At 46.9% G+C, this 70,720-nt stretch overlaps 2 protein-coding genes and 1 non-coding gene across 11 annotated transcripts; 1 reads left to right on the top strand and 2 right to left on the bottom strand.

Moving 5' to 3' along the window:
• Positions 1-18,150: 18,150 nt before the first annotated feature.
• On the bottom strand, positions 18,151-18,222 carry TRNAE-UUC. The gene has a single exon. It is a non-coding gene; the product is annotated as a tRNA-Glu (tRNA).
• A 30,128-nt stretch (positions 18,223-48,350) lies between these two features.
• FBXL15 (F-box and leucine rich repeat protein 15) lies at positions 48,351-64,389 on the bottom strand. 6 transcript variants are annotated; one of them, XR_006177472.1, is made up of 6 exons: positions 64,299-64,389; positions 63,524-63,773; positions 62,330-62,832; positions 61,368-62,031; positions 57,220-57,435; positions 48,351-48,427 (listed from the first exon to the last, which is right to left on the bottom strand). XR_006177472.1 is itself a non-coding variant. In XM_042863537.1 (4 exons), the coding sequence occupies exons 2-4, from the start codon at positions 63,701-63,703 to the stop codon at positions 61,842-61,844; spliced, it is 873 nt and encodes a 290-aa protein (XP_042719471.1). In that variant the 5' UTR covers positions 63,704-63,771; positions 64,299-64,389; the 3' UTR covers positions 61,084-61,841. The 6 variants fall into 6 exon arrangements, 1 of the variants encoding a protein (XP_042719471.1); XR_006177471.1 differs by lacking the exon at positions 48,351-48,427 and adding an exon at positions 52,822-53,087 and having other exon boundaries at positions 55,357-57,435; XR_006177473.1 differs by lacking the exon at positions 48,351-48,427 and adding an exon at positions 52,822-53,087.
• On the top strand, positions 50,092-60,814 carry CUEDC2 (CUE domain containing 2). Of its 4 annotated transcripts, none has more exons than XM_042863539.1 (11): positions 50,092-50,148; positions 50,636-50,734; positions 52,093-52,173; positions 54,536-54,628; positions 55,381-55,524; positions 55,848-55,909; positions 56,516-56,649; positions 57,696-57,866; positions 58,193-58,254; positions 59,863-59,923; positions 60,290-60,814. In XM_042863539.1, the coding sequence occupies exons 4-11, from the start codon at positions 54,555-54,557 to the stop codon at positions 60,434-60,436; spliced, it is 855 nt and encodes a 284-aa protein (XP_042719473.1). In that variant the 5' UTR covers positions 50,092-50,148; positions 50,636-50,734; positions 52,093-52,173; positions 54,536-54,554; the 3' UTR covers positions 60,437-60,814. The 4 variants fall into 4 exon arrangements, with proteins under 4 accessions (XP_042719473.1, XP_042719475.1, XP_042719476.1 ...); XM_042863541.1 differs by lacking the exon at positions 50,092-50,148 and adding an exon at positions 52,531-52,661 and having other exon boundaries at positions 50,408-50,734; XM_042863542.1 differs by lacking the exons at positions 50,092-50,148; positions 52,093-52,173 and adding an exon at positions 52,216-52,330 and having other exon boundaries at positions 50,408-50,734.
• Positions 64,390-70,720: the final 6,331 nt, after the last annotated feature.

The following is a 70,720-nucleotide window of genomic DNA, read 5'->3' as shown; positions in this document are numbered from 1 at the left end:
TATGATTATACCTTTGGAGACTTGGCAGTTAATAGTAAAATTTGATCACAAGCTCCCAACATTTATTTTGTTTCAATATAGTGCTGGCAAAAGGGAACCCACGACCAAGACTCTGTAACCAAGCCTTTCATAACAGCATACTTAAGAATGCATTTGAAGATTCACCAAAGGTCTCTTTTCTCTACCCAGTGTCCACTGACTTGTGGAGTCCCCAGTTCCTCTCCAAAAATCCCTCCTCCTCTTCCTGACACAAGGAGATGGCTATACTTTCACTTCCACTGGCCACAACCTAACTATCAGAGTGCCACAACTACACTGTGAACCCGTCAGATGAGATGCAAACAAACTCTTAACCACCTCCCAAGGATGAGAATAAGATCAGAACAACTTCCAAGTTCTGGAATTCAATACAGATGGATGGATGAGAATATAGTCCCCTTCTACAGAATTCATCTCTGATGAAATTATCAGACACTGTAGGCATCCCATTCTTCTCAACACTGTCTAGGCTTTGTTTACATCCCAATTTTTCTGAGTAATTCAAGTGTCATAGCCTTTGGATCTGATACTACGTGTCACTTGTGAATATATACACCTGGCACATGTAGTGCTTTGCTAAACTCCTATAGGCATTTAAAAGCCGAGCAAATAGCTGGCAGCACTTGAAGTCTTGCTTCTTCTTCAAGCCCAGTAATAACCACACAGAGTTGCAATTTGACATTGAATGAGAATGAAAGGAAAGGAAGTTGGGCGATGAGTTATGAACCAGGAAACAAAGCATCCGCCACAACAACACTACCTGGGACAGACAAGCTGTTAGGAGACTTCGTAGACCAAGCTTGAGTGGTCTGTGCCCATTGTGGAAATGACCAGTGTCCAGAAAAGCTGACCGCCTAGGAAATCAGAAAGAATTGAGAGGTGAATCTACGTTCTTTTAATCTTCTGTCCCCTCCTGTAAAATGATGCGAGCACACACCACACCAAGACTGCTGAGCATTTGATTTCACCGCAGTATAGCCATTAGTCTACTTTCTGCACACAGGACTACTGCTCTATCACTCAGGGCACCAGTGGTTTCAGCAGTACTTGATTCTGGCCCTATTCTACCTTGTGCTGCATTGGCTGGCATTGGGAAAATGTCGCATGCTAGAAAAGACTATATATTACCCTTCCCATCAATGCCACATGGGTAGTGTGGAGCCTGGGTTGATGTCTCGTGGAAAGCAGGGGTCCTTGGTTTACACAGCAGCAACTGAAAAATACTTGCTGCACGCAGAGACAACAAAATAAGGGAAATTAAGTCAGTATCCATATGGTGCCTAGCAACTACTACTTATAGGATTAGGCCTTAACACAGCAAGAGTAAACAGATCTAGAATGAGCGTTGCTTACAAACTCAAGAGATCTGAGTGCAAGCAAGGCACCTCACAATGCCTTCCAAAGACGAAGCCTTGCTTCTCCAGCTCAGCTGAAGAAAGAACACTGACCCCCTGCCTTCTTCCAATAAGCATGTCCTCTGCTACTCTACAGATGCCAAATAAATGTCTCGAGTGATAGCCCCTCTCTCCTTCCTGTGGAAGCCGAATTGTATCCTAGCACAGATATCCTAAAAGGAAAGGGAAAAGATCTAGTGGGATAGATGGATGAGCAGAGAAGTAATTCCAGAGGAAAGCTGCTGTCATCCCATTAAAGATGAGGTTAAAGGTAGCAGCAATGAAAGAGTGGGAGATATTTCACTGGGGGAAATGGAGTGGCACCGAGCTTTGAAATTGCACTGCGTGAGAATATTAATAAAAAAGTTAATGACGCAATGTGCTTTTTGCTCCACATTAATTACACTTTTACATTCCAGTTTTTAATGCATTTTGCACTAGACTTTATTTTACATTCCAGGAAGGGGAAAATATAATTGCAGCTTTAATTTCTATAGCCAAATCCTGATAAGATCACAGCTGTGAAAATCTCATAAAAAGCTTTAAATTAAGTTAAAAAAAACAGTTCTCTTTCCTCCTCCCTCTGCTTCTCTTCCTGCATGAGGTACCATCAGCAGAGATGGTGAAAGTGTTGGTTCAAGGTAGTGCTGCTCCCTGGCTTGGAAAGCCTTTCTGAAGTCAGCGCAAGTTAGAAGGCCTGGCCACCCAACACCAGACAGCACTACAGGGCTCAGCTACCTTCTGGGGAGCAGCGGGAATAAAGCCTCCTGCAGAGACCCTCAGGTGTGCAGGGCCCCCAGCTCTTCCACTTAGTAACCTCTACTGACCTGAGAATCTTGTCCTATCACTTTGATTCCTGTGACAGATCCTCACACCAGGAACTCCAGGACAAACCACTGACTGTCATGTTAGAAAAGGTTCCTAAATTTCTGAAGATCCCTAACATTGAACTGCAGGATCATAAAAGACAGGACTATGGGAGACAAGTGAGAGATCCGACAATCCATGCTCTTCCTCTTGAAAGGAGCACTTATCCAAGCATCTTCCTTGACGGGTATTCCTGCACAGACCCAAATCGCTCCTTGTAGCATCACAGAATCACTAAGGTTGGAAAAGACCTCTAAGATCTTCTAGTCCATAACTCATCACCACCATGCCCACTGAACCACGTGCCATATCTCCGTGTTTCTTGAACACCTGCAAGGACAGTGACTCCATCACCTCCCAGGGCAGCCTGTTCCAGCACATTACCTCTCTTTCTGAGAATAAATTTTACGTAATATCCAACCTGGACATCCCCTGGCACAACTGCCACAGACTGCCCCTCATCCACTAGATGGGTATCCTGGTGACAGAAGCCTGTATCCTTATTGAAACACTTCTCTTTGGATTCTGCCCTCCTTCCCTCTAAACCTGCTAAATCAGATATTCTTTATTTTGCATCCCTAAGGTCAAACCTGATCTTCTAATTAGACTGTTCTCCGTATTTTCATCCACCACTGCTACCTGTTCCTGTTCTTATGACTTTATTGAAAAGAGAAGAAATCTCACCCATGATTGTTTCTGTAGTAAAAGAGAGTAGTCAGAATATCTCACTGTAAAACTCCACTCAGACCAGAGCTGAGGAAAGGCTCACTTTTCCATAAACGTTTTGCTGAAGCTCTTAGGCTCTTTCTCCAGGATAAATTCCCAATTTACACCTCTAAACAAAAGTAGAATCCATCACTCACAGCCATATTATTTTAGTTGTTCCCTATATGCAAAAAGCAAAGTGGAAAAAGAGAGAGAGAGAGAGAGAGGTGGGAAAACAAGAGAAATTGAGAGAAAGGCAGAGAGAGAGGCTCTAAAACCTCATTTTCCTGGTAATTTACTCTTCTATTCAGTTGAGTCCTGCTGCTCGTAAGCCTATTCCTGTTACAATATTAGATATAAACAAGTAAACTGTGTAATGGATCACATTAAGCAGGCCCTGCATCTTGAGGCAGGATTTAATTTGCATGGCAGATTATCTTGTCTGCAGTAGGAGAGGCACCCTGGGGCACTGACTGCATTAATAGGATCTACTCTCTTAAAATCCATTAAGTCAATTGAGTGGACCAGTCTATAATCTCATTTCAAATCCAGCGTGAAAATGCTTAACCACCAGCCCTATGACACCGACAGTGGAGAAGTGACTAAAGGGACATTGGAGACTGCACTGTGCCATATTGCCTGCCTGCTGGGAGCAGGGCAGGGAGGGGAACTGGGTAGGGCTCATTCTCTTGCAGCAAACTCCATTCAGAAAGATGCTGACAGCAGGAGCGAGGTGAGCAGATGAGGCAGGATCTATACAGGGGAGAGACTGCAGAGTTTAGACCAAATAATGACAGTGGGTTGTTAAGCAGTGTGAATTGGCTGATCAAGTTCTGGATATTCTGTTGTGCAGGCATGGTCAGAAATACTGGACTGTGAAGGGGGAATACATCTGTGGGGACATTCTAGCATGATTCACCGAGAACAGGGATTTCCAAATGGTACAGAAATCATGACGGGTCTGAGAAACGTGGCATGACAACTAAAATGTGGGACTAGAATCCAAGATGTGTGAATGCAATTCCCAACATTCCTTCCGTTCAAGTTTGTTCCTCAGTTCCTCTGTTCCTAAAAATAAATATAGGATTACTTCTTTTCCAGGAACAACAAATTAACAGAAACATCTTTTTTTCTGAATGCATGTTCATACAGGAATACATGCAGACATGAAGAGGAACATACAGATACAAGTAGGCTTTCTTTTTAGAATTATTTAAACGTTTGGTAAGACGGAGAAACCAAAGAAAATGAGGAGCAGAGAATTTTGAAGCCAGGCAACTGATCCCATGTTTCAGCAAACGGATGTCAGTGCTGCAGGAACACAGGCTGGTGGCCTCTTTGCTCTTGATTGCCATCCATGGGCAGCATTGCTGAGTGCAGACAGGCACCTTCCAGCAAACCTGGCTCAGGTCAGATTGACTAAGAATAAGTTCTCATATGCCCTTGTAAGAGCAAAATTAGATAAAGGCTTTGATAGCCCTTAAAAGCTGGTCCACAAGTTCCCTGATGTAAGGACTGTTTCTGTTGTGGATAAACCAGGTCTATATGTGGAAATCCAGGTCTATAAATATCTAAGGTGTGGGGGGCAGAATGGCGAGGCCGGACTCTTTTCAGTGGTGAGTGGAGACAGGACAAGGGGAAATGGCCAGAAACTGGAGCATAGGAAGTTCCGCACAAACATGCGCAAGAACTTCTTTACAGTGAGGTGACGGAGCACTGGAACAGGCTGCCCAGGGAGGTGGTGGAGTCTCCTTCTCTGGAGATGTTCAAGACCTGCCTGGATGCCTACCTGTGCGACCTGCTGTAGGGAACCTGCTTTGGCAGGGGGTTGGACTCGATGATCTCTGGAGGTCCCTTCCAACCCCTACAATTCTGTGATTCTGTGATTCTGTAATAAACAACAGCCTAGGGATTTCTAGCCTGAGGTCAGGGCACCCTGACCACGTTATGCTAGCCCTCTAACAGCACGACAAACAGCAATAACAGTAGGGAAGTAAGTCAGATGTACTGAAAAGACAGACAGATAAAAACTCTAAAGGAAGAAAAAAAGACGTAATAGTGTAATTTAAAAATTGAAATGCTAACAAACCTCCAGGACTGGGTGGCATTTATGCAAACACTCTAAAGAAATCAAGGTATGAAAAAAATTACTAGCAAAAAAAACCAATTTATCATCAAAACCAGTCACTCTCCCACCAGGTTGGAGGAGAGCCAACACTGCGCTTCTTTTAAAAGAGGTGCTAAGGGCAATCATGGGAATTATAGACCTCAGTGAGCCTTACGCCAGTACCTGGAAAAATAGCTGAGAAAATCATTAGGGACAGAGTTATAAAGCACCAGGCTGGGTGAGCATAATGTGGTGAAGAAGCAGCTCAGCTTCTACAAGCTGACTTTCTGACCTGCTAGTGTTCCTTGGAAATGTCAGCAGTGCTGAAGAAGCAATGATAAGTAGGAGTCACCGAGCTTTTGAGGATTTCACCAAAAGAATATTCAAAAATTTAAGGACTCCTCTCCGTCTTACACATAAACCACAAGGCTGAGATTTTGGAGTATATCACTGGTTTCAAAAGAAGAAAATTGAAGTGCTTTCATTTTAAGAACACCATTCTTCATAAACAGTAGCGTCATCTCTAGCAGGGATCAAATTTAGACACTAAATGCCACAAAACCAGCCTCTCCCACAGAGACCAAGGACGAGCTGTAGCAGGTGGCTCCAGCAGGATGTTACAGTGCCTGACTCCTGGAGAACCAGGAGCAAGTGCCCTGTGCATCTAAGAGTGGGCAGTAGATGACCAGAATAGGCACGTCCCTAATGCTCAAGAGTGTTGGGAATGGATTACTGCTGAAAGGGCTGGAGCAGCTTTAGTCCATAGCCTTAAGTGAGCAGCAGCAGATATCGCTCAGAGCCGTTCCAAGCTGCCACGGAGCAAAGCTGCCTCGAGAGCCTATGGGAACAGAACTGATCCTGTTCTTAAGCTCCTGGCCAAAACAGAAAAGGCCACCTGCAAGGAAAACCTGCTCCATACCAAACAAATCGCCGCTTTCAGTCCAACAGTCACAGGCTTTGCCCTGTGCTGATGTGCCTTGAGCAAAGCTGATTTACATGCTTCACTTCTGCTGATATTCCATCTCGGCTCAGCAGCACTTACAGCTACAGGTCTTAGCAGCAGTCTCTGCCAGCACACAGCATCTCCTTCCTAACCTTCTCAATGCCACCAGACCTCTGCCCAAGGCAAGCAAGTCATGGGAGCTTGAGTACCAGCCATAAGCCCAGTGCATTTTCAATTTCAAGAAATCTTCCAGTTGATTGCTAAATGCTGCATATCAGAGACAAGTATTTACCTACCCTGTTTTTGTTCCCTTCCTTAAATATTCACTTTGTAAGAAGAGAGGAACCCAAGAAAAATGGATCTTTGGCTTGATCCGCTGCACCAGATTGTATATTGAGTGCTCTCAATATGAGTGGACTCTCACACACCAGAGCTTTCCCACACTTGCATGGCCACAAGCACAGCCTCATTCTTTCATTCAGAGCTGCTTACTGAGCGTCACCCTCCCCAAATGCAGGCAAGCACTCACACAGCAGTTTCTGCTCAGGCTCAGCATTTTCTCAGCAGCCCTCCCTCAAATTACTGAACATAACCTCCAGGGTGAGGAGGGATAATGGCAGTCACGTTCCTTTGAAACCTAAAATTGCACTGGCAGTGCTACAGATCCCGTCTTGGGTTCATTGACTTCAGACCCACGTACCCTCTGCAGACAAGTTGAGATTAGGAGGAGGAGCACTTTTGCCTGGGGTGAACAACTGCTACATGCCCTAGAGGGATGGAGAAGGAAATGTTCAGCTCCTGGGGTTTTATTACTAGCTTTTGAGCGTTTCCTGCTGCCCCTAAAGCAGGCCTGTGGCTTAAAGACACAACAAACGCTATCACTTTGCTTAAGCATATACCATGACACAAGTAAATTGCAACTCACAGAGCAAAGCACATGCTTACTCTGAGCCACTCATGCGATGTCCTATGCTATCTTATCTATTCTTCACTATTCTTATCCTTGAAGGAAAAATGAGAACCATCAGTTGCTTGCAAACCACAATATCATCTACCTCTCCCACACAAACCACAGATCAAAGGTCTCCCCTTCCCAAACCACAGATGGGTCTCAGAGGCCTGAAAAAGCAGATGTTTAGCAGTTCATATTCTGCTAGAACGTGTGCAGGAGTGTGCAATACTATTGTACACAGTAGAAAGGAAAGCATTTCCCTTAAGATAACCCACTACATTCCCAAAACATTCACTGTTGTCCAGCTGCTCATATCTTATATCACACACACTCTTCCAAAGCCACTGGTATTTACTAGAGTCTAACAGAATCTTGAAACAGCAGATCTGAGAAGTGCAGACTCCCCCATTCACCTGCCTGAATGGTTCACTTGTCTCCAGATGACAAACTGAAATATCTTCATTCAATTAGTCCACTGTTCCTTGAAGCAAGCAAGAATGTAGTGTGAAGACTCTGCTAGTAGTATCCTTATATAAGCTACGCAAAGAGACTGTTCATTGTGTTGAAAAGAGAGCTGGAAGTTTTGGGGTTGCCTCAGCTTTTCTTTCCTTCATCAGGAATAATTCAGATTCATCAGGCCAAAAGGGGATTAGAACAGAGAAGCAGAAGGAAACAAGGTTCTTCAAGGTACCCTTCAGAGAGTGACCAGGTAGATGCTGAGGGCTTCTGCTGTCCTTCAGAGAAGGATCTGTCTGTATTTAGGGGTGAGAGAGGTCACGGATTACACATAACAGGATGCAAGGGAAGCACGTGATTTCTGGAGACTAATATGAACACTAAGTGTTTCTCGGTTAGAGGAGCGAGGAATATATAGAACATACATAAGTAGGAATATGTATAGAACAAAGCAAACAGGCCAGAGGAAATAACTTCGAGTATGCATCCCTAAACAGAAGGAAAAAACAAAGAACAAAAATAAATAAATAAAGAGAGACACGAGGATAAATACTTGGATGTAAGTCAAGTGTTACCGCAGCACGACAAACTTTACCTAGGACTGGCAAGTGCGTTGAGAATGTGCAGTGAAGAGTGTGAGAACAGACAGTAGGATTTGGCATCCATGATGGGAGCTTTATTTAAGGTGAAAAGAAAGATGGGTTTCCATGAGCCTTAGCAAACCAGAGATGAGAGAAGAGCTTCCATCCAAGTACAAATTCATTAATTTTCCCTATCAAATGTGCTGAGCCAAGACATATCCCCCAACCAGGAAAAAACTATGAGCTGCCATCTCCTGGAGTGTCACTGTACAGTGGGTTAGACGCAAGCAATCACTAAAGCCTGACAAAGGTATATCTGCTGAAGATGAAGGACTGAGTGATCAGAAATCCAATCCTCTTTCTGGCAGCCCAGTGCACTGCAGAGAAACAGATGTGAAAGATGCAGTCTATGGGCCAGGCTCATTCGTGGGTAACGCCACAGAGTTCAATGCATTCCTCAGAAACATCTTTGGCCCAACATGCCTGAGACTAAAGCAGGTTTGGTCTACAGTAACCTTTGGTTCAAACTCTGAATGTGATTGTCTAGAGTGTCTTTGATTAAAATTAAACATGAAGATTATCAGCTTGTAGAGAAGGCAGAAAATAAGGTACCCAATCAGAAAGGACAAGAAAAGGTCACTAGCAACCTATCCTTCATGCTCTGTATACCAACACTTCTTTCTCTGTTACCATCAGGTTGGTTCTTCTCAACTTTGTGTTGCAATATCATAACATACATAACTTCATTCACTGAGACGTTTCAAAAGGAGATTCCAAATGGATGAAGGTGCCTCACTCCTGCGGATGCATTCCTTTGCTTCCTATCCCACAGCACACTGCTTCTGTATCTCCCAAGCACATGCAAAGCTAACTTTGTGCAGCGGACGCCTTGTTTTAAAGAGACACTTTTCTCTTTCTATGCAAAATGACCTAGAAAGGTAATATGAAATCAACACGAAGTTTCATTTCCTTTGTAATGCTGACGTTTTAGCACATGGTAACATCTAATGAACTCCCAAGCTCAGGCAGAAACCAGTAGCACTGGAGCCTAAGGGCATCCGGCTCTAGACTAGAACGTGCCCATCCAAGAGCACAAGCTCTCCTGGGCCTGTCCCTTGCAAGCACTCCAGGCCCCCACGTATCAGGGAATCCAGGCACCAGGCTGCAAGGTGGGAAAGATGAAAGCGATCGCTGGTGTGCAGCTGGAGAGGAGATGCCATTCATTCCTTCCCCTAGGTGCTGCTTCTGCCTTCCTATTCTTTGGAGACTATATTGCCTGTGTAAATCTGAAGCCTCTCCTTCCCTAACCACAGACTTGGTGGTCCCAGATTCCCGGGAAAAGGATTTTCAACATGTGGCAAGGCTGGAGTTGAAGGTGGCTAAGCTGTTTATCTTCTTAGTGCTGCAGTAATTTCCCCATTGATTTCTGAACTCCAGAAGAAAGGACGAGGACAGGAGGGAGGAGGGGAAGCAGAGGAAACGATGACTTCATCATTCAACAAGAGTTTGTGAGAAAGGAGGTTATGTTGGAGGACCACCAAACGCGACGCCTTTCATTGCCCCACCTCCCACAATGCCAAGGTGCAGTGTTACCTCTTCTCCCACCCCCCATTTCATCTACCCCCAGCCAAAGTTTTCCCGAGCTCACCATATAATGCAGGTTTTCATGGCATGCCTGCTTATCAGGGCCCTGAAACTATGTGAGACATGCCTGCAGACAATGGGCCTGTCTCTCAGCCACGGAGGGCTCTGAAGGGATCCCTTTCAGCGCTCACAGATTGCTCTGTGTTCCCTTAATTGACAGACCCGGCCAAGTCTGACAGCAGTTGCGTGCAGCTGCTGCTGGCTGCCCTGTCTCAGGTGGGCCACCTTTCAGCAGGGAAATTGTTTCGATTGGCTTTACTGCAGGTAGCTTCTCCTGTTCAGCTGGCAGAATTCTCCTGGATCCTAACAGCTGACAGTTCAAGGCCAAATTTTCCCAGAAGGTTCTCTCTTTTCCCTGTTTCAAAAGCCACTACACCTAAGTAAGCTACCTTGAAAACGACTGGTCCTCAACCACAAGGCACGACTTCACTCAGTCAGAACTGCTAAGAATCTCTTACTTACAAACCTCCGAGGTTTGGCCAGGACCTCCAACAAAGATCACAGAGCAAGAACAAGTGCTAACAACAAGTTCTTGAGCTTACTGAATGCTCTGGAGCCGCAGTCACAGTATCATAGATCATAGAATTGCTCAGGTTGGAAAAGACCTTAAAGATCATCGAGTCCAACTGCAACCTAACCATACTAGAAGGGCTGCAGCAGTTGCTCCTAGCAGATGGTAGGGATCCAGCAGAGGCTGGCTGTCACATTCCACTCAGGCTGCTTTCAATCTCAGGTACCGGTGGCGTCATTTATATAGTTATATGTAGTCTTTAATTGTGCAAATGAGCATTCTATGATTTGCTTGTGGAGGGGGTAAAAAAAAAAAAAAAAAGAGAGAGAAAAAGAAAAGAAAAAAAAAAAGAAAATGAAGGTGGGGGGGGGAGGGGGAAGGGGGAGAGAAGCGATTAAGCTCGTATGTGCTCTTCTTGAATTCAGTAGCCTCAATCTCACCATCCTGGCTATTCCTCTACTCTCTGGTGCATTAATAGGCCATAAAGGCCAAGATAGCACATGCTTATATTACAGCTACCAGCACAGCTCCTGGTTCTTTTCAGCATTCAAGATGAGAACTGGATAAGGCTTCAGATTTATCAGGGAAAGTATAAAAAAAAAACATTCCCAATCCTTTTTCACCGTTTACTTTTCCAGAGTTTCATTGATTTTAAGATTATTTTTCCCCTACATCTGCACTCAGCCTTACGCTGCTTTTTATTACAACCCTTCTGCCAGACTTTGCTAAAGACCGTATAGAACCAGTTTCAATTTCTAGGGGTCATTAATAAAGACTATTTTGAGAATCCACTCAGAAATCAGGGAACATTAAACTAAACTTCTGGGGCGCTCAATGAGCTATGCTTCTCCACAAGTGATGAGTCAAATGACCTAACCAACCGTTCTTCACTGAGAGGAGGAAAAAAAGAAAATGAAAAGAAAAACATTAGATTAAGTAATTACCAACTCCACCTTTCCCAGAGAACAGCAGAAAGAAAAAGCTTGCCTCTCCTGCTTCTCAGTGCAGAACAGGCGGAAAGCCATTTTTAGAAAAGCTTCTTTCCTTAAATACAAAGCTTTGGCATCTCAGGGCTGTAAAGCTGGACTCCCATAAGGCACATTCAGTCGTAATTGTTTTGTCCAGATTCATACGCAGTGTTGCAACTATATAATTTCCCCTGTGTTAAGACTGTATCTTTTTAGAATGGAAGCAACGGACGTGTAAAAAAACAAAAGCAAAGTAAAGCCGTGCATCCCTTTCATGGAGCTTTTCAAGACTCCATCCTTCCATCTCCATGATCAGACACTTCTCTTGAGCTCTCAAGCTGCTAGAAATGGGATCCCACTCAAGAGATGGAAGAACATCAAAGGAAAGCACAGATGCAGTTGCACTAGCCTGCACGCTGGAGAGTAATTTCCCACTTTACCCAGCTACGCCATTCCAGCTGAAGCCCCTAAAACTAGCCAGCAAGATGAGGACTGAAGGCTGCACCCATCAGGATACAATCCCTGAACGTTCTTGTCCTAGCCGTGTCCAGGTCACAGCCCAAGAACCAAAGCAAAAGGAAAGCTGTTATGTGACCAAAGTACTGAACTTGAGAAATCTGCCCTCACTTTCAAAAGTGACATACGATGCTCTGAATTTGTTTTCAAACTCCCATACATTTCCCCAAAATGCTCAAGTCACAATTGCTACAGGATTTAGGATTTCTGGTGCCACCTCTTAGCTGTGTAGGGTATTTCAAAACAGTGGCGTTTAGCCTTTTACATACTATCAATAGAGAACAAGAATCTCTAGTAGAAGGCCCACACATTAAAAGATCAGAAATTCAGAGTCTTTACAAGTTGCCCTGTAACAAAGAAGGGAACAAACTCTTTTGGAGATGGGGCAAGGGGAAATGGTTTCAAACTGAAAGAGAAGATTTAGACTGGATATAAGGAGAAAGTTTTTTGCTGTAAAGGTAGTGAAGTACTGGAACAGATTGCCTGGAGATGTGGTGGATATCCTGACCCTAGAGACATCCACGGTCAGGCTGGGTGGGGCTCTGAGCACCTGATGGAGCTGCAGGTGGCCCCGTTCATTGCAGGGCAGTTGGACCAGAAGCCTTTAAGGGTCCCTTCCCCTCAAACAATGCTATGATTCTACCTATAGCTCTCCTCCAGCTACAGCATCTGCACATTTCCCATGCGACACAGGTCAAATCTTCCCTCATTTTCTGGGTACATCTCTGGATGATGTATTGCTTTTAATTCTTTGTCCTTTTTTTATTTTTATTTTTTAAATTGTTAGTTGGCACTTTCCTTTACTGAACATTATCTGAAGTGGTACTTGAACAGAAGGGGATGCAAAGTCACAGGGTTGTTTGCTTTTTTTCCCCGCATTAGACTAACTTGTGGGATTTCCTGAAGATGCACAGAAGTTGGATTCATCTGCTCTCTGAAATCTGATCTCCCTTCCAAGGAAAGATCTGTTGCATCTCACTTTTGCATGCTCTGTCAAAGACTCACTGCAGTAAACACCAGATTTTCATTCAGCTGTTAAGGTAGCATGCAACTTAGGAAGAAATCACTATGGCTGGAATCTGCTTGGCTGAAAACAGCGTCAGTGAGACCATGGACAAAAGGAGCAGCTACAGGCTCAATCACAGACAGCAGAAGCACAGGACAAATAGTGGAGGCCTCACACTGAACATCCCTAAATTCAGTGCTGTGCATCCTTGTGCTTTTTTTCCCGGAACAAAAATGCTTCGTCGGGAAAGTCTCCAAAGCCAAAGAGGAGAGGCCCAGGGGGAGGGAAAAGCAAGAGGCCCTGAGAACAAATGATTCTGACTGTATTAGGTGACAGCCAAACAAACAGCTAACACCCATCTCTCTTGATGATACCTAAGCTAAGGAAGCAACCAACCACCAAGGATTTGAAAGGACTTCAAGTGACTGCACTGGGAACTCACAGATCTTGATCCTGAGCACTCCAGTGAGAGTCTGGTCACCAACATTTCAAGAAGCTGTTGCTCCCAGTCTGACACGGGGCTCTGCCAGGCTTTTGGTGCTGCCCAGGCGAGGGCAGGAGATCCAAGGGACAGAGCTCACAGGGCAGAGGCTCTGCAGCTCTCCCGGTCCCTGGGTCAGATCAGGATGGGAGTGCAGAGAGTGGCAGGGAAGGGAGATGATCCAAGGCTACCTGCAGCGTCCTCCATGGGGCCATGCACACATACCCAGGGCTCACGAGCAACCCTTGGAGGGCAACATCAGTCACTTCCACCAGAGGGGGAGGCGTGGAATATAACTAGGAAAGCAGCTCAGCTGCAGGAAAGCCACACAAAGTTGGTCTGTTCGGCTGCCTTTGTGGCACTGTTGTATTTATTGAAGGCAGCAGCAGTTTGTTCTGTCCTTTCAGTTACAGTACGGGACCCGATCAGGGTGCAGATGGGACTACAAAGCAGCCCTTGTTGTCAGTAATGTGACTCACATGTCAGGCTCTTATTTGCTGTCAGTGGCTTTATTAAAGTCTACAGTTTCAGACCCTAGACCCTTGCCTATTGTATCCCCTGGCCCCAGAGATTCTCTTAGGGAGCACTCACAATTACTAACTCTCTCACAAGAGCACACAAACACACAGAGCTGGCATAGCAACTGTGCACTCAGGGGTGATGCCCAGGCTAAAGACAAGCTGGGTGCTTTTCATCTTTAGAACTAAAACATGTGCAGAAATGGACAGTAAATTCTGGAGGCAGTTTCTGGAACAGGATCTCTTTCCTTGAGACCAGCTGGTAACACATTCATGTTTGTTTATTCATATATTCTGCAATTATGGACATGCTAACACACTCACACATGTATTCATTGCTATGTTCTCATCCACACCAACATACTCATCCACACTTGCTCACTTGCATGTTTGCACACATGCTTGCATGCTGCTATTGACATAGAGGCGTCCAGCCACCACACACTCCACAGCCATGCTGACAAGCCCTGCACACATACCCAGTCACACAGGTGGGTCGTGCACCCCCACCTCTGCATTCTCACACACTACATGCAGGTTACAATGGCACGATGTTATAGTCTGTATGTATTTTCAGAGACTCAGCAGGCACTAATGGGCTTGAACATCCACTGGTAAACACAGATGAGAATTCCCATGAAGGCACTCACATTTCCTCATTTACAATTGCTTCCTTAGAACAAAATTCCCATTTCAGACATATGGTTGAAGCTAAAGATGGATCCTGAGCAAATCTTAGCATAAAGGGCTCAGGACCTAAATGCTACATAAAGGACAACTCCTCCAGCACCACCAGAACTAGAGCTGATGAGAGCAGAAGCTTCACCTCCTGAAAAGAAGTTACCTACCACTGCCTCATTTCTTCCCCTTCATAAAAGGGTTCTCTTTCTACCTGCAACTGGAAAGCAGGAGGCTTGCCAACAGCCACGCTGTACTGCACCAAGGCCACACTTTGGATCAGACATCTACAGGAGAAGCCAGGAAACAGGATGTCAAGAACACTAAAAGCTGCTAGAAGAAGAATGAAGATAACTGGGAGATAAACAGGAGCTGTGACAAGAGGAGGACTGGGTGGACATCTGGAGATAGCAATGGGAATCCCCTAACTGATTTCTGCATTGGACTAGATATGGTCTCACACAAGCTGTTCTTGCCCAAGTGTCTTCACCAACATCCATGAAATAACCACTGCACACACACGTGTTGTGCACATGTCAGAAAGGTCAGATAAGTCTATACTTTTTGTTCAAAAAAGAGCTTATGTGTATATTTAACATTAATAGCAAATTAACCTCAGCAAGAATAAAGTCCACAATTTCCTCTCATCTAGCAGGAATGCTGTATCTGTATTTGTAGCAGTGTAAGGACAATGTTCTATAATATTTTTAAAATGAGATCATGGCTGGTGGTAAGCACAGAATATCAATCAAAACAATGCAGACATACAATCGTACTACCACATAGTTTCTGTAATAATTTGCACAGCAGTTTGGGATCTTTTCAATGTTCTGCTGTTGCTTTGTGTGACGGTAAACCCCAGTGGACTCGATGAGAAAGAAGCGCCTCGGTGAGCTGAGTGTAATGAAGATGCTTTCACCCACCTCTAGAGGCTCTGGGGATTACAGTCTGAACGCCCTACAACCTGTGTTTGAAAACACCTTTGGCTGCTGGATGTTTGCTTGTGTACCACTCTGCCTTTTTGCTACCCATCTCAACAGCTTGATCATGTGCTTTTATGTAAGAGCTTGTTAAGATCACTCTGACTCTACACAGTTCACTTAAGTAGTAGCCTGGCTGCCATTTCAATCCCTCTGCTGTGCAAATTATATTCAGCTCTTACCAAGCTGCAACAGGAGCAAAGAAAACAGCATAAGGCAGGGCCTTTAGATGACCTGAGGCACAGTTACAACTAAGCAGCCCACAGAACTACTAAGCTTTATAGCCATTTCTTCCCTGGCCTGGAAACCTTGCCATGCTCTGCTGCCCTGTGACTGCATAGCTGCCCTCCCCAGGCTACCTGCCAGCACAGATCTCTCTTGTAGTAAGTGCCCACTGCTTTTCTTTTACGCAGCAAAATGAAGCTGCTTGTCTTCCCTCTCAAGAACATCCACAGGTGGCTGGACTTCAATATTTTCCATTCTGGGCAAAGAGCTCCACCTCTTATCAGCCTCTCCCTCCTACACCCTCCACTAATTGGTGCATCTCTGTATCAACACCCTTATGCCTCCTCCCAGGATGTCCTTTATGAATGAGCAGAGCTCCTTATAAATGCCTCTAGGTTGTTTTTGATGTTCACCATGAAATGTCTCCTTGAAAAGTCCTTTAGGATGGCATATTCAAAAAACTTGGTCCCATTTGCTTCCCTGTCTTGTAAAGAGTCTCCTTACTTCCAACAGCATTAGCCAGATGTGCTAAGTATGAGGGCTGTTCCAATAGTAACACCTCCTTTTTTATTATGTTGGTCCAGGATGCTGGAGGGAACTGTTGGGGGATGGCAGCAGAGGCTGAACCTTCCCACCAGTATTCCATCCCATTTTGTTGCTGTGTGATAGATGGCAGCAGAAGGGCAGTCTGACAAAACGGCATCTGAAGCAAAGGTGTGTCACTGAATTCCTCCAAGCAGAAAGAAATGGCACCCATTGACATTCATCAATGCTTGCTGAATGTTTATGGAGACCAAACAGGGGATATGAGCACAGTGAGGCAGCGAGTGGTGCATTTCAGAATAGCAACAGTGGGTCACCTCCACTGGTGCAGATGCTCACAAGCACTGCATGCGGGTCTTGCTCATCACTGGCAAAAATGCATGGCTAATGGTGGCAATTATGCTGAAAAATGGTGTTTCGTAGTTGAGAATTTGCTCTATCAAATAGCATTACTGTGCCCTTTGTAGCTGTTGTCATTTCCATGGAAATAAATAGAAGGCACTACCTTCAGAGAGATACACGTATTATGAATTAAAGATCAGGTCCCACAGATCTGATCCAGCTTAATCTCAAGCCAAACTCTCACCATCAGAGTACATTCCACTGCGTGGTCTAGTCACAACAATCACAAACAAGTTCTTGATCCACAGATGCAGGATGTTTGTATTCTTACACATTCACCATCACCATGCAATGAGATTACAGCAGCAGTCCACATGTCGGTGTAATTTGCAGCCCCCTGGGGTAACTGCCTAACCTCCTCTGGTGCTGGCTGGGCAACACATGGAAAATCAGCAGCCTGCTGCAGCCTCTGCTGAAAAGTTCATCTTCCAGCTCATGAGTTATAAGATCTGCAACCCCACCCTGGCAGCTGGCAACACATCCTCAGCTGCATTACATAAGAATTGTAGAAATACATGGTATTGAAGCACCTAAAAATGTAACAGCATTTCCTCCAATTCAGGCACATGGCCCAATTCTGGAGAAATTTTCCCCGAAGGGTTTTTATCTACCGACATAGCCTAGGTCTGAGCTGGCTCCCTCTTCAACTTTCTATCTGTTGGCCCTGCTTGCTAGATAAATAGCTATGCTCATTCAGAGAAACCTGCACTAATAAAAACTTAGACAGCCAGAAATCTGCTGCCAACAAGCAAAATATCCTATATTTCACTGCTCTGTCATGGGAGAGTCATATCTCAGTGAACAAATATTCATTCCCAAACAATGTGCTATTGCATAAAATATCTCCAGTACATCCTGGAAAAATGACTGCAAAACAAGGCAATCTGAGCTTCAGATTCTTCTTGCTTTTTCTTCTCCTCCTTCCTCCTCAAACACTTGGGACTATTTGAAGAGGAGTTTAGCTTTTTTTTTTCCATGTGGTTATGTTCTTTAACTCTTTCCTCTCTCCAATTAAGTGGAACAGTGCTTCAGCCTGCACTTTTTGTTTTCACCGAGCTCAATCAGTAGAAAATGCATTGGCTTCTCTGGTGCCAGTCGTAATCATCTGATCAGGTCATAATCTTCTGCCTCAGACTGCTAGAGCCTTGAAGCAAGAAATCGCCTTTTGTTCTGCATTCCTACGTTGCCCAGCACAGCGATGCCTTCACAGGTAATGCGCCTCCCTGGCATTCTGGCAATACAAATAATAAACACTGGTAAGTGAGGCTCGCAGCACTGAAGGTGGTGGGGGCGTTTCCTGATGATGTTAGTGAAGTCAGAAAGAGGTTATTTGTCCAGCAGTCACACTCTGTGGGACTGAGTTCTGTACCTGCAAGGTCCTGATGCACAAGCAGGCCTCCCCCCAGATAAACCTTAGTAACACAGAAGGGATGGGCTGGAAGATCCCTTAAAGACCCCCTCAGTTCCAAGCCCCCTGCAGGGCTGCCCACCCAGCAGATCAGGCAGTGCAGGCTCTCATGCACCTCCCACAGCCTGAGCTCACCTCTCTCTGCGTAAGGAATTTCCCCCCAACATCCAACCTAAATCTCCCCTCCTTCACTTCAAAACCCCTTCCCCCTTGAAAAGGGAAACCCTTCCCATACCGGGAGTCGAACCCGGGCCGCCTGGGTGAAAACCAAGAATCCTAACCACTAGACCATATGGGAAGCACTACAAAGAGAAAATGAATACTGGAAAACAATTCAGCTTCTGGGTTGCTGAGTACCAAGACACCATTTCCATCAAACAAGTAAAGCAACGTCCTTATGGAATTTTTTATAGCTCAGGGCAAGCGAAGGTGTAAGATGCAGTGCAAACATGAAGACAGTCCTCCTAAAATTCCTTTTCTCATTTATACCAAATATAGAATTCTCTGCTCACTCACTAAAACCATCACGTATTCCTCATGCAAACTCTTAAGCAAATCCACCTTGTAGGTCAGCACGAGCTCTATTTCTTAAGGATAGCTTATCAGTATCTTCTGATACTGTTACAGTGCTTCTGTACAGTAACTTCTGACAGTTACACGACTGCATTTGTCCTCACAACTCTGCATGACTGCACGTATGCTCTGAGACCCTGCAGTACAACAAGTACTACTGTGGCACCAACTGATCATTGTTATCTCACGGATAACATTTCAAGAAGGTGGCTTCCTATTAAGGACGCAGCCCTATAGAAGGCTTCAGCACTTGGAGAGCTTGGCTCATCCTGCTGATCTCAAAGCAAACCAATTCCAGGTCAGTGAGTCCTTCTCACTCCAGATGGGCACACACCAGGTCTTGGGGCTTACAGAAGAATGAGGAAGCAAAGAAAGGAAGACAAATGTGTCTCGATAAAGCAGGTTTTACTATTCCGTCACTTTCAAAACTCATGTTTGTGAGAGCATGGAGCTATGGCATGTGTCACTGAAGTATTTCAAAAGAGAAAAAATCCACAATCATATGAATAGAGCCACTTGGTATACAAGAGAAGAGGAGGACTGTTCCATGGCTAGGATTAGGAAAGGACAGGCACTGCTTACATGTACCTGCCTCAGCCCCTTTCTGAGGCCCTGCAGAGCTCAAGAGTGCAGCAGAGACAAACAGCCAGGCTCCCTGGAGCTAACCCTCACCTCCCTCTTCTCCCAGCTTGCATATGCATTCAGCATATACATATATATATATATTGTGGGCAGCATTAGGAAGGTTGATTCTAGCTCCTGTAGTTATATGCATATTGCAAATACCAAGACAGGCACTGATCTTGGATACATTAGAATTAATATTCAAAACAGCATTACTGGACTTTCCATGATTTAGTTTTTCTAGTTGGAGTAAAGAATAAAAACATCAAATCTTCTTCCAGTTCCAAACACAACTCCACCAAGAAACATGTTTCCCATCAACAAATGCTAATAGAAAATGTTCCCCACTGCTCCCCTGAAACTGTTATGCAGATGAAACATGCTTCCTGCCAATAACGACAAGTTACCTGCAGTTAAAACAGCAGCTAATCAGCTTTACTCACCATTAATGTGAAATGAACACGATGCTAAGACTACAAACAACCATGATGGTTGTTGGCTGCACCAAGAGAGTGGTCCTTACCACGTTCTCCACGCACAGCAAAAGGACAAGCCTTTGAGGACTGCTTTGCTACAGGAAGGCGTTGCTGGTTTTAATTGATGGAAGATGCACAGTACCAGGCTGGAAAAGTTATCTGCAACCTCCATTTTCTCTCCAACTCAACACACACGTCCCCTTACTTCACCTTCAGTAACATCACCTACCCATGGGTTGGCCCTGCACAGAACAGGCAGTGACCAGCAGCCTCTCCCACTCAAGCCTCTGTGCTTATTGAAAATAAAGCGCTCCCCAAATACATACGAGCAAACTAACGTCCAGCCCAGTTCCCTCATTGGCATGTAAGTTACAAATATTGCATACATCAGGCAGCACTTTGTCAAGACAGACAACACTTACAGTCATACAGTAGGAATCCTCCATAAATCTACAGCTTTTCCTTAATTCCGACATCTCAAGTTCCCTGCTGCAGCAGTTCACGTCACAGATGCAATCAGTACCACTGGAACAATTCATGATCATGGCAGTTAGTGCCAGCATACTTGATGTCAAATTAAAAACATCAAAAGACGTGCCATCGCTGCTTCCACATCCACACACCACAACTCCCACCACATTCCCAAGATGCTATTCCCACTTGCTAACTCGCTCTCCAGCCAGCAGAAAGCTACACAAGCCTGCAGAGCACTCACAGATAGAGGCAACAGAACACACTGCTTGTACAAAGGTTTGGACATCTACTCAGCAAGGCTCTATGCGCATTATAGTACAACAGCATAAGAATTCTTCAGCTCTCACAGAAAGGAAGTATTAGACTCTTTTCTACCATGAAACTACATATGTAGCCAGACAGCCAGCACTCAATCAGCTGGTATAAAGCTGCATGGTTCCCTTTGAACTCAAAGAAATTACCTCATTTGTACAGCTCTCAAGGGCGAAGATCACTGTAAGTATCTGGAACACTGAATTTTCAGCTCTTTGTAGCCAAACCACCAAACACAGACAGTCAACCACAACACTCAGCTCAGGTTAGGTAGGACCTTATCCCACGTGCAAGGCTCTCCTTTGGCAATGCAGACACAGAACTCTGGTGCCAGCAGACTCAAATATCTTCTTAATTTTAAAGCTAGAGGAAATGTTTGAACTGTAGAGAATGCTGGGATTTTTGTTAGGAGCAGGATTTAAAGAGATATGGATACAGCAAAGGATATTTACTGAATTTTGCAAGAGAAAACACAGTTAGCACAGCTGGAATGGGGCTGTCTGGTCGCAACAAAAATAGAGGGTATAACAATGGCATGTTTGGGATTTGAGCTAAAATTAGGATCTGAAAAGCCATACTTATTACTGCCCTCTGCCAAACGTAAAGGAAAGCCAAGCTCTGATACCAAGAGATGAAAACATTAGATCCTGGGTAGCAAACCTAAAATTCAAAGTAGGGTAGGGTTGAGGACAGAGACTGGAACAGAGATTAGATATGCTAGGCATGAAAGCTGCTTGAAAAGTAATGCCTTCTATTTTGTTCTGCTGGCCCAGAACATCAAAGTCAGACGGTGGTTCTATGGCAGTAGAGATTGAACCCTCTCACCAATATTCCATTCTATTGGCATGTGACATAGGGGCAGTCTAACAAAATGGGTTCTGACACAGAAGTGAATATGAAGCAAAGATGTATCACTGAATTTCTCCATGCCGAAAAAAAAAATGGCATCCATTGACATCCATCAGTTCTTGCTGAACATTTACAGAGACCAAGCAGTGGATGTGAGCACAGGTAGATGGTGGATGCTGTTTCAGCAGTGCTGACAGCGGGTCACTCTCACTGGGGCAGATATTTACAAGGACAGCATGCAGGTCTTGTTCACCACTGGTGAAAATGCATTGCTAATAATGAATAATAATAATATTGATGATGATATAATAATGAATTATAATGATAATGAAATATGAATATGAAACATAAATATGAAATAATAATGAAAAATGTTATTTTGGAGCTCAGAATTTGCTCTATCAAATGGTGTTATTGTGCTCTTTGTATCTGTTGTAATTTCCATGGAAATAAATAGGAGGCACAGCATTCAGAGCAGCCCTGGTAATTGTGTAAATGAAGACTCACAAATCTGGATGAAAGTTGGTGTACTGCAGTCAAATATTTATTCCTAATTTTCCACTGGTGCCTGGGCAGAGGTCAAGGCAGGGTTAGTATGACAATTAGGCTCCAGCTTAGCATTCCAGAAATGAGGTTCCACTAAACAATTTTTGTTGCTTGTTTCTGCAACCTGCCCAGGGATAAGCAGACTAAAATGTACAATATTTAATTGTCAGACAGAATGGGGTTACTGAGCCATGATCAACGCTGGAGCTGGAACTGCATCATTACTTGAGGTAAGATAAGTGGTAAAATCAGTATCAGCATATTTAAACATCTTCTGATTAACTTCTGGACATAACTGAATTCCTAGGCCATCATCCGTGCCAGGAATAAAGTTAGGACTAGAACTAAGATTCAGCACGCAGTTTCGTGCACTCAAGTTTACTGGTAAATTGCATCCAGGCTGCAGCAGGATTGCAGCCTGCCCCAGGGGATTCGAGTTTTTCCTACCTAATGTTCAGAGATAACAGTTCCTTCAGCCATAAATGACACTGAGGAGCTCACACCTAGGGCAACAGTGTCCTACCACCACTGCTGAACTCTCACAGGCCCTCAGTGATAAGACAACAGACTGACAGTCAAACATTTGGTGTTTGATTTCTGGTCTGTACTACACCCCTGCGTTGCAGTGATCAGTAAGGCTGGTTATAGCTTGGCTTGGCATCAGGATGGGAGAGCTTTGTGCTTAGTTTTACCTGGTCCTTAAAGAAAAAACTAAGGCAGAAGGTTGGAATGCACAGTGCTCAGCTATAATGAAGCTAGGGCTACATGGGCTTTGAGCAATTCTGGGCTTAGAGATGGCACTAGGTTTTGGATCCTGGGTCGAACGTCACGCAAAGGCAGGCTTATTGCTACGTTATTCTAGATCTATGGATAGCTAAAGAGCTGGGATCGGTAAATTCACGCACCTTATCCTTAATTTCAGACACAACTAGATTCACACACTGCAACTGAAGCTAAACAAAGCCTGGTGTTAGGAGTGAGTTAGGAGAAAGAGGCTTAGCAGAGAATGCTGTCAACCCCATCAAGATAAAGCGAGAACCATCAACAGCAGATCCAAGTGTGCTCTACCGAATGGTCAGGCAGCTGCTGCTGTCCCTCTCTCAGGCACTGTTCATAGAATCACAGAATGGCTTGGGTTGGAAAAGACCTTGAAGATCATCTAGTTCCACCATCTAGCCCCTGTTGCCTGGGAAGGCTTCAGCATAGGGCTTCAGACATGAAGTGCACAAAACAAGCCTTGTGATAAGAGTCACAGTCACGTTCTGTGTCAGCACGCTCAGACTGAAGAAGCAAAAATGAGTGGCAACACCACCCGATTTGAATCTGTGCTTAACTTGAAGCTAAGCATGCCATGAACAGCACTACGATGGCGATCACAAGGATTACTGCTTGGGATAGGATGCCCCGTGGTGCACGGGGAATTGCTAAATTCTGCCTCATCTGCAGAGGTAATTTCACAGTCAAATGTGGAAATCTGCCTTCAAAGAAAAAAAAATTAAAATAGAACAATGGCCCTTTCCTGTCCCTAGTGTAAATATGGGGCTCTTGCCAATCATTCTCCATTTCCAGAATTTCTACCGTTTTCTTTGGAAATGCATTTGAGAATATTAATTTAATCTCTGCCTTGAGCAGAGCACTCTTCTAAGCACTCTCTCCTTCAGTGTACAGTTGTTGCCTTTCACAGTCGGTGAAGGTTTCACACATCTCACTGTGATGAGACGTTAGAAGACAGATCTATGCAGGAATCAATAGCAGTCTGGCTTACTGCTAGTTTACACCTTGTTTCCTCGTTGAGATATATCTCATTTTTACCTGGCATCCCAAGCTTTGTTAGGTTTGAAGGGAGGTGTTTCTTCCTCAGCAACTTACAAGTGAGGTAGCGCGTAATGCGCTTACGAGTTAGCGTAGAGTTTGAGTCTAAGCAGAGAGCAGGCAGGCAGGCAGGCATCCCTCCCTCCATCCCTCCCTCCCTCCGGCTGAGACACCCGCTCGGCGGTACCGTGAGGCACGGAGCCCGGCGCGCCCTCCCCCGGGGTCTCTCCCTCCCCTGGGGTCGCTCCCTTCCCCGGAGTCGCTCCCTCGGACCGGCTGCAGAGCTGCGGCCCGGCCCTGCGCTCCGCCAAAAGGCGGCCTGCGGCGCCCCCTGGCGGCCCTGTGCCCTGCGGAAAGCCCCCGGCCGAAGGGGACGCGGAGCTCCGCGCTGCTCGCGGCCCCCACCTCGTTCTCAGGGTGCTAAAAGAGCAGGTTTGCATGCAAAAACCCACCCGGCCCCATTTCAGCAGATGCACGTTCATTTCTATTCCTTTTCATTCTTCACAGAACATGTTATAATCTTTGATCATCATTTGTTTAAATTGTATAAGTAATCTGCCCGGTTTTAATAGGATTTTTCTATGAATCTGCAACAAACCATGAAATGTGATATTTTCACCATGACCGACCCAGGAAATTAGTCAACTTTGTCCTTGATTTACATGGGGCCTGGCCAACTCCTCCTGCAGCACAGAGGCAGGAGCTCACAGCCTGCTCCCTCCGCTTTTCTATTCTCTGTTTCCTTCCCCTCTCCAAGCAGTTGCGCATACAGCAGACGCCCAGCCTTACAAGCCATAAGCAGAGCCTGAATTCAGCAATGTCACAGTCCTTCCGACTTCTGCAGTAGCGCAAATTGACGTGTGAGGCCCCAGAACAGACGGGAGCAAAGCTCCAAATACACATCATGTTTAATAATAATAGTAAACATTTGGGAGATCGTATTTTCAGTTTCCTTCTGATCCTTTTGAAGGCAATGGAAAGATTTCTTGGAGTTCTACACAGCACACACGTGAACCCTTAAAATAAAACTAAGATTCCTATGCAACAATTCTTTCTATATTATAGGAAAAAAAGCCACTGTGATCAGAGTTGAAGACATTGAGCTATTTCTGGGGCTGAAACAAATCAGAGCCATTTGAGCCGGTTCTCCTATCCACCCTTTGTGCGAGCATTTTGCTTTGTTTTAAATAACATCTATTTTCTTTCCTCACCTTTACAGAAATCACTTCATAAGGATTTGAGTCTGTGGGCTTGATTTTTCACTTAGTTGTTGATGAGAGCATGTACATGCGAGCTTTGGACAGAAAGTGAAGCTGGAAGGCAGCAACTAGGCACTGGAACTGAGATACAAAAATGCCTGACACAGTCCTTTGTTGGATGATGTGTCCTTCAGCCCAGGCCCTGTGCTCAGTGCTTCCCATGGTGGTGGGCTCCCTGTCGTGCCTTGCTGCTCTGCAGGAAGTCACGGCTACAAGGACTTCCATATGCCCAGATCTCATAAGACTCTACAAAACCATGCAGATGCTGCAACTTGGGCAAACACAGCAGCACGGCTGTGCTGCTCGCTGCTGGTTAAACAAGGAGAAAGGAAAGCGCCCATCTCCTGTCCTGAGCAGCCCCGGGACGGCACAGCCGTGGAGACACGTGGACACACTGCCACCTATGCACAGCAGCACTGTGCCTCTGTGATCCCGCCCAGCAGGCACCAGTGTGAGCGTGACACTACGCCCTGATACAAAACACGCAGATACCATAGCGTACAAAACATACTGCAATTGAATTCAAAGCTTTTTTCCCCTCATCCCACAAAAGCGTGGTCCCTGTGCACACGTAAATACTCAGCATTCGCTATGGGGTCCCCCAGTGCCATCAGGATGCTGCATTCCCACGAGAAGCTAGTAGCACTCAGGAAGCCATGGTTCCAAGCCATCATCATTGCTAAGCCACCTTCCGACCTTATCTGGCCATCTCCCCAGCTATTTCAAGTTAAAAACTCTTGCAGACAGAGGCTGCCCATCACTACACAAGCATTTGCTATGTGGCAGGGTAGGGACCTGACATCAGCTGGCTCCTGGCCTGTTCCTCTTCTCCCTGCAGCAACGCTGCATTTTGGCACACCCAGCAAAGCCATCGTATTTCCCATCATCGAACTGCTCAAGAAGAATTGGTACCCCTTCCTTCCCACACTCAGCCCCAGCATCTCTGGGCAGCCAGACTGTGTGCCCTGGAGGCATTTACACCCAACTTCCTAATCGAGGCTGCCCAGCCTCCCTTCCCCCACGTCCCCAGTAACCAACCCTCTCCCCAGCCTGCAAACAGCCCCTAAGGTTAGGTTTTATATTTCTTATCCACTGGCCCCTCCACTCCCACCAAGTCAAACTTCAACCAAACAAAAAAGAAAACAGAGAGAGAAAGAAAGAAAGAAAGGCCCCGAGAGGCTCCCGGTTGTTCCAATCAGGTCACTGTTTCCATACCAATTAGGACAGATGCAAAGCACATTATTAAAAATAGGTCTGCAGACCCATCTATGTTGATTATTGTCCTCTGTTTCCGTCCCCAGCCAACTCCGTTAATTAATAAAGAAACTGCCAGGGAAGGAGGGGGAGAAAGGGTGGCAGGGATTCCCCTGACTGGAGCCTCCTGTTCAGAGAGTTCAAGAGAGAAATTGGACACTTGAGCCCCTCTGCCATTTTCCATTGTGTGTGTTTTTCCTAATGAACGGTTTAGTGATGCAGGGCTGGAAGTCAGCTTTCCCCCACCCCCACTATCTACCATCCATCATTAAGTGACCCAGTAAGAGGCACTGAGCACTTAACCCTCTCTAGAAGAAGTCAGATTGTTGTGGGGCTGGCTTTTCCTCTCCAACCATCCCTTCACTCCCCGCCACTTTGCCTTTCTCTAAAGCCATCTCAGCATTTTCTGGAGGGGATTGCTCTTCCTTAGAGGAGCCCTAAGAAAAGGCAGCAGGAGTGACCCAGAGCCAGCCTTTGTACAGAAGAGGCAGCACTCATGGTGGAAAACCAGGGACGATGTCCTGGCTTTGTTGAGACCAGTGGAGGCAGGATTTTCCTCCCAACTGTCAAACTATCAGCCTCAGAGGGCAAAGAAGTCGATGGGGAGATGGCCCTATAGGCTGTGTGAGGGACTGTGCTGATCAATATACATGCTGGTAATTTGCAAGAGGAGAAAGAATACAGTCAGTAAAAGTCAAAGAGGGCTGAGAGAAGCACAAGTGATAGATAATACTTGCAACAGAGAGAACGCTTGTCTCCTTCTAATTCTGCTAGCCCTGCAGGACTCTTCTCCAGCCAAAACTAATTTATCTTCATAATCCTTCCTCAAAACGCAGGACGATGTTATTAGTCCCGTTTTGACAGTGGGGAAACTGAGTCAAGGACAAACCAGCCTGACCAAATTATTAAATGAGTCAGACAGAGCTAAAATTGGAACTACGCAGTCCAAGGTTTCTCAGCCGGTGCCTTTGCTTTAAAGCAGAAGTTAGGGGGAGGCAGAGAGGTTAAATGAACCATTATCATAATTAGACTTGATGAAAGCAAATCTGGGGTTGGGCCCAAGATGGCAGATCACGTTTACCTTGGATGAATGTGTGTCAGTGAGTCTCTAAAAGTTATCTAAGTATTAAAATACCCTCATGAGCTCTGAATCTGTGAGGTGTGAGTTCCAGATGTAATTCAGAGTGCAGGTTCCTGTAAGGTCTTGGTCCTGTCACTTAATCTCTAATGACCTCTAAAGACTTTCTCACTCTCTGAAGCAAGGGTTGTTGTGCCCGTGTGGGTTGTGAACTATTTTTGTAGGGACTGTTTTTTTACAAACACACACTTACAGTACTTACATAATATTGGGATCTGCTGATACTTTTGCAGCTGTTCTTATGCCCAATGGCAGCTACCTCTGCATCTGTGAGGTGGCAGACAGAACTCATTCACAAACATGAGCAGAAGAAGGAAAGCATAAGCAGAACACCCACCTGCAGACGCCAGCAAGGCTGTTCATCTGCAGACTGACTGCAGTCTCTAACTAAATACCAAGCTACCGTCACACAGACTGTTCTTTTGTTAGACCAAAGGGTTTTTTCCTATTCCTGAACCACTCCTTACCACCCCACGTTTTATTTTTCACAAGGGTTCCAACGCACCACATTACAAGCACTCCCTTCATCCGTTCAGAAAATCCACATCGGGCTTCAAAAACACACACACAAAAAGAAGTTTGGATTAAAAGGAGGGTGCTTTGGTTCTTCCCAGCCTCGTCGTTTTTAGGACATTTCTCACCTGGCAAATTGAGTTGCGGGAGACATCAGACAGCGGATTCAACACTATGGTGCAATAACATGCCTTCCTGTACAGAAGGACTGAGCTTCTGCTGTAGTATCAGCCTTACTGTCATGGATGAAGGACACCATGAACAGAGAATCTCTGAGCCTACTATCCTCCTTCCAGTAAGGATCACTAGATGTCGGATGCCAATAATCAACAGCCAGCATTGCTACATTTCAAATTCATCAAAACAGCCCTGATGATGAGAAATAAGGTACTTGGAAATTGAGAGCATCTGCACGATGCTATATTTGTGAGAAGAGATGGGAGAAAGCAAGTGTTGCAGTGAGACACGTGCTGGAAGTGAATTTCACTTGTGTATCAAGAGACTTCTCAGTATACAGATGATAAACTGCAGTCAACTACCCAGTCACAGAAACAAAAGCTGCAGGAGGTCTGTACATGCAAGCAGTCTTTTGATCCTACTGTACTAGGAACATTGTATTCTCAATCAATTTGGAGTACCAAATGCATGCAAGGCCAGGTACTACATCTTCACTAACTACACTGGACATGTGCCAGCTTGGCCAGCACACCTGTGACAGAACAAAGGATATCTAGAAATAGGACCTGTATTTTTCATGGGTCAAGTCCAGAGGAGAAAAAAGTCTGCAACACAGCCAGGGGCCACAGAAACACGGACTATTTTCTGTCCCACCTGAAACACATCCTAGGATTTGGCAAGTGCCTTTTACGTTTGGATCCGGCTCCAGGGAGTAAAGAATGTTTCTCATTCCCTCCCTGATGGCTCTGCTCCATCCACGGGTTGCTGGGTTTGCCACTGGGCCAAAGTTCCCAGAGCACCCTTTTCCTTTTCCTCCTTCCCACAAGTAAAGCCATTGCCCCCTGAGCCACCCAGTGAGTAATTTTCTTGTTAGCTCTCTGCAAGGAGCAGAACTATGGAAGAAACACTTCTTCACTGGGAAAACTTTGCACTTTGTGCCATTTTTTTTCTTGGAGCTGAGATCCAAAGCACCCAAAATCCCACCAGGAAGTAAGTCAACGGGAAACCCCACCATCTGCAAAAATGCCATCACCCTGCCTCACATTTATCTTGTGAAGCTGATTCCAGAGGCACTTCACTTCTGAAGCACTTTTAGGCCCCAGCACAATTTACGCAAGGCACGCTCTGCTCTACAGCTAAGCAAACATTGTTTTGTTTTCTTTAGCCTTTGAGAGCTCTTGCCTCCAGAATCCCCCAAGGGGAAAAGAGCAGAGCCTCTTGTGTCGGTTGAGTGCTCACATGAGAGCCTGGTAAAGCAAGTGGTCCCTCTTGGCTCATATACAGAGGAAACGCAACCCGTGATGCAGCACAAGATGCAGAGTTTATCCGGTATCTGAACCTGCTCACTGTCTGTTTGCTCCCCCCTCCTTCTTTGCCAGTATGCAAGCAAATCTCTGACCTGATTGGAACAAACCCTTCAGCAGATGTTCCCCTGGCTTCCACTGTGGGGCATGTTGGTGGCTCCTTGCTGGAGAGCCCTTAGATCAGGCTGAGAGCCTCCATGTGAGTCTAAAGCAGGCAGGAGGGCCCTTCACCTGCAGAGAGCCCAGCCATCCTCCAGCTGCTAAGCAAATATTAGCAGAGTGACAGAAAACCAGCCCTCCACAAACACATACTACTGTGAGATTGGTCAGCAAAACTCTATACTAGCAAAAGCACAGTAGTGCTGGGGGTTAAAGAGGCAATATTAATAAAGAAAGGGTAAGAGAACACAAGGAAAGAGCAATGGTACTACCAAGAGGCACGTCAGTGCTGAAGGGGAAAGAGTAGGCTTAAACAGAAACCCAGTAACTCTGAATGTGTCTCTTCTCTGCCAGCAACCTGCAGCCCAGCCACTAAAGAAATGTTAACTGTAGGAACAACTAGCAACAGAGAGCTAAAAATAAATCAATAAAGAAAGCCATAACAAGTAGAGACCATCCAGACTCCACCCAAGGTAAGGCCTGGCTAGTGCTGCATTCCTGAACTAGAACAAGAAAAGCCAGAGCAGAAGCAAACCCAATCCAAAGAACCCATTAGCATCAAACACAACAACAGAGTGTGTCAGCCAACTCTGTGCACCCGTGAGTGGCGTTCAATGAGACAGGCAGATGCGGACAGGCCATCGTTCCCAAGACTCTCCTCGCTCATGGAGCAAAATGATCGGCGTCCATCAGCTGCTGTACAGCACGTGAGTACCTGGCTGTGCCAAGTTTTCTCCTCTGAGTTTGCCTTCCCCTCAACCCGGTAACTTCTATAGCCTTTGGCCTACAACACAAGTGCAGAGCTTTCTTCTATGGAATATTTGATTATTCACTAAAAATACAGAAGATTTTCAACAGAAGTGACTTAGGAAGACTTAACCACCCAGCACGGTTTTGAGTCCTGTACTGATAACCGAGGGAAAGCAGACCTCAGCAGGAAGGCATCCACAGGTATGAACCATAGGAGGAGACAGGCATCTCTCTCCACGCACAGGGGAAGCACCCAGCTGCCAAACCACATCCCACCCCGCTCCTCAGCTCACACAGATCCCCACCCCATGTGCTGCTTCTTTGTATGTATCCGTATTTAATTCGGACGTCTGAAGTGCACTGCAAACATGTTGCCTGAAAACTAAGCAAGGTCTAAGCTCTTCTGTGTATTCTGATCCTAAACTTAGTTCCGTTTTCCCATTTCTGAAATGGGAATAGCAGCAAATAAAGATAATAAAGTGCTCAGGTACTGCTATAACACAACATAAATCAGTAACCAAACCACCAAGTTTGAGGAAAAGAAAATTAAAATCCCTATAAAAGCAGTCAGTGGAAAGATATTTCCTAATTCTTCAACCACACCACAACCCTGGCAGTTTATTGTCAAATATGTTACATCCTCCCCAGCACTGCCTCCACCATACGCAAAGAACCACAGTTTCCTACACTACTGTAACAAAATTTCAGTGATAGCACAAAATAGATGGGAAGCCAGAGGTTTTATTGAGCAAAGTATAATGGCATTGACTCATGACTCATTTTAGTACTCTATTCCAAACAAGCCTCTGAAGGCAGCTGCTTTCCTAAAATATATTATTTTGCCCCATGTTTGCATCTTTTCTCTGCTACTGCCAAAAACATCTGCACCACCCAAAGAGAATTAGCTCCAGTAAGCACCATCATCACTAACACTTACATTAAAGGAAATGTGCTTTTCCCTTCCTCCATACATCGTATCTTTTTCTTCAGAATTTTCCCTATGTTCCTGTTCTTCCACAAGCACCCACCGGTCCTGACACCATGCCAGAAGACACGAGGCTCAGCTATGTACTGCCTACACAGCAAAGCCCCAAAACTACTCTGAGGCTTCATCCTACTGCTCCCCACCATCATCTTCCCCTCCAACCCCAGCAAATCTGGTGACATAACAGCTGGAACACGCTCTAAATCTTCACTAATTATCCCCACAGACTTCAGCGTCCTCCAAAAGCATTTGGAGGATCTTCCTAATTACCAGCCAGACAATGGGGAGTGGAGCTGGGTCTCTGGGATCCTCCAGACTGCCAGTGCTGGCCATGCATGTGTCTGGCCTCTGGGGCCAACTGCTCCACATGGAAGACCTCCATTCCATCTCCACCTAGCTCCTTCCCTGCCCCCCCGCCATCACCACCCCCAGCATGTGGATTTTATGAATGAAACTTTCTGACAGTTATGAGGTTGGCAGAGGCCTATTCAGCAAGCCAGGGAATGTGTGAACATCAGGCTTCATTAGAGACTTCTCCCAGTCAGCTGATAGCTCATTAACTTAAAGTGGCCTCTTGTTTTAAAACCTCAGAGACCAGGAGGTGGGGTGTAGAGGGGGGGGGGATGGTCCGCATTGTTCTCCTTGCTTCTCTTCCCCCTTTGCCCCCTGTGAGATTAGGCGCCCTCGGAGGGGAAAGAGAGAGGCTAAAACAACTTTAATTAGTTATTTTCAAAGATTTTCTCCCCCTTTCTTCCTTTTTTTGTGTGTGTGTGGAGCAGGGGGGGTCTCTCAGCTGGGTTTTTCTGCATGGAGGAGCTCACGTCATTATGCTTAAATCCAGCTCCTCCATCCTTTGTCTCCAGGCCAACAATAGAAGAGGGCTTGTAAAAAGCCCCTTCCAAAACTCCTGGAGACTGACTGAAAAGGAAGACAGGGTGAGGACTCCTCTCTTTTCCCCCCTCAGACACAAAAGTGACAGTTTGGTGCCTATGCCAACAGCTTTCCTGTGTCAGAAGGTAGCACTGGCGTAAGTACGAGAGAGTGTTTATTCCTACACTGCTGCTCTGTCAGATGGAACACACAGTCCAGACTTGCACCACAAAGTGTCTGGCAAATGTTCTCCACGTGGTTTTAAGGTCAGATTGGAGTTCTGGATGCTGAAGTCATTTTTAGGCCTTTAACCCATGTCCTGCTCCTCCTCTGTCCTTTAAACTGACAGTGAAATAAAAGCAGAAGGACAATGTTTCCTTCATGGCCCTGCTTCAGAAGAACTTGAAACAGGGAACCACCATTTTGTCATCCTCAGCACACAAGCTGCATCTAGCAGATTTACTTCATAAAGGTAACTGACCTGCAAACCACAGCTCCTCGAGTTAGGTGGATTTGAGCAGAACAGAGAAGAAAGGTGCTATAAGATGCCCAGAACAGTCACCTAGAGCAGTTACTACAGTGTCAACTTCCAACTTCTCTTATTGCTTTTCTTTCAGTACTATAAGGAAATATTCCATGTCATGAATTATCATCAGGTCCATTCACAAAGCAGATGTGCCTCTGAACAGCTTATCAGTTGAAGTTTTAGAGAATGCATGAACTCAGGTTTGAGGCACTGGGGTGTAGAAAAGTCAGTCATGAACTGTGATATAACTCATTTACGCACTTCGTAAAACACATTTAGCAATACTTATTTGCCTGTTTTTTAATCAAGAATCCCCAAGCATTTAGAATAGCAAACTGATAGCTCTCCAACTTCAGCTCTGTATGTCTGTGCTGGAGTGCAAGAATGATGACGTGGGAATTACAGTTTCAGAGGATACCAAGGAGTGGACACAGATAGCTTCATCTATCAGTTTCAAAGTCTATAATTTGGTCTACATGATTTTCAAGGCAAAGATTTCTACTGCAGATTTCAGTATTTGGCCTCCAATCCAGTCAGCTTTCTTACAGGAAACTAAAATCTACTACAAGTTCCCAGAAACAAGGACCACTGCTCCCCTGGCGACCTCTGCAGAAACAGGGCAAAAACTCACTCCCTTTCAAGTTGGTGGCACCAGGCCATCACCTTTCTGGAGAAACAGAGGGTGCAGGATTTCAATCCTGCTGTTTAAGCACCTACAAGCCAAGCAGCATGGTTTGAAGCACTTTGTGTTGTGCTCCTGGCAGCTCTCGTAAGTAGGACTAGCGGGCTCACTGCTTTGCAGTCCTCCAAACAGAAGCCTTGTTGCATTCAGCAGAATCAGCAAAGCAGTGCTTGGTGCCAGAGCCCAGGTCAGCAGTGAACTGGTGTCCCTGACTGGAAGCAGCAGGCACCATTCGGCAGGACTGTAAAACAGAGGTTCTCGCAACATCTTTGGCAAGGGTTGTAAGAATGATTACTCGTTTCCTGTGCTGTATCCCTTCTGTCCTCTTTTCCCTGCCCTAATTTTCCTCCCTTCCCCTTCCCCCCAGTCTGTGGGGGACTTTCAAAGTCAAAAACCTTCAGCGGCTCATCCTAGAAGCATCTGCATTTCATAAGTAGTAAACATGATTCTTACTAATCAGAGTGGAATAACGTTCTTTATGTCATCAGTTGTCTAATGAGTCTGGAATCCTTGAATTAAATAAACTCTGCTAGTATTACTTTTTATTGTGCTTTCATTAAAGCAAAGAAGTTTCTTCCCTTGCTGACTGCAAGGGTTTTTAAACAGATTCACTTATGTTTGTGGGAATTGTTAATTCTCTGCCTTCTGTATTAAAAACAGAACTGTATTTTGAGAAAAGTCTTGTCAATTCTGTCTTGCCACGAATTGTTCTGCACAAATGTTTCTAGGCAAGGCCAGTCTGCGGAATTTATTCCATAATTATTGACTTTAGAGCAACAAAGCCTTCATACCTTTGCAGCAGTTACCATCAGGAACAGCTGTACACACCAAAATACTGTATTTTTCCATCTTCTGGAAATCTTAAGGATGACTCACAGGACACTGACCAGCAGAACAAAACCAATTCTACAATGAGAGAATAGCAAAGATAATAGTATCATAAAGGTAGGCGGAAAAGAGAGTGCGTGGCTATGCTATGGTTTGGGGGTTTTTCTCCCTCAGTAATATAGAAGCACACGAACATCAGAATGCACCAAGATCTGCACCATCACAGTTAAAAGATAAAGAGGTGTTTGGATAAGGCTGAGTTTCCAGTCCTTGGATCTAAATCCATGCAGCTTGCACAAAATGGGGGGGAAACAGGACAAAATTAACCACGATGGGAAGAGCTCAGCAACCCAGGCTGCAGCTCACAGACTAGAAATGGACACTGCAGTGGGTAACCTTGAGTCACACAGGACAGGACAAAGAGCTTGAAAGAGACAATTGTTACCTTCCTCACTTCAACTTAAGATAAGGCAAAGACAGTGCCTTCTCACAATCAAAATGAGCATTTGTGATAGGACCAGCAACAAGAGTTATATCTCCTGACCACCACTCCATGGATTTCATTTTAAAACACTTGTTTTTTTTTTAAAACTTATGAGAAAAAACAACAACAACAACAACAAAAAAAAAACCACAAGACAAGGTAGGGGAAAAAAGCGTTTTAAACCAGTGGGTATATTGACTTTATTTCAACCTATAAACCTTAGCTACTCTATGTCTTCAGAGCACCACGACCACAACCAAACAGTGTTTCACTGAGAAACTGCCTTCACTGTCATTTGGAACATCAGCAAAACTGAAGCAGAAAAGAACTTGCAAAGCAGTGTGACAGCTTTTATCAGGTTAGTAGTTAGAAAAGAACGAGCAGAAGATGGTTAGAGCAAACCGAGACCAGTGGGCAGCAGAAGTTCTGTGCATACAGCGGCATTCAAATAGGAATGGTCAGAAGATGCACAGCAGGGACATTTAAGCCTCTTTCCCAGCATGAAGGCTGCATCAGGACACGATCCAAATTTAGCCTCGATAGGCTCTATGCTGCCGCAGTTGGGATGCTCCCTGTACCCAAGGCAGCTAATGCAGGCTTTGCTGAATTTATTTATTTCTTGGCACCAAACAGAAGTCCAAGGGACCTTTCACTTCTCAGTCTAATGCACAGTTCCTGTCATATGGAAGCAGAAGTTGTTGTACTACTGCAGTACCAAGGAACTAGTCAAGACGAGGACCATCCCCCTTACTGACACACACGTAGGAAGAAACGCTTTCTTATTTGGAAGTTTGTAACATGTGGAGTGAACTGGAAAAGTTCAAACAGATGAACTGGCTTGCCAAAAATCACCAGGCAGGACATCGATATACCTAGGCTAGGGCTTATTTGTCTGGTGCTTCTGCATTAAGATGCTTCCTGGAACTCAGCAGCCTGGTGCACACAAAATATCTGCTTCCTTGCAGATTTTTGCCCTAGAATGGATCTATTACAGGACAGTGTGTCACAGTCATTCCTTTCATGCTTGTGGCACAGACTGCAGAGCACAACAACCCCTGCAGCATCACAGGTCTGCTATTAGAATCATAGAATCACCAAGGCTGGAAAAGACCTCCAAGATCATCTAGTCCTGCCATCACTGCTCTGCACCAGACATTCTCTTAGGTACTCCTACCTTTCCTTAAGGCGTGCTTAGGAAAAAAATTCCACAAGCATCTCCTGGGGCACTGGACTTCTCTTCACTATGAGCACTTCAGTTTTTCCCCAAGCATTTTTTTTCATTTCAAGTCTTTAGTCACAGGATATGAAGAAAGGAAAGTTAACTTACCAGCTAAGTCAAAATTTGTGTTTTTGCATGCACTTTTAACTGCTCTGACACTGCTAAGTCTATGACAACTAGTTGATTTCAGTTCTCTTTCACTGGAGCTCTGGAAGTGTTGCAGTAGGTACCGGTTTGCGGCTTACAGATACTCTCCAACTCATCTAACCAGAGATGTGAGGGCACTGAGTGTCCCAGCTGCATTTATGTTTCTTTTACATTAAAAGGTAACACACTCTCTTCCTTTTTTCCTCGCCTCTCACTCCGGAATGCTCAAAAAGCATGGCCCAATCAGCACGGATCTTTGTATATTCAGTTGATACAAGGCATTCTTCTTCCCTGAAGATGAGAAAGCACACCTCAGCCCAAACCTGGCTGAAGTAGGAAGATGATCTGTGCAGTGGAGCATCTCCTGCCTGGTGGGAAGGGACAGACATTCTCTGTACTCAAAACATCCTCATACACAAGGATGAACTTTTGACTTCAACTGCTGCTAGGGCTGAAGAACTTGATGATGCTTTGTCCTGATCTATGTAAAACAATCCCCTTATACTGTTATGCCCATGTGAAGGTAGCAACTAAGGCTCGGTCTCCTGTCACACTCCGTATCATTCCAGATTTAGCCTGACATCATCAAAGCTCACTCTGAACTGCCAACTTCTCTCCTCGTTTTCATCAATTTTATGCTATTTTTTTCAAATACATCCCTGTGTCGCAACTCAGATGGCATGCCTTTCCCTAGCTGTCTTTTCCTCCTCCATTGTCACTATTTCATTTATGTACACAAAGATTCCTAGATCAAATACAGATCACTCAACATCCTGACATTCTCAAGAGCTGACTACAAACTCTGATTATCACAGAAGATTTCTCCTAAAACAATATCAGACAAACAGAGCCTATTTTCTCTTCTGAGTGAGTCATCAGCCAGTATAATCCTGACACGTGGAACTTCCACATGTTCAGCCACTGAATTACGCTGCGGCAGAAGGTGGCAGTGAGTCACTGCTCTGAGCTGGAAGTTGCTGCAGGTGCAGCTGCTGCACTGGCAGGGAAGGCTGAAGAATATCTAGAAGAATGGTACACAACTGAAAATTATGCTTAGCTGTGATAGAAAGTAATGGTCAAGCATTACAAAATACAGCACGCTAGTAAAATGCAGAGCGGTGATGTGCTCACTCCCCAGCAACGTTTTTGGGGAGTTCAAAATGTTTCGGAGGGCAAGGCATCCCAATAGCATAGCTCTAGAAATACAGAACTGGTGAAAGCTGTTCTAGCAATGAGCAATAGAGGTTGGAGAGTGAAACAGGTTCTCGTATCCCGTCAGCTAACGTTAAAGTAGAGTACAATTCAAGTAGGCTCTCACAACATCTGGTTAGTTACAAAATTCTATTAAGCAAAAGGAAAATATAGCAATAACAAGTCTCCCCAAGGCAGCGTGAGGCAAAAAGAACGCTACAATGAAAGGGCACTGAAAGAAGACACAGGCACGGTAGCTTGGGAAAGGGTAGGAAGAGAACTCTTGAAAACATTTCCCTGATGAAGGATCAAGAAGAAAAGGCCATCTACTTGTGCCTGTTCTGAAGAATGTTATGTTGCCCAGGAAAGAAAGCGGAGAAGAGGGAAAAGAAAAAAAAAAACAACGAAGAAATAAATCAATATGAAGTTCTTTCAGGAATGCAATGAACACAGGGGGTGCCTCTGTTTGGCAGCCCCAGGACACTTGCAGCCCTGGCTCAGATTGTGTGGATATGTTTTTGACTTGTCCCGGTCAGCAGATTAATGGCATTAACGAAGTTTCCATTAGCATCGGAGATTGGGGAGGAGGGTGAAGAGACAGAGGCGTCCAAGCGGAAAGCCACATGACTGCAGAATTGATAAGGCTAAAGATGAAACGGAGCTTCATTGGCAGAAGAGAGGCCAGGAAATGCCACTACAAATTAGCCCCAGGCCTCATTTCTTTTCCCTTCATTATCCAAACCCCTTCAGGAGAAGAATGGAGGAGGTTATGACCCTCTCCCAACACACACACACGGATATTGAGTGAGTCTCTCTCAATGAACATAGACGTGGGTAGATCTGCGTGTGTCTAAGGGTCCGTGTGTGTGGCATATTTGTGTCTAAGCACATTTGTAGTCATATATTACATAAAAAACAGCAACTGTATTTCTATCAGGAGACATCTACAACTTTGAAAGGGCACGTGTTCTCAAAGCTATGATTTCTGCAGCTAATCTGTGTAATTTCTTACACTATTAGTGAGCTTCTTCTTAAAATAAATGCCACTGAAAGCAAAGGTGCTGCAATATTCAGTAGAATTTCCAGCATCTGAACATGCTGTGTGTGCCCACAGTACCTTATAGATGACACAGCTACTAGGAATACACAGTTTTATCTTCACTGGGTTGTGCATGAGCATTAGTCTGCAACCATGCATACGGATGTCCAGATTCCACGCATACACACCAGTGTGTGACTGCACATACACACCCTAAAGTTCTGATCTTTGAAAAGAAGCATGCTAGCACAAGTGTACACTTGCATATTTCCACACGTATGTTTTCCAGTGGATTTATCTTTGTATCTGCTTCTGAAGCTCTGTACACAGGCATCCTCCAGATGTACCTACACTCTTCCCCCCCCCCCCCCCCCCCCTTCTGTGTGCACATCTTGTGTAATTCTGCGTTCACCGACTACTTGTTTGTTGTCTCTGTGTCCTGGCTACTCTTCATCTGAGCACGATAGTCTCTTTCAATAGTCTGTACACTCCAAATAAATCCCGGTCTACCTACACCTATCTTTGTGTGTGTGCATCTTCAGATACATCTGAACACTTATGGCTGTAGCGGTAAAGATTTTCCTGTAAGTTGCATATAAAACTATTCTATGTAAAATTACGATTTGCTGCCTGACTCAATGCAATTCTTTTTCTTTTTAATATACATTCATTCATTCTTGAGTGTATCAAAGCAAATGTGTTGCTGTTGACTAGTTACTGCACCTGAAAGTTAATGAATACAGGTAGATACAATAGCAAAGGCTGAGAAGTATTTGTCTTAGAAAACACACAAATCCCAGTTCAGAGCCCTGAGAAGCAGCTAAAGAGAACAGAGGTTAAGATCTCTTTTAACTAGCCATTCATAACACAATTTTAAAGACAGGAAGATGATTTTCCACACGGATTAAAGAATAACATTTCTCCAAGCCTAATGACATCTATGTGTTGTTAGTAGGAAAGGTAGGTTCTCTTCAAAGAGACTGTTAGCCATAGGATACTAGCAAGAGAGACAACCTCGCCTAGGGGTAAACAAGAAAACAACCTCCTTCTGCTTTTGGAAAACAAAAAGAGAGGAAAAAGCCACGGAGAGATGTGTAAATGGAGCTTTGTGCAATGGTGCTCTGTTATGTGAGCTCTATGCGACAATAGCCCTGAAACCCTATGCAAGCAAACTCATAAAAGAGGTCACTGTCTCTTTAATTAAAGCTCCCTGGTTTGAGGTTAAAAACAAACCCAGTGTTTTATGACCAGGTGTGCGTGTGAAAGAGATGGGAACCCGATCCCCAGCCCAGTGACACAGCAGCAGAGAGGAGATAAGAGAGGAAAGCTTTTTATTAAGGTGTCGCTTGACTGCTGCACTGGGGCAGCACTAGGCAAGGCAAGTGCTGGCCAGGCGGGATGCACGAGCCCCAGGGGACGCAGCCTTCCGCCGCCAGGAAAGGTGGGATCTTGTACCAGGAAGCTACAAGAAGGCAGCACCTTCTACCAACATCCAAGACACAGAGGCAAGCACAACTGCTATGGGGACAAGCACGCTGATGGCATCCTGCTTGAGATCAAGAGAGGCCAGCCTACAGCAAGGTCTGCACCTCCAGGTGTGCAGAGGTGTGCAGGCAACGTTCGCACGGCTCGTGAGAACAGCAGGGAATGAACTGATCCTGGCAGCCAATAAAATGCCAAGCCAAGAGAACAGCAGAGAGGTTGCACTCCCTTCCTGAACCTTTCAGACATTACTTAGGACATCCGTGCCCACAACGCTGCTACTGATAGTAACAGCACTTGGAAGCTGGGGCCTCCATTGCTGTAGAATGGACTCTTTCCATCTCACTTCTATGGTACATATGACTATAACATTGAACTCTAACAAAGAGCCTATAACCCCTGGGCCCATTTGTACAACAGCCCCTGCTTCACAGAACCTCCAGCTGTTGGTCCCTGTCCCTAAAACTTATCAGCAAAGACACCTTCAGTTATTTCTCTTGTACCAGCAGCGAGAGCAACAAAGCCTGGCTTGGAACAGGCGGCATCACAGAACCAGGTCCCAGACTACAGGCCACGTTTTCTTCTAGGTAAAAAACTCCACACAAGTCCAATACACCACTGTATATTGGCACTGGAAACAATGTGTTTTGAGACAAAATCTGCATTGGCACCAGTATCCCTGAAGCCAAGGCAGCACAGCTGAGATCCTCAGCAGACAGATTTGCTACAGTAATTACCAAAAGAAAGCTGAAAGGTAAAATGGAAGAGAAAACCTTCCCATCCTTCTGTCTCATTACAGTTACACAAATAACACCAACAAAACACACTCCTGAAGTACTAAATAACAGATGAGTCAAACAGCAAGCTTGGCATTTTTTCTTCAGAAATGCATGCAATTTTATCTAAAATTGTTCTAATTTTTATCTTTCTGTAAGAAAAACACAAGGCGTTTAGAAGATACAACTGGAAGATGGTAGATCAGTGCATCATTTATCGCATTCAGCCAAAAACATCAGAGACATGGATTGGAAAGGTGAGATTGGAAACAGAAGACCAAAAAAGGGTAAGAGAGCTCCAACTGCACAGTGACATGGTACTCACATTCATCTGCTGTGGATTTTAAGCATCTTTCCAGATGAGATTAAATACCCTGTATCTTCACACTATAGGCAGGGAAGTCGGGCACTAAGAAGTCTGACTGCCACAATCAGTGGCACAATTAGGGACAGCACCAAAGTCTCGTCCTTGTTCAACACAAAGCCCAGCTGACCACTGGAGCAAACTTCCAGTTTTCTCCATTTCCCAGAAGTTTTCAGGCTAGAAAAAAATGCCTTTTTTCAGAACGCACGTTACTAGGCTTGACTTAAACAACTGGTAGAAATTCTATGCCTGTGCTATGCAATAGACCGCAATAAACAAGCCAGTAGTCCTTCTGAGTTTAAAAACCATGGAAACTGCAGAATAATTTATTCCTGGTGTATATCCACTGGAACCAAACTCCACCAGCAATGGGTTTAACCCAGTTGCAATAACCTGTTTGCCAACAGAAGACTGAGAAATCCCTGAACAACAATTCAGTGAGTGTCCCTGGAGCACAAACAGCTCTCCCAGTGCAACATCCCCACAGCCCCGCTGCGCACCCCCTCATAAACCTGCTATTAAGTCTGACTTCTGATTTGAATCTTGAATAATTAATTTTCTGGAAGCCTAAATGATTCAATCTGATGTTCTGAACATCAAATGTATGCCCCTTTAAACTCAAAGCTGTATTGCTTCCGTAGAAACGTCATTAAATTCTACCTTCCCTCCCCCCCAACTCTACCCCCCCCTCCAAGCAAGCATTTCAAGACAAAGAAGACAAAACATGTTTTCAAACTACTAAAAGAATTTTCCCCTGACTTATAACACAGTTTCCTGTGTCTTTCTTGTTTTAGGAAAAAAAAAAAATGCAGCTTCGCGGCACAGTTGTGAGCAAATTGTCACACAGACCTCACAGACATCAGTGCAGCTATGCCGATTCCCCCCCGAGGATTATCAAACTCTTTGAAAAGCTTGGTACAAGTCTTAAGGCTTCCCCTGTATTACTAAATACTAATACTGGCTGCAACACAGAATAATAATACAGGCTGCAAAGGGCCCAGTGGCACAGGATGCAGCTTACCCACATCTGCTGTTAGGGACCTCAGCTACTTGGATTTTTTTAAAACGTTTTTTAGACTGAAAAAGTAGACACAGAACAACAAAATATTTCTTTCCAGAGCAATTGCTTTCCACAAACAACTCCAATTTTTAAAAGATGAAGCATATTTAAGTTTGTGTAAAAGATTGCAGCTTCCATATTCAAAATGATTCCTGAGCTTACCAAAAAAAAACCCACTCCATTTCCATTTGACAGTTGAAATTCACCAGTAGTTGTGCTTTGTGCCTCAGTTCCTCACTGGCAGAACTGGAATATTAGCACTACCACAGCCTTAAAACCAGGGAGAGGCAGTTATCTATACTAGGCATGGAGGCATATAGCTACTACAAAGTTGCCAAAAGTTACAGCCACTACTACAAAGTTACAGCTATCCAATTTTTAGAATTTAAGGATTAAAAACAAAAGTACAAATGTGTTCCTTAAATCACGGTGACCAAATACAATAACAAACAAACAAACTGGATCTCAAAGACTAACAATTTGAAAACATGTTGTTTAACAGCCACACAGCCTTAACTTCAGTGCTGTTGTTCACTCTAGCACTGGCTTGAAATGGAGAGGACTTCCTTAGGTGTTCTTCACTTCAGGAGCCAAAAAGGGAAGAACACCATTGGGATTAAATATGTCCATATGAGACTGTGCAATCTAAATTCAGTTCCAAATTCAGCAACAGCTCTCTGGCAGTAAGCAAGCCATTTGCTTTGCTCCCTTATTTCCTTCCCTTATCTCAGTTTTCCCACCTGCCCTATCCAGTGATTTTTGAGCTTTAAGAGATCTTAAGTGCTTCTCAAATCCAATGCTGTTTGCATGGGTCATTCTAGATGCTCCCATAGAGTAATAAATAATTGAGAAAGATATACATGTAGAATGTACCCAGAAAGTTATAAACTTGTGTAGTCCAGGGGAGATTCAGCAGAAGAGTCAAGAACTCCAAGTACTTTTTGGAGAGAAGAGCTAGAAAGCAAGACCCGCTACAGTTTAGTGTGAGCCACAGGTATTTGCTGCAGAGCACAGGGAGCAAGCTGGTGTGTGCCACAGCTCCCACCCTGCTGGTGTGAACAACCAACCCTGCAGGAAACAGAATGCCAGGCAGCTGGTGTGTGCTTGGGCCTCAGCCTCTCACTCCCACACGGGGCAGACATAAGCAGGGTGTGCTTGGACTTGGATTAACTGTGGGTAAGCAGCATGCACACAGCCATAGCAACCAACACTAAGATGCAAGAGCGACTCAGAGCCAGCTGTGGGAGAAACTATGAAAAAGACCAAAGTATCTTGGGGAAAAACAAAAACAAACAAACAAAACCAACCTAGTTCCCCTCTTCACCATTTTTCCTTACAAAATTAACATAATGATCCACTTCAAGCTCTTCTGAAAGTCTGACACCCTATCTCTTTCCTCCATCAACCACTCACCCTCAAAATGGAATTACAAACATTACTCCGTACACTTTTTCCAAGGAAGTGAAACAGGGTTACAGTAAAAGCAGGTGCCACACTATGAAGTCATAGACATTCACACAGCCTGTGTTACAGCCAGAGCACAACACAGACATACTGAAATTCTCCAGAGATAAAGGCTTAGAGAAGCCACCACAGAGCTGATCCTCTACTGCCTCCCCACAGGGGAAAAACAGACTGATCTTTCTACACCTCCAATTTCCTCTTCCACTGTTCTTTCCATGTATTTAATTTCACATACTGTTTGAAACAAAGTGATGCGCCCACAAAGTTAAGGGAATTGTTGTCTGAGAACTCAAGGTTTTTGCACCAGTGTGTACCACTGGCTTCTGGACAGCACAGAAGAGTAGAGTTATTAACCACAGTGCTACAACCCCTAACTAGCCAGTTCTCTCCATAATCCTGACTCTGCTTTTCTTCCTCCCCCATTCCTGCCTCGTTCTTCATCTGCTGCTTTTCACCCCTCCACGTTTGCTCACGTTTGCTCATTCCTCCCCATCTCTTTTCCCTACTTGTTTCCTCCCTCTCCCATTTCCATCCCAAAAGTTCCCAGTTAAAAGCATTGCCTGAAGCAAGATCACATCTCCAATGAGAGGCAACTTCATTACAGTTTAACATAAAAAGATCAGCTGATATTGATCCATAATTTGGACAAGTGCCACGTTATTGACAGGAAGACAAAATAAGTTAGAATGGCCATGTTTCAAAAATTCTGTACGTACACTCAATCACTGGAACAGAAATTGCAACTGGGTATATAATAACACAACCGTGTTCTTTATTTCCCCTGTAGATCAATGCTAATATGAGGAGGGCCACAGAAGATGGATGTTGCCGACAGAAAACCTTGAAATTCCAGGTTAGAACTTGGGTGGCTTCACGGATAAAAGATCGGTGTGCAATGGTAGTGTAATTTGCATACGAAAGACCAAGCTCCTTCCTTAATACCCAAGGATGCTCTACTTCAAAGCAGCCACTTCTGCATTTAAATTCAGGTTAGGGAAAACAGAAAGCGAGCCAATATCCTGTGTTAGATAACTACACAGAGGCTTTAGTTCACCAATCTAGGGGACTCCCGATGGGTTGTCCCACAGGACGAGATATATTCATGCACAGATACAGAGAAAACCAGCTCTCTATACATTACTGCATAATTCTCTGCTAGAATGTAGCTTTTCCTGAAGCAAGGTGCTGACAGAAGAGGCCAAAATTCCTTTCTGTTATCTTTTACTAGAAACAATTTTGCCAGGCCTCTGAAGCACAGCAGAACTTCCAGCGCTGGCCACCCATTTCCCTAGAGAGGTTCATGATGCCCGTGTAGCAGATGCTCGAGCTGGTCAGCAGGGAGCACACAGGAACCTGGGCACCAAGAAGAATCCTCCACCATTTGAGCAACAACAACAAAAAAGTCATTCTGTAAATAACTGTAATATATATTTATTCTTTGTAAGACCAATTGGTACGGAGAACAAAACAGCCAGACAAGGCACTGTATTTGCACTTTGCTGAGAGCATTTCTGAGTACTTACTTCTGTTAAAGCCAAATTCCTTACTCAGACCTCTAATGTAAAAAGGCTGGGTTCAGTCATAGCTCATACAGGAGGACTGCATAGTGTTACCGACCACCAAAGCAATGCTGGTGTCTCCTAGGAGTCAGTGCCCCAAAAAGCTCAGCTTTATGATATGTGCCTTTGCCCTTCCTGCTTAAAAAGCTCCTCTAGCTAGTAACACTCTTATTTTCTCTGTAAGCCAGCTACTTGAGACCAGCATAACTCACTTAGCAATGCATTGCACACTTTTCCTGATGTAGGAATACCAAGTAATTGAAAGAGAAATAATACGCATCAACGACTGGGATTTTTACTGAGATTTATCCCTTCCTGTTTCCTTCTGACCAGCACAGATTTATCTTTGAAGCTGAGGACTACAAGCTACATTAGCTCCAAATACCGACGCTGCGCTGGTAGGCCTGTCTAGACGAAAAGGCGGTCTGTGTACACACACACCTCAGTGAGGCAGGAACACCACAACACCAAGGCGAAAGGCCTCCTTCGACTCCCATTCAATGACAAGGATCTTTCTCTCTCTTTTCACTATCCCTAATTCATGAAGCTTCTTCAGTACTTCAAAGTGACATGCTCACATAATTAACATCACATTGTGTAAATTTCCAAAAAGTTATATGGTATGTGATGTGCACAGGAAATATTCACTCTTAACCTGTTCATTAAAGCAGACTGAATTCCCAGAAAAAATGTCCCATCAACACTTCAGTTCACACATGGGTCTCGATCTGAATCCAAACTCTCTAACTAGCCTTTACCTTGAGAACAGGCCAAACCTTTATTCAGGTATTTCCACATTTTCTGAGCAGCACAAATCCCACACTGAGGCGTGTGACTCTCGCAATATAACGCTCACAGTACAGTGCTGCAATGTTGAAGACGTGTACAAGAACAGTGAAGGAGGGGGGTTATTACTGCACTTCTACTGATCAGACTTGCACAGACCTACCTGCAGAGGGACCGCACCAGCAGAAACACCGTATGAGACACAGGCTTCAAAGCATCCTTAAGCTCTAACAAAATTTCATCCAGGGAGCTATAAACACCCTTTCCCTTTTCTCTTCCTCCTCCTTTTTGAGCCCATCTGGCTAATAGGTCAGAAGTGAGGACACCTGTGCATGATGCATTGAAACTGGGAGATTATTTGCTAACTGTGGAGGTTTAGTTCCCATATGAAGCACCTGCTGCTGGCCCTGGTTCACGTGGGAGCTGAACCTACTGCCGGTGGCCCCCGATTCACCTTCTCATTATTTGTTTTATTAGCTTCACTAGAGGGGTATGCAAGGAGCACGGCCTGTCTGCCTCCCACACCGGGCTTTTTGGGAGCTAGCGCTCCTCTCCTCCTCCAGGATGGCTCTTGCTGCAGGCTTGCTAAGCTCCTACTGCGGCCTCAGAGTGGCACCTAGTGCTCAGCTGCTGCACTGCTCTTCAGCAACACCCCTCAGCTCTCACACAAATTGTCCACCTGCTGCCCAAAAGCCAGGGTCAAGGACTGTTCTGTACAACAAGCAGAAGAACTGGGCTATCTCAGGGAAATTAGTGTACCGTTCTCATCAACTGCGGGATAAACTGATTCCACGGGGAGCAATTAGGAGTACGGTAAATTTTGAAGTGGATAAGTTTATCTTTCCAGTTCACCAAACAGTGATATTTAAAGAGGGTAATTCCTATACAGCCCAAACTAGAAAATGGCAGCTTCTACTTAACAACATTCATCCTCCGCCACTGTAGAGTTTTACCAATATATACCTATGGAAACTGTCATGAAATTACAGAGCATTTCTTTGAGAGCTGTGCCTGTTCTCAGATGCTGCAACTTCTTCCATTGCTGCTTACAACTCTGTCTCCTAAAACTAATTTTTTTTAACTCATTTTCCTCTTCTGATCAGACATTTATTATGCAAATTCAACTAGTTAAGTATTCACATTTTGCAGTTCTTAAAATTACTCTGGGGTAAGGAAACCCTTCACACTTGGATTCTGGCTGAACAAGCTGCTACAAAATATAGAACACAAAAATGACTTCCACATATGAATGCAACAGAAGAACAACTCTTGTCAGTATTTTATCTATAATACATGTGGCAAACGAGTAAGCTTTCAATAAATGACATGTAAACCCATTTAGTCTGGCCTGGCAAAGTGTCCAGTATCCACTCTGTCATAGGACTGAGAAGCATTCTAGAGACAGAAGGTCCATTGTGGCAGGAGGGCCTGCATTCACAGATAAAAGGCAAGGAGTCACAACAGACTTGATGCTGCAAAGGTCAGTTGCTTCAGAACAATGTAACATCCATTGTTAACAGACCGTTGTTCGTGATAACAACACTACTAAGAAAGCCCTGCATTACACTTGCAAATAACAAAACAAAACAAAACAAAAAAAAGCATCCAACTGTTCTGTGAAGTCATACGCAGTGACTAAGAATCCGTCACTGAGCTCTGACTCGCTACACCTACAAGAAGCTCAGAAAAGCTGCCTTAGAACACCAGGTCACTGTGCCCAAATATTCAGCAGTCTAAAGGCTCCTCCAAGCTGTGACATCATTTGACATTTTTACTTGGGCAGTTCTTGTTTGACTTTTTGCTGTAACCAACCAACAATTTCAGAATTACTTTTTTTCACTGGCTTAAGTACATCACCATCCAGTATTACAGCACCGAGGGCCTTTTGAAGAACAAAAGCCTCCATCTCTTTTTAGGGCTTTTTAGTTTCATCTTTTTAACAGTCCTTTAAAACTGGTCAGATTAATGGAGCAGCTCCAGAAACACATCCTCATCCCTTTACAGACCTAAGTGTGTTATAACCAAACATTAAAAAAAGACTTTGTTTTTTCACATCCTCAAAATGCTCCAAAGTAGCACACTTGTTGGTGCAGGATGAGTCAGGGAACCTAAATTCTTGTCTCCTCTTTGCAGCTCTGTTGCAGACACATACTGAGATTTTTGGAAATAAATGTCATCTTTCTGTGCTCCAGCCTACTGTATGTAAAATATGTGAAGCACAAATGAGCTCTCTGACAGAAAGATGACAGACAAATTATTCATTTACTTATTATTCACTTACTGCGCTCTTTATTTTTAGATAAATTACCCATTTCTGTCACTTAAAGGTTTTTATACCTGTGAATGAAACAGATTCATTTGTCGCAGACAACCTCAGAATTGTCTGTTACAAGACCTTCGTAATTGCAGAAATGTACATGTCGCAGTAAGAGGAGACAAGGGTAACAACAAAATGTATGCATATATATATATATATATGTTGTGTGTGTGTATATATATATATATATATATATATTTACATAGAACTTTCCTGCTATCAATGAAGAATAAAGACAAAAAGGCTCTAATAAATATAATTGTAACCTTGAAATGCAGGCTTATTCACCTGTGAGACTCTGAAATTGAGTGGCAGAAATAAACATCTCTTGGATTTCAAATTAAGCACATTTGTTATCAACTGAGAAGTAAATGTGAGAAAATGGCAATTGCATTTGCGAAGTTTACTTACTCTCCCCCCAGCTGTCTGCCTTCTGCTGCACATCCACCAGAGGGCTTCAGGACCCCATTCTTGCTTAAGGAAAACGGCAGTGCCTCGGCGTGCCTGTAAAAGTGGAATGGAGAGTTGGAGTCTCCTTTGGTTGGAGCAAGAAGTCGGGCTGAGGTCTGCGCTTTCAAAGGGATGTGCAGAGGTTTTCCCCACATAAGGTTCTTTAAATTTATGTAATGATGCGGGAATTAACATTCATTGCTGAACACATTTTTTTTTTTTGAAGCGACATTTGTTCTCAAAATACACTTATTCTAAATTGCAGAAGTGAACATGAGCAGAAGACTGAAGACAGATCATAATTAAAACCTAGTTTGGTTTGGTAAGTACAAAAGTAGTGGACAAAGCTCAATCTACGCACTGATACTCTTGGCCCACCAAAGGGAAGAGAAAATATTTTCAACAGTCTCAAAGACACATACAAATGTATGATGGAACTAACTAAAAATATTTTTTTTAAAGCCACAATATCAAGAAATGCACCCCCAAAATAAACTCTTTTCTTCACATTAAGCTCTGTCAGCAAAGCCTTTTAAAACCAGACAAGACAAAGAACGCAGAACACCACTGTAGGGAATAGGTTTGCATAAAGCAGGGGGCAACAACAGGTGCATAGAACACATTCTTTGTTGTAATCTCAATTCAGGTATCAAAGAGAAGCATACGTAACAGTCAAAATTACTCAAATACACGTTTTGTCCACCCTTACACCAAAATACCACAAAACCAACTTATTTCAAGTATATTAGACAACAAGGAGATAGTAATGATCTGCAGAAGGAACAATTTTCCTCTAGCCCAATTAAAAACACATGCATTATTCATTGTGTTTGTGAACGAATATGAATTCCATCACAGAACAAGATGGCACCTTCACCTGCCTGGCTTACAGCAGCCCATGGCTGAGGAGAAGGGCTCTCCGAGCACATTATCCTGCCCTGCTGCTCCCTTCCATCTGGACCCTCTACAAGGCTGTGTTTTGTGTGTTTACGTGAGGAGCCCCTTACAGAGCTTTTATTGATTTCTAGGTCCAAAAGTCCTCTGACTTCACTTCTGCATTAGGGAGCTATTAGAAGCTACATTTGTTCCAGTGTTTATTACCAGTATTACAAGTCCAAGCAAGGCCAGGAAAGTGCAAAGCAGAGCGACACAGAACTAAAGAATCCTAAAATCCTGCCCACAAATAAGGGTGCTGTGAAAAGTCAGCAGAACCTCACGTGCCATCCTTACCATGCATTAGCTGGGGCAGTCCTGCTCTACAGAGCTTAGTTCCGACAACAGCACCGCAGTTCGTATTCACTTTAAGAACGCTGCTTTCTAAGGGCTTTACATACATTACTTCATTTTCCTTGAAAACTGCCCTTCTGCTTCCCCGCGCCGCCAGCAGCTCTGAGCACCCGCCCGCCCAGCAGCAGCAGCCTCGTTCTCAGCATGGCCTCACACAGCAAAGACACGACTTAGAACTGGACACAGACATCTGGCGTGTGTTCAGGGGATTTTATAACCACTTCACTAAACACAAGTCGCAGAGCAGAAGAAAAGCAACGTAGAGTAGCCGGATAATTGCAGCAAAAACAGAAGCGGAACCCAAAGACGCAGAACACTGGTGGCTGACCACCGCTGCCCCGCGGCTCCTGCCCACAACCAAAATGGCGGCGCGGCGAGCGCGCCAGCACGACGACGCTCTGCCCCACCGCTCCCGCCTCTATGACTGGCGGCGCGTGCGCCCACGTGACGTTTTCAACCGCACTGCGCGGGACCTGCGCCGGCAGAGAGTGAGGCCGCGGGGGAGGGGGGGCGCGCGGCGATCAGGTGACCCCGGCCCGCAGCCCGCCTCCCGTCGGCGGCCGCGCGCTGCGGGGATTGGCGGGGGGTCGCGGGGCCGGCGGGGCCCTCGGGCGGCGCGGGGCCGGGCGGGGATGGGGCGGTCCCGGGGCGGCCCTGCAGAGGCGGCTCGGGCCGTGCGTTGTCGGAGGGACCCTGTGGCACCGCCGCTCCTGGGACCGGGGGTTGAGGGGTACGCGGGAAGCTCGGTGCGGTGCGTCTCTGGGCCGGGCGGAAATCCTCTGCAGCCCGTGTGAGACCAGCGCTGCACGCTGCCATGCGGTGAGCGGGCAGTGAGCGGCGATCGGGTCCCAGAGTCGCTCTGCCCGTGTGTCAGGTCCGGTGTTACGGCTCGGGATAAGCGGCGGCCGTGTGCCAGGAAAGAAGAAACGCGCCGTCCTCCCCACGCGGCTCACCGAGCTCTCCTTTCTCGCGAAGGCCTCCCGAGTTCGGGTCGCGGGATGGGCTGTCGGCCTCGTGCGCACCGCAGGGTCTGTAAGCGCTGGCTGTGAGCTGGGCCTCTGTGATACTGCTCAGGTAAGGGCCCGGGCGGGAGGTGTAATTTAGCAGCGGAGACTGAGTTACCGACAGCCTTGTTTTAATGTTACAGCACCAAGCAGTCAGTAGTGCTAACGTTTTCAGCGATCTCAGCCTGCTTTCCCACAGCAACCACACCGCAGATGTCCTTTCAGGGACGTCTTCGGCAAGAAAAACAAAAAATAGGTGTGCTGGAATTGGCTGTGAAGTGTTATTCAGCCTGGAAAGTTTGAAGCCAGCGGAGTTTCAGGCGGCACAGTAGTTGGGGGGAACGTAGCTGCAGCTTTGCCTCTTTCCCAAAGTTCCCAAAGTTTTTACCTAACGTTTTCTCAAATCTGCACTGGAAGCCTACAGCATGCACCTCTGTCCACTTGCAGCAACCCCAGCTCTTTGCTATGCAACTTTACAGTCTCATAGAAGTTGATACACATCCAAATGGCAGTTTCTCTTAGCTCAGAAACTTTTTCCTAAATTGAAGGTTATCTGTCATGTTAAAATCCAAAGTGGTTTCAATCATTCCCATCACACCACATTGACCATTTAAGAACAATTACAGAAATTTGAGCTTAAAGAGCCTTCAAAAATGATCTAGCTGACATGCAGACGTTTCAGATATTTGTCCTTTTTTTTTTTGAAGAAAAGTGGATTCACATGTGTTGTACAAAAGGAAGCCAATTTTTCTCAAATATAACTAAAAAAAACAGATGCTGTGCAAATCAAGCCCACATTACAACAAGTGCAGCGGGACCTTCATATTTGAGTCAGCTGCTGACTTTAGAAGGGATCTTAAAAGCTGCATTGCAATTATGGCTGGAAGTTTAAAACAGTACTGCTTCTTCAGTACAATTGTGCCCTTGGGAAAGCAGTTTCTCCTGCCTTTGGGTTTTAGATCTTGCAGCGCATTATAAACCACTCCTCCACAGAACTGCACAAAAGATAAGGCCTTCTAGTAAATCTCCCTCTTAACTATTACAGATCACCACTGAAAACAATGTGGCAATTGAAGGTATTTTATATAAGGTGCTTTGGTGTCCTAAATTCTAAACTCAGATACGTGCAGAGAGGAACATACGCCAGCACCAGTTTCTTCCCCAAATAATCCATTTTAAGATGTTTGTGGCCAAATTTTTAATCAGATCCCTCTATTTCAGTACCCACTAAATCTGAAAGGCCAGAGGACCATCAGAACTTGTCTTCCACAAACCTCATTTGGCCAAGACCATTGTGCATTACAGATCCCCAAAATGTTAAGTTTTGTAAGTCTGTTTACCAGGGAATAAAATCTCTCCCACTTGGTAGTATGTGATTAAATGCAAGTGCATTTGTCTCTCAGAAGGTTTGTTCCTGTGGTTTTATAGGAGCAGAAATGGATTCCCCAGGCAAAGGGCAATGGCTGACCCATGAAGAAATACTCACCTCACCTCCTTCTATCCTTCATTGTAAGACTGCTTTTATCATTAAAAGGTTTCCTTTCTTCATAGGCAGGCTAACGTTGGCAGCTTGGCTTCTCTGGATATGACCTTAAATCTTGAGTGTGCTGGTGGATGGATTTGTGTGAGATGCCAGAGAAAATTTATGCCCAGTGGTGAGAACCTGGTGCCTTCCTTGCTCTCGTAGACAGAAGGAAATGGCCTTTATTCAGATACAGCATAGTTAACTCTGCAGGAAATCATCTGAATATTTTCAGACACTTCAAAAGAGTATTTCTTATGGCTATTGGATTCAAGAGCAGCTAGTAGCTTCCTATCTCTACAACACCATTTCTAAATTATTTTTTGCTGTTTCTCTTGTCTCAGTCTGACGTTTGCCTTTGATTACGGAGATGAGTGACTTTACCTGTTCTATTGATCAGAATAAATTACCAGCAGCTAATTTATGAACCTCACAAAAGTGCCTCTGACATGGTGAATTGTACTCTGTTGTTCAGGTAATTGGGTTGTCAGAAAATCTTATTGGTTACTATATAGTATCTCTTACAGAATATTGGCTTATTCATGGAAATGGACAACATCTTTTAGATTTCAGTTCACCAGATGTTATGAAGACTGAGTAGGAAGGAAGGAAGCAAGCATTCTTCTTGACAGGACTGATAGTAGAGAAAGCATTTTTATTGCTATATGTTGATCTTCCACCTCTTATTTCTGTGAAAGGAAGGTTACTTTGCTTGGACTTGTTCAAGTATAAGTTTAGGAGACTTGGTCATTGCCAGCACTTGCAGATTCAGCTTCCAATTTGGAAAAAAACCCACACGCATAGGACAGTATTCTTGCCATCACTGAAATTCAGAATCTTACCACTGGTTTTTTAATGTCTGAGAAGGATGGAAGAAAGCTCACATTTTTTTCCAGGTACGCTGCAAAGATAACGAAGATCACCTAATTTCTGTCACAGCACTAGAGAACATGCAAAATACAAAAACAAGAAATGAGCAACAGGAAGATGCTTTAACACATGGTAGTTTTTACAGCCAACTGCCACACTTGCAGGCTGTCACATCTGCAACACTGAGAGAAGCGAGCAAAGGATTACAGCAGGGATGAAAGACAAAAGCAGCGCACAAGAGCTCACTTGGGCTCTTTGTATGAAGAGCTCCTACCTGAAAACATTTGTTTTCTTTAACTCCCATTTGTTAAATGGGAGTTCTCTAACTGAAGCTACAGGAGAGCAAGTACTTCTATGACGTAGCTTTTTTTTAAAACAGCAAACAGTCTTTTCCAGTGATGCCTTCCCTGGCTTTTCCTATGCACATGCTGAGTTTTAATATGTGTATGTTGGTTGTATAGTGATACAGCATTGATAACTCAGTGTTCGTTGCCTGATGTGATTGTCAAATGTAAAGAAGGGTTTACAGATGACCTCTGTAGCCTGGAAACTTTGGCTAATGACAGTTTCTATATATGCAGGTCTAGTTTTCCTCTTCAGGAAGAACTCTGTGCTTACACCAGGAGTTTGTTCACCCAGCAGTTTTTTAGACCCAAATGCGAAGGAGTGGCTAAGGAACAGCTTTTCCCCACCAGATCCAGTCCAGGCCCACGTCTCACAGCTGAAGGAGGACTGTGGGCAGCTCCCTCTGCCTTTATTTCTGTGGGAGCTCTGTGATTCTTAGAACTCCCCTGAGAGCTTTGGGTTATCAAGTGACCTTTGTTGCAGCTGCATTGCCTGTAGAATGGCTCATTTACCAAGCACAACAACACTCCTGTTTGGACAGGATTCCACTGCAACTCCATGCCTGACCTGGAGACCTTTGATATTTTGGCTGGCAGACTAGTTGCTTGTGCCCTGCTTGGTATTTTCCTGTAAAATCCAGGCAAGGTTTTTCTTTCTCCAAGAGACATTACCCTTCTTCCCACTCATTTTTGAGTCCAAGCAGCACTGAATACTTAGCAGATGAAAGGTCCACCCCTTCCTGCAGTGAGCACACAAACCCACAAGCCACCACTTCCCTGCCAGACAGCACAGCATTCCTGCTCAGGAGGTGTCTCTGAGGTCCTGCAGCTGGGCATATCTGCATTTCTATCTTTACTTCCCGAAAGGGACATTTTAAATGTACAGTGCAGCTGCATATTGTTAGCATTAACACAAGCAGGAGATGCCTAGGAGGCTGGGCTTCTTTGGGCTGGTACTCCCTGTGGATACTCACACTGCTTTCTGCCAGTTTCTGACTGCTGTTACCCAGGGGTGAGAAGCCGCATTGGAGGAATTTATGAATTGTTCTGATGGGAAGAGCACACTTGCCTTTTGATCTTGTTGATATCTACTACATGAAATTACATGGAATTTTCTTTTCCTCCTCTTTTTTAGAGAAAAGATTTAAGTAGACATGGAACTTGAAAGAATCATTAGAGAGACACTGACGTGCTTCATCCAGTCCCACATCCCTGCTGCAGACCTCAGGTATGTTGAGTATTGTTTTAGCTTGAACTCTGCATTAATTGTCCCTCTATACATTATGCTAAATTTCAAGTGCAACATTTGCAGTTTTCCTGCATTTTGTCTTGCTCTTCTTTAAGTCATATCCAGGATGCAGATAATTTGTACAGGTGTTGATGTAAATCCTTGAACTATGTTTCAGCATTACAGACTAGCAATGTCATTTCTTTGGTGACCAAGATGATTAATTTCCTGCCAAGTAGTACATGTTAGAATATGGAATTCCTTTCATCTACAACAATCCCAGAAGGCTTTCTAAGCAGTACACTGCTATGTCACAGCTCTCCCTGTTTTGAACTCTGCCTACATGTAGAGATACAGCTGCCTTGAGGCAGCCGGTTATGTAGCCACTGGCAGCAGTGATGCAAGTGGGTCAGCAGAGAACACTGCATCACATGGAAGCTGTAACTTGATAAAACATAATGACATCACCTAGAACACCAGACAACACAAAAATCAGGATTTGAGCACTTGGAATATTTTGGGTAGCTCAGCTGACATATCCTCAAGGGCACAGTATCTAGACAGATGCAGTGGCTTTCATTCAATCCTGCCTAGGAAGGTGAACCAAGCAAAGTTTTCTGGATTTATCCATGAATGCTTCCCATATAGGCACTTCTGCTGTTCTATTAGATGCAACAGAGGCAAACAGAGGTGGAGAGAAAGAATGTGGTCCTGTTGATGCTGCTTACTTGTGCCATGTTCTCTTTCTCCAGTGGGATGGATGAAGTTTTCTTCTCTTACATTACGGGTGTCCTGGAAGAGCTGGGTTCACCAGAGTCCTCTGAGGAAACCTTCGACATGGACACCTTTGTGGAAATGATGGAGGCATATATCCCTGGCTTTGCAGAAATTCAGAGGTGTGTTAATGCTACTGTTTTGTATGTGCATGCCACGCACTGAGGGCCTGGCCCAACCACATCAGCACCATGAATTCTTGTTTATATCCAGATTGTGATGTATTAGTACTGAACCTGTACCATTATGATTAAGCTAGGCTTTGTCTGAACGCACAAATCCTAATCCCAGGATAGTTAACAGCTTAAATACTTGGCTATCTGGAATGCTAGTTTTGGTAACTGGGCTTCCCATCAAGCCTCATATCTTTATAAAGAGTAAGTCAAGTGGGATAGGCTAGTGCTTTAATTCCTCACCCTAATTATTCAGCATCTGTCTCTTGCAGTGGGAATGTTTGTGAAATGATGTTCTCTCTCTCAGAAAGGCTTGGTGAAGCACGTAACAAAGGTGAGTTTCACCTTGAAACTGACTAAATTTACTGCTCTGCTCTAGTGTCTTGCATCCTACCCTTTAAGAATCCTGATGTAGCCTTTCAGATAGGTTAGAGAAGAGGTGAAATAATTCTTATAGTGACACAGAAAGAGCCTATAAAAAGAGATGCATCAGAGTAACCTGACCACAAGGCGTGCTGGGTTATACACAGCTTGGGAGCCACCAATGCGTTTTGCTAGATTTAAAATCAGAATAACATCTTGGTTCAAAGTTAGAGCAAACATCAGGAAATTCTTAGACACTTAATAACAATACCATAAATACCCACAGCCAAAATGTAAGAGGCCTGAGAATGCTAGAGTAGGACTGCTTGTGAAAAGCATGGGAATGCAGAGCTCAGACACTCCAGCATGTTAGCACTGCCTTCCTGCAGGTCAGTATGAGTAGTGCTGCAGCTATACTCACCAAAGGCAACAAGAACAGTAGTGCTTTCCACTGTCTTTTCATTTAAGAGAAGATTCACTTCAGCTGATAGTGCACTAACAGCCTCCTACTAACAGAAAGCACAGAGCTCTGTACTTAGTGGGGTTGATCCTCAGTAGATATCACTGTATCTTTAAGAAAAACCTAGCCAAAAAGCTGTGGAAAGCAGAACAGAAGTGCCCTCTGAAGACCTGACCAAAGGCCAGGAGCCTGGAGCTGGAGTCTGCAAAGATGAAAGGCTGTGCACACCTACAGACGGAGCTGGGGCCCAGGTATGTACATCTCACAGTGGAGCAGGGTGACAGAATCCCTAGCACTAGCCGACTGGTACCAACTAAGGCATTTTCTGGCTCCAAGGGGAACCACAAGCATAGGCTGTGACACAGCATTGTTGAAGCCTGCGATCACCCCATTGTATGACCTGAGCAAGACTGTGTTCAAGTGGAAAGTTATGTGCTGCCAGAAGAGCACAAGTTGTCACTCTGACTCATCCTTTCCAGTCCTGAGGCAGCAAGGCAGAAGAAAGCTTGTCTTAGCGCTCTTGGAGATCCTAGAGTGCAGTAAGGATGCCAGGAGCTAGCCAGGCTCCACCCCACTTCCCCCAGCTCCATTCACAGTTGAACTTGGTTACCGTTTATCTCCCTAGCTGTGATGCAGCATTTAGTGGTCATATCTGAGTGTCAGTTTTGAAGACATCCATCCCACCTTCAATGAGGTGTTCTATATACTGAGCTACACCACAGTGAGTCATTAGCACAGCAGTCCTGGTTCTGCAGCTCCATTCAGCATGACCCACACTGCAAGCATTGCAGCACTTAGTAAACCTCCCCCCAGCTCCTTACCTCAAGCTCTGCTTGCTGTTTCTTCAGTACTGGTGTTTTACTGCTCTGCAGTTCAATCATTCTGTCCATGCCCTTCTAGGAAATGCTGTTGCTGTGCTTCCTTCTGATGTAGCCAGAGGTCCCTGTGCTTAGGAGTGTCATCCCTTTGTGATCATAGAGAACCTTGCAGGGGAAGGAGTTCAAGCATTTGAGCCACAGTGCCCAGAAAATTTATTCCTAAGGAGATAAGTAGCAGAACCACACAGATGAACCAGGCCACAGAAAGCCTGTTTCAAAGAAGACTGAAATACAGGGAGAATAGATTAAGGGGTGCGTTCTCCTTGTGGATACAACGTCCTTTTAGCTTCAAGGAATTTATACTCACCTTTATAATGAGAGAGAGAGAGCCTTCAGCTAAAAGCAAGTTGAATTTCCCAACTTTGCAGTGATACTTCTGCTCTGCAAAATCAGATCTCTGTCTCTCTTGCTCCAACTAGGCAGGCGATGACTTGAAGGGTGGTGTGGAGCTGCTACTGGAGATGTTCCCAGCCTGTACTGTAAGCCAGGCAGAGAAGGCACTAGCGATGGCCCTGGGTAACTTGGAAGAAGCAGTGCAGTTAATTGTGGAAGAGAAGGTGGAAATCGGCACAGCAGGTGCAAGTGTGAAGGTACTGTACTCTGAGCTGGGTGGCACCAGGTCAGTGAGCAGAGCTTAAATACATATATTCCAGCTGGAATAGGAAGTGAGTGCAGGAGCTTTCTACACTTCCAGCAATATACCAGAAAGATCCAAAATGATGCCCCCCTCTCCCTCAGCTCTCCAAGCACAGGCTGTGCCTACACCAAGCCAGCAGCCCAGAGGAGCTGTGTCTGGCACTTCACTTCCCCCATGAGCTGGTAGTACTGCATCAGTAGCTGGGCTTAGCTGAGCGAGCAGGGCAGCTGTGCACCCTCTATGTTCTGCTTCTCAAACACCTGCTTTGTTTCTTCACAGGAGCTGGTGCGGCCCCGCAGAGCACCCAACCATGAGGAACTAAAGCAGGTTATCTTACAGAAGTAAGTACTCAGAAAAGAAGAATTTGGATAGTGAAGGAGTTAGCAGTTTGTGAAAAGGTATGGTGGCAGAATAACAACATGGTCTATGAAGATCTTGGACTGTATGATGTTTGGAAAGGATGCTGTGTGAAGCTTATCTGGGTATATCTGAAACACATTCAAGCACAAGTGTAATGATTAGACAGGAAAGCAGAATAGGTTTTCTTTTTACAGCTCTGGCACACAGCTTAGTTCCATCAGTGGGGTCAAAGCACTGGTTATGTGAGGTTTCAATCTATTACAGGTATACTGTAAATCACAGTGTTGTCATCTGAGGTCCCAGTTAAAGGTTCAAGGCACAAACATCATACTGCAGCTCAGGTAACACACGGTGCCTTGTAAGAACTACAGCAGCTCATTCATACCTCTAGCCTTGGAGACAGTCCAAATAAGTCTAAAGATACCTTTAAGAGACTGTACAGCAACAGAGATCAAATCTCAGTTGCTGAAGGTGCAAGTTCAGTGCATTTAAGGAAACCTCTCTGAAGTCTCCCTATGGACTTCTAGGGAATGAAGGTGGCTTTACATTGGTTTACCTTTATTCATTTCCGAACGCATTTAATTCTCAATAGACAACCCACAGTGTGGTTTAATCGATCCACTTTAAGATCTCAGCTTTCATGAATATCCTCCTGTGGGCACACAAATTCAATGCATCTATCCAATCATATTTTCCACCATTTTACTCCTTGAGGATGTAAACAACTGATGGTATAGGAAAGCAAAAGCAAAGCAGAATGCCATCCAGATAAAATTAACAATACCCGTCTGTGCCTGTTTCCATTGCGGGCTTGCTTCAGAATAAAATGTATGGGAACAAAATAAAAAAAGCCAACACCAGCTGATAGTTAAGTTCCTAGGAACTTTAATGACATTTTGGCAATATCCTGTACTTTAAACATCACTCAAGCACAGGTACAAAGAGCAGATCGCCATAGCTGAAAATACACAGGAACAACTATGCTAAGTACCGAGGGAGAAGTTGTGGTCAGCTGTGCTGTCCACCTACAGACCGGCTCTGAAGTCTCAATGCTAATTCAGCAGTACGGCAAGCAAATGCTTGGGCTCTGGTGTTCCTTTTAAATAGGGAGTGAGATGATGCTTCTGTTAAGCTGCTTCCAGCTCAAACTCGACTCCTCGTCAAGTAGCACATAGAGTGTGAAAGGCATACCATCTCTTCAGGGCAGAAGAGATTTGGCCCTGTGGCCTCTTCCTTTGGCTGCCATCACACCAAGTGAAAAGGAGCAAAGTTGTCTTAATGGCAAAGCATGCCGACCTCAGCACCTCCCTCAGTTTTAAGGAAGCTATCTGCTTTCTCAGCAGCCTAAGGTTTTGATACCATTCATATGGCCAGCTATTCCATGAGAATTCTCCTGAATTCTCATCAGAAGGGTGACGCTCTTCTTACCTATTTCATTCAGTAGGGAATCTTAAGTGCTGCTAACTGCAGTCTACGCAAGTAGGACACATTGCACAGCCCCAAACCAGACAGGAAATTAGAGATAAAGGCTGTGAATAGCACTAGGCAATGCATGTTGCAGTGTTCACTTACTGCATCTTGTGTTTCAGATATATGATGGTGGATAGTGCAGAAGATCAGAAAACACATCGACCCGCTCCACCGAAAGAGGTGAGAATAGTGCAGTTCCAGCTCACCAGGAGTTTGAATGCCTTTGGCTGCAAGGTTTAAAGAGCAGGCTGCACATCTAAATAGCAGCATAACACACAAGGGAATTTGCAGCAGTAGTCTCAAAGGAGAACTAGTCAGCTAAGAGGTGCTACTGCAGGGTCTGTGATTATCTGGCACTCCTGACTAGCACTGTTCCTGCTCCCTCCAGCTTTTCCCCTCTGCCCCCTCCTCAGACCGCTTTCTTCCCATTTTTAGCTAAGACTCCCAACATAAAGGACAGGTACTCATCCCAACCTAGTCTTTTCCCTTATTCACCAAGCACAAGCTTACGCTTGTCGCCCTTATGTGATGTTTATGTCTTTCCAGGCTCCCAAGAAGCTGATCCGCTACATCGATAACCAGGTGGTGAGTACGAAGGGAGAGAGGTACAAAGACATAAAGAAGCCAGAAAGTGAGGAGATGAAGAAAACTTACATCAGCCTCAAACCAGCCAGGAAGTACAAGTTCCACTGACGGCCGTGTTCTCTCTTCCCCTGCTCTTCAGCCTCCACCACACTGGCCAGGTGTGGAGGATGGACATGCAGCACTGGGGATGAAGGGACTCCCCTACCCAACACTAACTGGAACTAACCTAGGAGCCAGGACACTGCTTTCAGCTTCCTGAACTAACCTAGCTGATAAGGTCAAGTCTCCTCTCCTTGTGTAGCTGCGCTTCTGCCCCTGGGGCACTCCATAATGGTTGTTGGGAGCCTGGGCGTTCTCTGCTATTCCTTGCACGGGACTTTAGATCTAAAAATGTAGCTTGTGGTTTTGCAGCAAGCTTTTTAGAAATCTCTGTGCACTGTTGCTTTGAGTGCAAGTGTTAATAAAGGTGATGTGAGTTGGTGTGTATTTCAGCTGAAGCATGCACATGCTTTACAGACCTTGCCTCTGATCCCTCTTCAAGGAGCAGGGTCGTCTCCTAATCACTACCTTCATCTTGCTTACTACAAGTAGCTACTCTTTGACTGACCACTTATTAGATGCAGATGATGAGGCTAGACTCTAAACAAGAGCTGGGCTCTCCCTGCCAGCACAACCTGCAGCACTCCATGAACTCCAGCTGACAGTATGGCCAGGTCATTTGGCAATTGCCATTTCTAGCTGCTATTGTATATTGTATATTGTATAGCAAGCCTACAGCTGTGCAACATGGAGCAGGATGTAGGAGCAGGTCTGCGTACTACAGAGATGTAAATCATAATCTGGAAGAAACAAATAGCAAGAACCAACAGCTCTCAGCAATAGCACAATGAGGTTTGGTGCTTTTCCTCTACTGGAATTGCAGTTAGGAGCATATTCCCCTGGAAAACAATTACTGTCTTGTGCTAACCCAGTGCCTATAGCAGGGTGCTAGGTCTGCACATGTACGCTGGGCTCACACTGCCTTCCTCCCAGAGCTCACCTGCCAGAATGAGGGCTGCCAGTTTTTCTCCTTACTACTCCAGCTAGTGTGGATTGTTCTCAACAGCAATGCTGGCGTGTCCTACACAAGTTCCTCAGAAGGTGACAGTCCACGGTCCTCAAACATTCTCCTGCTCTTTGGAGAACTGCAACTTCGAAATTTAAAATATGACAAATAATAAATCCTGTGTATTAGCTGGTCTGTTCAGCACTATGGTGTTCCTGCAAGTTCCTCACTGTCTTCACTCTGCTTCAGAGGGAGTTTCTTCTCCAGGAGGCACACACAGAGCTCACTCACAAATGTGCAGTGGCTGTTAAATAGCCCCAGAGAGAAGAGTGAGCCCCTTTTGGACCAGCCTCACCAACAGGATCGACTTCTCCCTCTGCACATCTCAGCAGGAACCAGTTCCAGCGTCCACCAGGGATCTCAGTGACATGTTGCCCCCTCCCCCACCCCCCAATAGCAGCAGCAGTTCTAGATCTGGAGGTTAATGAAAGGGGCAAAGCCAGCCATGTCCTGCAGGAGAACAAGAGCCGTCTGCGGCAGAGGCTCCACATCCAGCTCCACTCCACGGTTTCGGAGAACGCTCAGGCTGGACTCAGCCACATTGTGGCAATGCTTCACCTTCAGCGAGCGCAGCTTGGGACAGTACTCAGCCAGAACCCTGACAAGACAGAGCACATGCAAGTTGCATGCCAGACTCCCATATGCATAACTCGTCAGCATAACCTCTTTTCCGCTCCCAGCAGCCACACACACACCATCCTTTGAAAACAACACCATGGTGGTCCAAGAGAATCAAAAGGACATGGTCAGGTACCTTCCACAACATGCTGGGAAATTTGCTTTCAGTAGCACAGAGGGCCTGCTAGTGGCTCTGCTGCAAGACTCCCCTCCCAAGGTCTCGTCTGCCCACCCTGGACACCTGCCTTCCGCACCCTACTTCCCACATCGTTCAATACCTTATAGAGTCATTCTTGACTCGCAGACACCCCGTGAGGTCCAGGTGTTCCAGCTCAGGACAGCACTTGGCAGTCTCCTCTACTGCCACATCGCCTACGTTGGCATTGACAGCTAGAGAGAGAGACTTGAGCCTGCTGCACTTCTGCACCAGGTAGCAGATGGCCTCATCCTTCAGCTGCCGGCAGGCCGTCAGATCCACAGCTTCCAGCGCCTTGCAGTGGTCGGCCAGGCTGCGCAAGGACAGGCTGTCCACCCACTCACAGTGAGCCAGGGAGAGCCGCCGCAGGTTGGGGCAGTTCAGCGAGATGACCATCAGTGCGTGGCAGCTGAGCTGGGCACAGCCCTTCAGCTGAATGTGGTGCAGGTGGTGGTTCTGCATGATGACTGGGAGCAGCTCCCCATCCGTCAGCCAGTCAGAGCAGTTCTGGAGCGCCAGCTGCTGCAGCACTTTGTTGTCCTTCAGCAGGTTGAGGAAAGCATCTCTAGGGACGGCCGAGCCAATCTGCACGGGGAACCCAGTAACAGTGAGGCATCCTCAGGGACCTCAGATTGGCATGGCTCAGCCTAATACTTCCCAGAGTCCCATTCCCTTCTTCTTTTCCACTGTGACACAAAGGTGACCAAAGCCACCCTCTCCCAGTCCTAGAGCAAACCGTCACCTAGCTCTTCTCCACAGAGCACCTCATGTCAAGGCTGCTGCCACAAGCTGGGAGATACTCTCTCCTCCTTCACCATCTCTGCATTTATACATCTACAAGAAGCTCTTCAAAACCTCTATGGCAGACCACTGGGTCTTCACAGAGCAGTAGCCACCACTGCACAGGTCCCAGACAATGTTTCCCAGAATGAGCACAAGCTATCCCTCATCTCCTGCTAAACCCATTCCACTGCATAACCCCTGGTGACAGTCATCAGGCCATGCCACCTTGAAGCTGGCTTCATTTCCATGAGCCACTGCCCCATAATGGTCTAGGTGGAGTTTCCAGGCTCACTCCTCCCCACGCCTCTCACTAAAGGCAGAAGTGGCATTGCTGGGCCCTGAATCATCACCCCTCCTCCCCAAGCCCATCTGCCCAGCCAGACACACAAGCCACCAGCCCAAGCTCGCAAGCAGAAACCTCACTGTCCCCTCGCAGCCAGGTTTTCCCACGTCAGCACACTGACAGCTCCCCAGCCCCAGAGCCACCCCATACCTGGCTGGAGTCAAAGCATCGCATGTTGGCCAGGTACAGCTGGACAAGAGCCTGGAACGCCTTGCTGACCCTCTGCAGGCCCAGGAGCTGCTGCAGCGGCAGATGACAGAGAATATGTGGGACCAAGATGTCCTCCCAGGGCAGGTCCAGGAGGCATCCCCTCGAAGGGGTCAAACTCATCGTCGGCCGCCAGGGAGCCAGGCTGTGGGGGAGCCAGTCGACGCCACCCCGCAGCTATAGCCGGGCGTCTCTGGGAGGAACGGACGGAGGGAAACACTCAGCGGCGTCCCTCACAGCTAAGCCCAAAGGTCGAGAAGCAGCAACGGAGTGGGCAACCACCTTCCGGGGCGCCGGCTCCCAGCGCGGCAGCTCACGGCTCCGACGCGCGTTCCCGGCCCGCAGCGCCCCGCGGCACGGCACCGCACCAGCTGCCCGAGGAGCCCCGGCCCCAGCAGTCCACTCTGGAGCCTGCGCTGGGACCGCACCCGGCTCCTGCGCCGAGCAGCTCCGCCCCGCGATAACTCCGCTGCACTCCGGCCCTGCGGCATTCGGCGGAGCGAGAGGCCGCCCCGCAGGGCAGCGCTGGGAGTCTCGCAGCACCCCGGCCCCGCTTCCAGCCCCGCGACGAGGGGATCTCGGATGAGGCAGTCCCGGGGGCCTACAGGCCCCGGGAAGAGGCGGTAACAGCGGCGGCCCGACATAAGCCTTCCCCCGCACCCTCAGCACCAAGAGCCGTCCCGGGACGCCCAGTCTTGGTCCGGCCCCGCCACAGTACCTGCGGACCCAGCGGGACTCCCTCGGAACTCCAAGCACACTGGCTGCACCCGAACGGGCCTCCTGCTGTCCACCGGTTCCCGCAGTGACGTCCTACCACCACTGCCCCGCCCCCTGACGCCATGCCCCGCCTCTCGGCGTCGTGCCCCTCCTCCAGCCCCCGCCCATGGCTGCCGGGAGGCGGGGCGGGAGCCCGCGGGCACGGTCCGGTGGGAGCGGGCCGATGCAGCCGCGCACAAGTGCTCCAGGTGCCGGCCGTCCCCGTGCCCAGCTCACAGCAGCAGCTCCAGCCTCGCAGCTGTCCCGGTTCCCTTTCGGACGCCGGTACCCCAGGTCCCCATCGATCCCGCTCCCCACGGGCTAGCACGCCCGCTGCTCCGGCCCGGCGGCTACACGGTTCCCAGACGCACACCGCTCCCGGAGCCCCGCACCGCCCCGACTGGCGGCCCCCACGCACGCCCCTGCCCCTAGCGGGCGGCCGTGCGCATGCGCGGCGCTGGGCGCTGTCCGTTCAGCACCACGCGGAGCCGGGACCCGTTGGGAGCCGCCGCAGCCGGTGAGCGACGGCGCCGCCTCCGGGCCCCGGCCCCCGCCCCGGCCCCTCCTCTGGCCTCCGGGAGAGTCCGAGCCTCGGGCTTCTTCTTTTCTCGGCACCCAGACCCGCAGCCGCTGGGCCCGGCTTCTCCGCCTGGTGCCCGTACCGGTAGGACTTTGCCCACCGGCGCCGCCGCCCTCGCCTCGTCCCGCCCCGCCCTGTCCCCAGGGAGGAGCGGGTCCATGCCGCCGGCGGCCTCCGGGCCCGCGAAGAGGGGCCCGAGCCGCTCCCGTTGCCGTTGCCATAACAACTCCAGTGGGAACCGAAGCGGCTGTTCCCTTGCGGTCCCAAATTCTCCAGGAAGGAAGATCTTGCCTTCCCTTCACAGCCCGCTCATTGCTTACCAAGGAGGGTGGCTGGGGAAAGGTCTTTCTGCCTCAGTGCTGGCCCTATGGGCATGGATGGCACTGCTCTCACTGCAGGTTTGGGATCACTGCACCCAGGAGGTCCCACGTGCCACATCTCTTGGCTCTTCACTGACGATTGGCAGGGAACCCCTTGCTCTGCCTTGGAGGTGATGCCTGTATCTCCATTACTGCTGGCCTGTGCAGCTACCTTGGTGTCAGGAGCCCTGGCCAAGAGCCCTGGCTCGTGCCAAACTCACCAATCTGTGCTATGCTTGTGGTTCTCTCCAAGCAGCATGTATGTGGGGCTGGCAAGTGAGGCCACGCTGCTCCTGCTTCAACCTCTGCTGGTGTTTTTCACTCTGCTAGATGGGCTGGCTGAGTCACTTCCCAGGAGCCTGCTGGTGGCAGGGCTCAGAGCAGAGCTACACAGATGCAGTCTGAGTACCGCAGGATGTAACAGAGGCAGAAGTATGACTGAGTGTCCTTCCTTGGTCTCAGCTGCATGCCCTGGGCCTGTGGCAAAGGTGGGAGGAGGCCCAGAGGAGGCTTAGTGCCACTGGGTGTATGGGTGCTCCCAGGACTTACATCCTAGGGCAGTTAGCAGGCAGGTTCATCTGCACCTTCTGCCCATGGCACGTGGTATGAAGACACTAGGAAATGTGGACAGCTGGGAAATGCTTAGACTGTTCTGTTTCCTGTACACAGGCTGTTTGCAAGTGATGCAGTGCTGCCAGGAGATATGCTGAAGCACACCATCAAGATGTCCAACAGAGCTTCCTGCCTAGGCCTGCAGCAATGGTAGGTCCCACCCAGTATCTGTGGGGGTGTGCTGTATGTGGTACAGGTTGGGCCTTGGCTAAAACTCTCCCTGGGTCACTGGTGGCTCCCTGGGGTTGAAAGAGCAAGTGGGAAAGACTGTCTTGACTGCTTCTGGAGAACGAAAGGCCTGATGATTTTCTGACAGTACACAGTGGGCTGTGTGTCCTGCTATCCCCTTGGCATGGTGTGTGCCTGGTGTCATGCAGAGCTCCAGCTTCTGGGCTGGAGGCTGCCCTTGGCCAGGTGGCTGCCCTTAATCGGATGGGTGAAGTGAGCTGGGGGTGCTTCCTTTTCTTTGGAGGATTGCACCCTATGGTTCACCAGGCCCCTGCCCTTCACTTCTGTTCCCTATGTAAGATACCATTTTGGACACTCTGAAGCTTCCTGTTCAGCAGCAGTTCTGGGCTGAATGCCACGGTGCTTGCAGGACCACAGGGCTGTGTGTAGCACAGCTGAGTACAGTCCTTTAGTGGGTGACACGAGTGAGCTTGCTGTCACCCAGTGCTGCTGATGCCCTGCAAGGGGACAGCTTTCTGCGTCAGGCCTTGAGCTGATCCTGGTGACGAGGAGTGGGCTGAGCCAGGGGGAGGGAGCAGATTAGCTGACAATGGTCACTGCAGCTTTCCTGTGCCTCCCTTGTCAGCACACGGGTCTGGCTGCTGGGAGCCAGGCCTTGGGCTGATCCTGCCAGTGTCATCCTCATGGATGTCCTGCTGAAGCACACAAACATCAGCCAACTCTGCTGGTGTCTGTGTGTGAGGTGCCCAGCACAGTGGCATGCTCTTGATCTCATGTTTGGGACACTGGGGCCAGCAGGGAAGGAGACCTGTGGATAGGAGGGCTGCCCACAGGCCAGGAGCCCAGGCCTTGGTTCCCTGGTCTGTGGCGGAGCTTGGGCCAGTCCTTCCCCCTGTGACCCCTGGCTTGCTCTTGCACTGTTAATGCAGCTATTTCCATGTCAAAGGCATGCTCTGAGGATGGCAGAGCTTCCCAGGCCTGCTGAGGCTCAGGGTAGTCTGGGTGATGTGCTCTGTTGATAGGAGGCTGTTACAGGTTCTAAGATGGTCCCCTGATGTGGTGGCTGAGCACTTCACTAGCCAAGTGCCTGCAACCCTGCAAAGACTTTGGACTGTTCGCAGTTTTCTACCATAGACAATCTGAGTCTACAGTTAGGGTTAAAATGGTGAGATCTAAAGAAACCTGCAATCAAATCAAAGTAAAGCAAAGCCCAAGTGGGCAACTGGAAGACTGCCTGGTGTCTGGTCTGGATGCTCAGCTTTGTCACTACACCTGTAATTACTCCTCCTCATCTGATATTTCAGTTTCCACACTTTTCACAATTACGTGTGTGCCCACGCTCCCTCCCTGCTGTTAGGCAGCATACCTGGGGCTCGCCATCCCTCTTCTACAGCAAACAGTCCCTGCATCCACTGGCTGATCCTCTTTGCACCCTTTTGCCTTTCTCCATGTGAATCCAAAGAAGGAGAGAGGGCATCACTCCATACTGCTGCAATTGGAGAGCAGCTCCAAGGATCTGTGCCGTGTGCTGCCTGCTAGGAGCCCACACTAGTGACCTGCAGGGCTGCCTTTTTCAAGGCTAACCTCTCCTCCCTGCGGGTCTGAGCCTATCAGCTCACCACAGCACACACCCCACAACCAGACCCTGACAACTGCTTTTCTTCAAGACCGTCTTTTCCCTAAGCATCTTTTTTACCAAGAGATACTCCCACACAGTTGTTCCCTTAACTGCTGCGTAGGGAGATTATTTATGGCTCAAATTGTGCTGAGGCCCCACCTCCCACATTCCCAGGACAATTTCTACCATGATGGCGTTTTTGCCTTCGTCCTGATGGAGCAATGCTGGTGCAGGCAGGCACCCAGGGCCGTGTCCTCACCCACCCCCAGCCAGGTGAGTGCCCCCAAGCTGGAGAGCAGGAGGTGCCAGGGGATGACACATGTGCTCTGTGCTGCATGGGGCTGGATGGTGTGGTGAGTGTCAAGGCAGGGTGTCTGCACCATTTATCCATAACCAGTGCCTGGTGGGACAGCAGATAAGCGCAGCAGCCCATTAAAGGCTTGGTTTGTACTGCAGTGGGTTTTTAATATCTAGTGAGGATGCGGTTGGGTGTTGGCACAGAAGGGATTAATTAGAGCCATGTAGTTAAGTCTGGGCCTTGGGGGAACACAGCGACCTCAGCAGTTGCCTTGAGCACTCAGTTTGGAGATAAGAGGAACTCAGCTCCTCACTGGGAGCAGCCTCCTGTGGGACTGGGTTCAGCCCACCAGAAAGAAGCACCTGCCAGCGGGACATCCACATCTGCAGGGCTGTGCTATACTCTGGAGCCAAAGCACTGCCCTGCTGGCTTGGTCAGCAGCCTGAGCGCTCTGGGATGCGATGGGGGCCACAGCACGTGGATCTCTCCTGCCACTGGGCTCTGTGTGCTGGCTGGGACAGCCCAATGTCCTTGATGGTGCCTTGCAAGCACTACGGTCATGGTTGAGCCATCCTGGTGATAACTGGGTGCAGGAGGGACAGATGCAGCACTGGTCTGTGGAGGTGAGCAAGGACAAAGGCAGCAGCAGTTATGCAAAGTGCTGCTGGACACTGCCCAGGACTGGATCAGGCAGGGTCCAGGAGGTGGGACGGGGTGACGTGTGGCTAAGTGGGACCATGCAGGGTGATACGGTGTCTGTGTTCATGGACTGGAGGGGTCAAAGTGCCCAAAGGACAGCAAGCAGAGAGGGTAGAAAGCTGTGAGAAGGCAAGGGGGCACAGCAAAGCAGGAGGTGGAAGTGGGAAATGGCAGTGCTGGGAGGGCCCTGGTATGGGCATACTGGGGAGCTCGAAGCCCTTCCACTTGGTTAAATCTGACACTCCAGCACTGGCTTAGAGAAAAGCCTTCCCCCCACCCTGCTGCCATCAAAGAAGCTGCTGAAGGAATCAGGTCGTTGATCCCGTGGCTGTGAGGCCCCTAATTAGCCCAGCTCCGCTCCAGTCTGCCGAGGAAGCTGTCAGTGCAAGGCAGCTCGGGGACCCACAGTCCCCGGTGTGGGGGAGAGGGGCTGTGCAGGCAGCAGCCTGCAGGAGGAGGGGAGAAAATGGCAGTGCTTCTATGCATTAAAGATGAGCAGAGCGGACTGCTCCCTCCCCATGTCCCTACACCCAGGCAGGGACAAAAGGACACGCTTTCTGGGTGATAGCAAGGGCAGGCAGGCATGGAGCCGGACTCACTGCTGGTGGGGATTGCATCCAGAAGGGTGCTCTGCCTATGTTCCTCCTGCAGCACTGCATGCACAGGGGACACCCGCTCTCCTGGGCCTCTCCTCCTGCACGCCCATGGTAACAATTGCCAGGCTAGGTAATAAAGGACTGTTTAATACTGCATTGATCCAGCAGCCTGGGCAAGAGATGAGCGCTGCTGTCAGCTGCTGCTATGTATAGGCCTGGTGCTGGCAGCACAGTGGCCAAGACCCCAGCACCCACTGCCCCAGTAGGCAATGCATGGGATGGTTTTATTCCCCAGCATTGGTGCGGTTTTTTGACACCACAGTGGTATTTCCCACGGCTTGGGAAGCTTTTGGCCCCTTGTCTCTGCAGACTCCAAGCAGCGATGGTGCGCAGTGCACAGCAGCGTGGCAATGAGCAGGACACATTCCCACGGGAATGTGCCCACTGCTGCTCAGGGACGCACCTCCCGCGGCAGTGCTCACACCCACAGGTGCGTACCAACAGGTTCACGGTGGCACGTGGGGACAGGCACGACGGGACACGGAATGAGCACGGCGTTACCCAGGGACACGCTCACGGACGTAAGCACAGCGTCGCCCTGGGCATGAGGATGATCATGGTGTTACCGGAACGAGCACACGGACACGAGCGTGATGTCATCCCGGGGCACGCACAACGGGCCCGGCACGGTGCGGTCCGGCCGCCCCCGCCGCCGCGTGTCCCAGTGCCACCGGGCGGGGCGGGGCGCGGCGCCCTGCGGGAACTCCCATTGGTTGCCGGGGCTGTCAGCGGGGCGGAGTGACGGCCCCGCGCCGGGATTAGCGCGGCGGGGAGCGGCGGGCTGGGGCCGGAGGCACCGCACCGCACCGCGCCCGACGGGGCGTGCCGTGCCGTGCCGTGCCGTGCCGTGCCGTGCCGTGCCGTGCCGTGCCGTGCCGTGCCGTGCCAGCAGCAGCAGCAGCAGCAGCAGCAGCAGCAGCAGTTCGAAGCAGGATGCAGCGGCGGCAGTGGCAGTAAGGCGCGGGGAGCGGAGCGCTGCGGGGCCGGAGGCCGGAGCACCGCGGCGGGGGCACGGGGAAAGTTGCGGCACTTGCTGCGGGCCGGAACGGGTGGGAGCCGGGCGTCCGCATTGAGCAGCTGTGCGGAGCTGCGGGGGCAGCGGTACGTGTCCGGGAGGAGGGCCGGGCGGGCTTCTGCTCATCCGACTGGCTGTCACATCCACTCAAGGCTGATCCCGAGCAGACGGAGGCGCGGGGCGAGACGGGCAGGGCAAGGGAAGAGGGAGGGGGCGCGGGTCCTTCCCCAGCCCAGGGGGGCACGTCCTCGCCTCGGCGATCCCTCTGTAAGGGGTGCTTCGCGGCCGCCACTTGTTTGTGCCCCGGCCACAGAGACTGCGGGCTCTCCTCCTGGGCGGCCGCTGTCCCCACGTTACT

The sequence above is a fragment of the Lagopus leucura genome, unplaced genomic scaffold (genome assembly GCF_019238085.1).
Source record: "Lagopus leucura isolate 7727_CA_CO unplaced genomic scaffold, USGS_WTPT01 Super-Scaffold_739, whole genome shotgun sequence".
NCBI lineage: Eukaryota > Metazoa > Chordata > Aves > Galliformes > Phasianidae > Lagopus > Lagopus leucura.
Note: the sequence above shows the minus strand (reverse complement) of the source record. Positions and strands in the feature narration are given on the sequence as shown.

Coding starts and splice junctions, on each gene's coding strand:
- FBXL15 (XM_042863537.1), bottom strand. CDS start 63,703: ATGAGTTTGACCCCTTCGAGGGGATGCCTCCTGGACCTGCCCTGGGAG. Junction 62,833..63,523: donor GATGCTTTGACTCCAGCCAG/GTATGGGGTGGC, acceptor TTCCCCGTGCAG/ATTGGCTCGGCCGTCCCTAG. Junction 62,032..62,329: donor GTCAAGAATGACTCTATAAG/GTATTGAACGAT, acceptor CTGTCTTGTCAG/GGTTCTGGCTGAGTACTGTC.
- CUEDC2 (XM_042863539.1), top strand. CDS start 54,555: ATGGAACTTGAAAGAATCATTAGAGAGACACTGACGTGCTTCATCCAG. Junction 55,525..55,847: donor GGCTTTGCAGAAATTCAGAG/GTGTGTTAATGC, acceptor TGTCTCTTGCAG/TGGGAATGTTTGTGAAATGA. Junction 56,650..57,695: donor CAGACGGAGCTGGGGCCCAG/GTATGTACATCT, acceptor TGCTCCAACTAG/GCAGGCGATGACTTGAAGGG.